Consider the following 72089-nt stretch of genomic DNA (forward strand, 5'->3'; position numbering starts at 1 on the left):
TTCATATCCTCAGAGAATTAAACTCAGAAGCAGACAGTCTGGCAAATATTGGATGCAATCTAGAAAAGAACATGATAAGTATAAATGCAGGAGAACCGAGTATGGCAGCCATCCCTTAAAAGGGCAAGTCGATCTTGTAAAAGCAGAAATTATTCTGTTAGAAACAGAAAATGTAATACTTGATATGGCTTTGGCCACCCTTAAATAAAATATCCGTTTCGGTTAAAAAATAAATAAATTATTTATATATATTATTTAATAATAATAATAATAATAATAATAAATATTTATTTTATTTTAAATTTTTTAAAATAATTATTAACATTTTTAAAAACAAAAAAAACTAATATAAAATCATTAAAAATATTAAGACTAACTGTGAACTTTTCACATACATCTCTTTCATGTTTTATTTTCTTAAAATCAGGGGAGTTACCATAACATCAATATATAATTTCCTTTCAAATACATCTTTTTCAGGTTCTATTTTCTTAAAATTACGGGAGTTACCATGACATCAATTCTATATTGATTAATTATATCACTATCATAATTATTATTATTTATTAATTATATTGATTATAATTGATTAATTATATTACATCTATTATTATAATAATTAATATTATTATTAAATTAATTAATTATATTGATTAGTCATTTCATTTTTTAATTAAATTTTTAAAATATAATTATGATAGTTAATATGTTTTAATTTAATTTTATTAATGTTATTATATTTTTTTATTTAATTTTATTATCTTATTTATTAAAAATGTAATAGTAATTAATTAATGTAATTATTTTATTTTTTAGTCATCACTTCAAATTCTAATTAATTATTTTTTAATTAACTTATTGTTTATTTAATTTTGGGTGACATAACATTTTTAAAATGCTATAAATTATCTATTATTTATTTACACATTTGATTAGCTAAAAACCTTTCACCTAGAATTCCATATACTCTTCAATGAATATAACATTTAAGCTTGACATTGTTATTGAAATTTCCATTTTTAAAAAAAAGTTTCCATTCAATTATATTTTTCCTTGGAACTTTTTTAATCCATATAGGGATTTTCTTTTAACTTCCAAACTAGCTTTTTCTTACTTTTTATTGTAAAACCTTTGTTTCATGTAGATTTCTTCTTCCAAATCCCCCTCTATGAATGTTGTCTTCACACATATATGTTGTTGTCTTCACACATGTATGTTTACTTAACGATCAAAAGAAACAACAACAAATAAGAGAAATATAATAGAATTTAACTTAGCAATATGAGAAACAATTTCACCAAGTCAATTTCCTCAACCTAGGTATAACCTTTTGTTACTAATTAAGTTTTGCATTTCTCCACTTTACCTTAAGAATTCAACTTCTTTGTAAACACCCATTTACTACCAATGGGATTTCTTCCAAATAGAAACTCAACTAGATGTGAAGCCCCATTCTTGTCCAAGGATACCATTTCCTCAACCATGGCCTTTCTCCATATTTTACCATACTCTCGATTCACTACTTCCCTAAGAATTCTAGGATCATCATCAAGAATAGACAAAGCAAAACTAAAACAAAAGTCCAGTGGAATATACCTTTTTAGTTCTCTTCTTTCCAAAACTGATCTCCTCAGTCCAAGAGTATGTTGTTCTTCTTCTTTTGAGTTATGCTCCTCTACTAGGTTAGATTCTTCATCTTGCAACACAAACTCCACTACTTTTAGTTCCTTTTCAAATGATAGGTCTTGTAACTTACACAGGTTATTGTAACAAGATTTCATGGATAGTGTATTTGTGCATCCCTAGAATGGAAATCAAAACATGGGTTCCTTCCTTGAAATTGTCGAGAAGCTCTCTCTTATTCAACCAGACCAATGGTTATTGAAGAAGGCACAAAAGGAATTTCATTCCTGTGGCATATCAGTGGTAAAACTTGGATGATGTTTATGAGGGGAAAGTATTCACCAAATTGTGGACCTGTATAATAGAGTTGCGAAATTCTACATGGTTATAAGATATATATTAGAGAAATCGTGTTCATTTTAAAAATTGAAAGGGGATCCATTCAGATCACCTATCTGCTTTTGGGTTAGACTTGTGGCAATTGACCCTATGGCCATAAGAATTTACATTGTAAATTATATAAATGATTATAGTCCCTATAAACAAAGGTTAACAATATTCTTATGATATAAGTTTATTTGTAAAGAAGATCGAGTAAGATTGTTGGGCGTCTTTTCACGTAATGTAATCTAAGGAAAACTGTGATATGAATCTAAATTGGTATTTCTTTGATATGTAATTGTGTGCTATTTGAGTTTGATTTAAGTTTCTCACAGGCAACATGTGTTCGATGGGAAGGGCCTACCAATCCAACCACATTTCCCTCTGTATTATATCATGTGTGATGCATTTACAATGTGGATTGTTTCTCACTTGATTTATTTTATGAATTGAGTGTCTATAGTTCTTTGTACTCAGATCTATTGTGGATGTCGCAAATTATTAACTAGAATTTGTGTGGTCGGTCCGTTATTTGACACAATGTGCAGCAAGTTCACGGAGTTTAGAATTTACATAACTGAAGTTGACCCTTCAGCCACGGAAAAAGCATAGCTCATTAGTTTCCCCATAGGAAAAATTGTGTTTGTTGGCTTTATGGTTAATCACAATTCGATTTTATACTTTGTTGCTTTGTCTCAACTTGGTTTTATGCTTGCAGAAGTGGAATTGTTTACTAAAGGATAACATTGATAGAATAAAACCTTTTGTGGTTATATGAACTCACCAATTTTTAGGTGTGAAAGGCTATGATCTGATCAGGAAGGGATTTGTATCTCCGCCCAATGGTTCCTCTAGTTTAGGGTTTACTCTTTTGTTTGCTTTCTTCTTGACATGCTCGCGGGAAGGTGTTAGGGCATATTGCAACTCTACTTAGGCCACCAAAGGTTTTCCTTAAAGAAACTTCATGCATGATGTGGCTTAGAGACTAGGGGCTTTTCCATAAACACGTTGAAGAGAAGATACTTTGTAGAAATTTTCTTTGAATGTAGTGCTCCTTGCTAACTTGTCCAGTAGGTGAAATTTGCTAAAGGTAAGACTTAGAAGAAATCCACATAAACCCTTAGCTTACAACTAACCAATGATTATTTTTTATTGTGGATTTTGGTGAACCAATAAGAGACTTAGAAGAAATCCACATAAACCCTTAGCTTACAACTAACCAATGATTATTTTTTATTGTGGATTTTGGTGAACCAGTAGGTCTACTACCTAGTGACCTAATTCTCTGACTTCATGCAAGTAAGTTGATTGATCTACATTCTTTGTTGTAGCATAAGCTCCTCAATGTCTTAAACTTTGCACATACAATGTAGTGCCTCAAACTCTATGCTCCCATACACCCTTTGTGCAACAATTTGATTACTAAAGTCTATGGAAGTGTACATACTCTCCTTGAGTCTATGGAAGTGTACATACTCTCCTTGTCTTTTGATTTGAACCTGTGGGTTCTTACAAGGAAACACATGTTCTTAACCATTAGGTCCAATTAAGCTAAGATTTAATAACTAAGTTTAATAATCAATACCTCAATTAACTATACTAGTGTACATGTCTAAAGTATGCATGTACAGTTAAGGTATAGATAAATTTCACACATATTAGTGAAAAATAATCACTACCTTTAATGCATAATTGCTATATGTTCACATCAAATAATGTAGGGTGGTAAATCAAGTAAATGCATCATTTAGTAATCTTCAATAACAAAATTACAATAATCACCAATCAATGATCAACACACAAAAAAATATGAAAAATGCACCATAACAAATGTTCTAAACACAATAGGAACCAGGTAGAAAAACAGGAATGATACATCTAATCCCCAAGAATATTTTCATCCTTCTTCCCAAACCTACTTCAATGTTCCATATCTTATCATTCTTTTGTTGAACTAAGCTAGAGTGTGAATTATATTGACCTAAAGCCAAAATCCGTAAGTAGAAGCTTCAACTATCTAAGCAAGCTTCCTCAATAGGTAATTGGAAGTTTCCATCACACGTTGAAGGGAGCATTAACACAACCTTCCCCTTTCGAAGACTCTAGGTTTTAAACAATAAATAGTCAAAAATACCTTCTCTCATTTTCATAAAATTAAAGCTAATAAAATACTTAGTAAGTAATACCTTCACCCTTTCTAATATAGCTAAGGTAAACACCCTATATAAAGTAACGCTATATAACTACTATTCTTAAAATCATATCATTGAATAAACAATCTAAACAAATTATACATCCTATAAAAACCACACTTACTACATATCATAATAATATTTAAATCATGTATTAGATCACAAGTAAAACTTATACTCCTCTTCATATTTAAAACCTCCGCATTACCTTAACACTACAATTATGTGACTATTTCATATATTATTCTCCTAAATTATACTTATATAGTATAAGTTATCTTCTTCATATTTACAACCTCCAAATTACCTTAACACTTCTCCTAAATTTAACTGTTTCATAGATCATTTACATGGAGGTTACCTTACCAGGCTTATATTCATTCAAATGCATTACAAGTTTCATATATAAATATATATTTATATCAACCTTCAGTTTTAAAAAGTATGTTTATTTACTATATGTTGTGTATTTATTATACATTCACAACATAATTTGAGAAATTTTAATTTTAATGTTTAAACTAATCAAATATATAATAATTTAGTAAAATGAATAAGATCAAAATTCAAAATATATAATGCTTAGCATTGTTTATGGATGCAACAAAATAATTTAGACAACGGTTTTTTTTAATCAGAATCCAGTAAAAGAAATTCAAAATATCAGGTAATTAGAGTGTTGGAGTGTCTGAATTTTTTATTTTTTTTTTATGGTGAAAATGGATTCAGTATTATTAAAAATCCCAAGACATACAAAATTATAAAATTTAACAACTATAACCAAGATTTTCAAAAATTTCTTCAGAAATTTTCATAACCTAACCAGAATTTCTAAACTATTTTGTGGGTTTTTGAGACGAAGGGTATACAAATTTATAAAATAAATAAAATCAAAACTGTAACCATGTAACGACAAAATATGAGAGGTTATACAACAATTTATTCCCCAATTTTTTGAAACAAATTACCACGAAATCAGTGGTGATGACTGCTGTCTTATCACCACTGATGTGCACACATTCGACATTTTTGCTGGAGACGCTAACCGCTAGAAAATCCAATTCCCCTTGTCAGTGGACGCCATGAATTATTAATTAACCAACCTCTAATAAAATAATTTCAATCTCCTAATCCGCCCGTGTACCTTACATATTTTTATTTACAGTCAACCCTTAAGGGACCTATCTAGCTTCTAATTCAGTAATGACGTTACTGTCACCACTATTTTTAAGAAATGCTGGCTGTGTTGGATTTAGTAATGTTACAGGAGAGCTTGAGATCATTAATATAACATTAGACATGGTTGGACGGAGGCCTGAATCAGCTTGCGTGCATAGAAGAGCAACCTCAATGCATCTTACGACTTCCTCCTGCTGCCATGTTTCCATTACTGTGGAATCAATCATATTCAGAAGACACCCTTGCTTCTGTAATCTCCATGCCTGCATCCCATCCAAGGTAAATCATCATTATTCTGATTTATCGCAATCCACTGTTATTCATACCAAAAAAATCATGAATTGAAGTCTTACCCATTCTGATAGGCTTTGCATTTCTGGGGAAAAATTTATATCACTGTTTTTAATTCCCGTCACAATCTCAAGGATTAACACTCCAAAGCTATACACATCAGCTTTCAGGGATAGTTGCCCCTGCATTGCATACTCTGGCGCCATGTAACCGCTACATACTCCAATCAGAAACTCTTCAAATAAGTTGGGGGTGATTGTGGCACATGATTGCATAAATGTTAAGCTGTTTAAAAAATTGATTAACTTCAAACAAATTGCATAGAGAAGGGTAGAGGGAAAAATTCTCACTATGTCCCTGCAACTCTTGTATGGATGTGAGTCTCGTCTTCAGGAAAGAGTCTTGCTAACCCAAAGTCTGCAATTTTAGGATTCAGCCTTTCATCAAGCAAAATGTTGTTTGCTTTAATGTCTCTGTGAATTATTGGCAACTGTGAATCCTCATGAAGATAAAGAAGACCACGAGCTATTCCCATTATAATGTTATAGCGTTTTTGCCAATCAAGATGTCTCTTTTTCTCTGGATCTGTATTTGTATTGAAAGAATATTAAGTTTCAAAACCTTTTACATAATCAATCTCATTAATTTATGAAAAATTGATCATCTTTCCCTCGTACAGGAAAAAAAAAATTCAAAATGACATACCAAACAAGAAGGTGTCAAGACTCTTGTTTCGCAAATACTCATAAACAAGCCACCTTTCGGGACCCTCGGCACAACATCCGAGCAGCTTTACCAGATTTCGGTGTTGAACATGGGTAACAAGCTTCACTTCATTCATAAACTCACGTTTGCCCTGTCCAGACCTTACAGACAACTTCTTCACTGCTATTTTTTTTCCGTCTCTCGTTATTCCCTGGAAAAATCAGTCCATCAACAAACCATGGAAAAATCCCTGTTCCTGTTCCTCTATCTGGAAGATGATGTAAAGTGATAGCGTTAAACTTGCAAACAATAGTGGGTAGGTAAATACCTTGTATACAGGGCCAAAGCCTCCCTCTCCAAGCTTCATGTTTTCATGAAAATTATCCGTTGCTTCTGTGAGTGCTTCTAAGGTGAAAATAATTTGCTCGTGTTCGATTAGTGTCGATTCTGAATCAATAACATGTTTTTCTACATAGAAAAAGAAGAGGCAAATAAGAATCTAATTTCATTAGACAACATAAATTTGAATGGGTTGTGTTAAAGAGATGCCTGGTTATAGATTCAATTTTATTTCTAGATGGTAGATTTAGAATTTTTTTGAAAATTATTCTTAAAATCTGCCATCAAGATAAGTTCAGAATAAGATAAACAAGAATAAGGTCAATTATTCTTAAAATCTGAGATAAATTCCGCTGATTCTACCTTCATTCTGCTGACATGTTACTGGGTTCCGTGAAAAGAAAGATTTCAGTCTGTTCCTCAGGGCAAACAAACAGACCATTAACGCTACAAAGACGCCTGCCACAATCCCCAGAGAATTTTCTGTAGAGCAAATCATGTAATGCATTGTACTGTTATTTACAAACATTGAAGTTACAATCAATTTGTAAAATCCCCAAAAGCGGGAAAATCATAAAATTAGATGTGGCCAAGAGGGATTACTTGACGTGGTGTGTGAAGCTCCATTCGCCTGAGTCACCTGAGTCATATGGGCAGGAGGGTTTGCCCTGGAGGAGTTAGAGAATGGAAGTGGACGAGTACTATTCCCAGCAGTACTAGTGTTAAAAGAAGGGTATATTTCATATCGAACCCTGCAGCTTCCCGATAGTGCCTCAGCTCCTCCATTCAGAGAGCGACATCCGTGGAGGTCATTTGTTGGTAGTTGAAAGCAAGATCTGCATTGAACTAAACTGTAAACGGTACCATTGGCAGAACATGTAGCTGAGCCTTGAGTTAATCCCTTATTTGCAGAATTGCAGGCCTCATCAGACAGGTTGAAAAGCAGATTTGAAGTAGTGGTCTTGAAATTGTATAGATTACTTGAACTAATTTCAATTACCATAACCAGATAAGTCCCATTGGTGTCTAGCTTTGAAAAAAAGCTAAAGTTCTCGTATCGCAGGAAGCAGCTTTCTAACCATACTCGAGCGCGGACGTCTTTTCCACGAAGTTGTATAACACTATCGTTTGCTTGTTGTGAACAGATTGAACAGTCTTGGCTAGATATGTTACCTGTGCACTGGAGGAGGCCATAGATTCTGTTAGGACTTTTGCCATTGGAAGAAGTGTTGAACCTTGTTTGAGGTTCGTTCTTCATTAGATCACCCATTAACCTATTCAAGTCGCTCGAAAAAGTACTTCCATTGGCATAAGTAGAGGCATTACTGCAGGCGTGTGAGCTAATCTGTGATGTAACAGAAGGAAAACTGGTGATGAATAGTAAACCGATGAAATGAAATAGAATAGCTGCCTGTTTGCTAGAAATAGGCAAGTTTAACAATATATACATATTGAACAACAAGTTCGAACCAGTAGGCTCTGTCAAGGATTCTGATAAATATGGGATTCTGATACCATGCGTGGAATTACATCATTGAAACACAAGAAGCAACGACCTGGATCGATGGGGAAGGGAAATCGTCAGATGGACGAGGGTTGAGGGTTGCAAAATCGACACACTGCTTCGAATTACAGCAGAGTATTGTAATTAGAATTGGAATTGAAATGCCGGAAGTAATACTTCGGCGAAAGAGGATGTAAACATGCGTGGACCATTTGACCTTGTGTACATTCGACTATGGCAAAAGTCATGGAAATTTCCCTGCTGTATAAATTTTTGGAAATATGGATTACAATGTTTAATTAGATCAAAATTAATCTAGATTACAATTATCAAGTTACAATAATGATGGCATATTATCAACATTAATTTAGATTACAATTGTCAAGTTACAATAGCCACGGCATGTTATCAAGATTAATCTAGATTACAACCATCAAGTTACAATAATAACACTATGTTATCAAGATTAATCTAGATTACAATTATCAAGCTACAATAGTGCAACAATATCGATTTAATTTTAACAGACTAACAATCTTTGATTATACTGAATACATTTCCACCATTAAACACTATTCAAACACTCTTTTCCTATTTTAAAAACTAAGAAGCTGGATTCCATATCCTTGTGTGGACATTGTTAAAGTCAGCCCACACCTTTAGAGAAAATCGGTTTTTTATACATCACATTATTCACATGGCAAGTATTGACATTAATGTTTACGCGAAATGCTCTGTATTTGCATTAATGTTTAGGGGAATTGTCAAAATAAACCAAGTCCACAGTCAGCGAGAAAAGGCCATTGGTTTTCTCCACCTCACTTTGTCTAAGTCGGAGAAATCAAAATTGACATGCCAACCTCTGGCCGTCCGAACATGTAGCCCTGAAAAATTCGTACACGGGTTGGTTGGGGCAAAACGAGACATGCCTTCTCTACTTGTCCTAAGGTTCTTTTCCTTTTTTCTCTACTGTTATGGGCCATGGGTTTCTTACATGGTCGGTGGATGGTCTGCTACGTGGACCATATAAATTTTCGACAATGTAACTTATTAATCATTATCTTAAAAATATATTTTGGACTATCTAAATTATCCATCATTATCTTAATAATATATTTTAACAAAGGAAAATATCTTTGATTTACCAATTTTGGGTAATTTTGTATTGGTTAAATAAGTGGGGCATGAAACATAGTTCGAATTTAGATGATCTTCGAGAATAACTAACCATGATATAATAAGATCTTCGATAGTTTTTCATGGACTTCTTATGATTGTTATTTCATTCCTTTTTCGATGGGAGTTGAATTAAAAAAAGGGTTCAGAATGATTATGAAGGATAAAATTTGATTAATAAATGGTTTATTATACATAATTTGTTAATTAAAATTAATTAATTTTTTAATTGATTTTTATTTTTTTAAATGAATAGTTTAAATGAGTATAGATTCATTTTAAATAATGTTCTAACATGAGCCCAGAGGAATCTAATTTTTTCATATGTAAAATTTTTTAAGAATTAATATTATTTAAATATATTGTAACTGGGTTGTAGAATGAGTTTCTTTGCTCAATAATTCAATTTCTTCACATGTAAGAATGAGCCTCTCTGCTCAATAATAGATGAAATGACTTTTTTTCCAAATATTTTTTTGTTTGATTTTCTAAATTCAAAAAAGATTTTTAAAAATTTAAATTTAAGTTTAAATTGTTTAATTTGTAGAATTTAAATACTCCGTAAATTTAATTCTATAGATTCAAAAATATATTTTAAACACAATTTTTTTTTCACAATCTTACTTAAAAATATATTACAATTTTAATAATAAAAAAATTAATTCATTTATAAATTAAACCACATATTTTTAAAATTAAAAAAAACAACAAAATCATTAAAATTATGGTATTAAAATTATTAAATTTAATTAATAATTTCATTTTTCAAATTCATACCTATTTATTTATAAGTGTAATTAATTTGTTAAATTTTTATTAAGATCTTTTTGTTGTTAGCTTAAGGTATCATCAATACTTTTTAATAAAAATGATGAGTAAACTGAATTCTTTACGAGATATTTTAATGGTTTGTTTTCTTCTCATAATAATAATTCATAAAGTTTATATATTTATATATTTATATATATATATATATATATATATATATAAAATTATTTATGTTAAAATAAATTTGTAATGTATTAAATAATAAATTATAATTATTTATTTATATAATTTAAAATTAAATTTTATAAATATAAATATAATTTTATATTTAAAATAAGTATTTTTTAGGATTCGTTATTATTAATAAGGTCATTTAAAGTAACCTGGTTAACTTATGTTAAATTTTACTCTATATAGAAAATTAGATTTACAATTACTATAACTTTTAAATTTATTATCACTATAACTTTTAAATTAATCTATGTATGTTTTCATTTACAACCCACAAAATTAATAAGAAATTATAATTTTTAAGACAATCTATATATGCTTCCATTTACAACTCACAACATTAATAAGAAATTTGAACCTCAAACTACATGCTCTCGAACTACTATAAATATAATCTCCAATTAAACTTATAAACACCTCTCGTAACCCAAAAAATAAATAAAACAATTTAAATATAAAACCACATAAATTTTCAATCATTATCTTAATAATATATTTTAACCATGCTTTCTCAATTTATTTTAGGAAGATATCTTTGATTCACCCATTTTGGGTAATTTTGTATTGGTTAAATAAGTGGGGGCATGAAACATAGTTCGAATTTAGATGATATTTAAGAATAACCCACCATGATATAATAACATCTTCTATAGTTTTTCATGGACTTCTTATGATTGTCATTTCATTCCATTTTCGATGGAAGTTGAATTAAAAAAAAGTTCATGAATGATTATGAAGGATAAAATTTGATTAATAAATGGTTTATTATAAATAATTTGTTAATTAAAATTAATTATTTTTTTAAATGAATAGTTTAAATGAGCATAGATTCATTTTAAACAATGTTCTAACATGAGTCCAGAGGAATCTAATTTTTTCATAAGTAACTTTTTTTAAAAACTGATATTATTTAAATATATTGTAACTGGGTTGTAGAATGAGTTTCTTTGCTCAATAATTCAATTTCTTCAGATGTAAGAATGAGCCTCTCTGCTCAATAATAGATAAAATGACCTTTTTTCCGGAATAATTTTTTGTTTGATTTTCTAAATTCAAAAAAGATTTTTAAAAATTTAAATTTAAGTTTTATCAAAAGATAATTGTTTATTTATAATTATTATTAAAGAGGATGGGATTTAAATTTTATGAAAAGTAACCTCATGCCAATAATTATCAATTATAAATTAGATATTTACATTACCAATATATACATGTCAAAATATAAGACTTTAATAATGTTTATCAATAAAATGATACAAAAATAAAATATGAATATGTGAAGAAAAAAATAAAAGAAGTTTTTATTTTTTTGAGAAGAGAGTTTAGGACTTTGCAAAAGTTTGTTCATTTATAAATTTTTGGTTTTTTTCAAGCATGACTGTTTTTTGGGTGAAGATTGTGCCTTATGGGGTGCATATTGAAAATCATATTTTTTTTCGAGGTGATATGAAATATAGCCTCATGCAATTAGGAAAGTAGCTATAAGACAGAGGAAAGACAACAGTCATGGATCGCAAAGCGCAACTGAGGCAGATTAAGAAAATGAATTGAAAAGAAGAGGCATAAATTGTTGTCATGTTTAGAGAGGTTCAAGTCGTAGCCAAGGTACTGAGAATTTTAGCAGATGACAAAGAAAAAATCAAGGTTGATTGGTGTCATATGGATCTGCTACCACCTCCTATGTTTACTGACTCCCTAGCTTTGAGTTTTATTTAACAAACAATTTATGAAACAACTATGTACAAGGTAGCAAAAGCTACAACTTCCAAAGAAGCATGGAAGATCTTGAAAGAAGAACTTTGTGCAAGGGGAAGTGACATGCACCAACAAGATGTGTTACAGTCTGTTGAGTCAGCCACAGATCTGAGAGTAGATAATCAAGACTCTGAGAGGACAACAGATCTTGGAGAATCCCACTCAAAAGTGGATGATGGTCATCGAGACCATAAAATTGAAACACATTATGCAACCATGCATATGGATGAAGAAAATGAAACAAAGATTGCAAAGAGAGAAGTTGAAGTTTCTGTATGTGAAGTGGAGCAAGAGCATATAAATGCTCAAGGACTCCACTATAACGTGGATGGTGCAGATGATGGTGAATCCCACCGTGATGAGACACATGTAGATGTTGATTACAAAGTGAGACGTGAATTTGTGAATCCAACCACAACTTATGGATTTGGTGAAGTTGAAATTGTTAATGAAATTGTCAATGAGCACATGCATGCTCAGATATCCCACCATTGTGTGGATGAACATTATGTTGATGTTATGTGTGGTTTCTTTTTTGAAATAGGGATTGATTGTGGCAATATTGTAAACGCCATGTTTGATGAAGTATTGGAGGTTGAAGTTACCACTGTAGCAATGAGATATGAAGCAGTTAGAACCGCGCATGAGGTAGTATGTCATCTAGCAACAATTGATGCTCAAGAACAAGATAAAGTGATTGAATGGTTTTTTATGAGAATATCCACAGACCACATAATAGTGGAAAATAGTTCCAGTGAAGTTGAAAAGAAGGAAGAGGTAGAGCAGGAAGCTCTCATTGAAGAGTATAATAAATATGTTTTTAACATTGTTTTTGAATATGCAGGTGTTCATAATAACATGGGCGAAGAATTTGAAAACAAGGTTGTAATGAGTTTGATGCAGATTTGAAACTCATTGAAAAAATGGATTTAGAAACCAATTGAAAAAATTGACGAGAGTATTAAAGTAGCAGCTAGAATAAAAGAATTGAATGAAATGGTGAATAATGATATTGAGTGTGCAGATTACAGGAAGAAAGAAGCAGTACTTGATGATGAAAGTGAAGAGAATGATATCAAATTTTCTGAAAACAATGAAGAATGCATTAAAATTGTTTTCATCAATGGAGTCAAGAAGAGATAAGATTTTGCTATCAAGAAATATGGTAGAAAGAACGACATGAATATGAAGCACAAGCCGCAAAGGGAATAAGACAATTTGAAGATGGAGGGTTATGGCAACAATATAGAGTTGAACGAATCCTTTAAGAGGAAGTTGTAGAAGACCACCTCAGATCAGATTCAAGACAATTCAAAGAAACATTGTAGCAAAACAAGTAAAGAAATATGGAGCCTACAACAAGAATGCATAAGAGAGAATGAAGCAGTTTTGAGGATGTAAAATTTAGAAGAAACGAAAAAGAAAATGCAAAATTGTAAAAGTTTTGAGTGATTGTAAGCGTAGCTAAGACATAGACCAGCAAACATGTTTGAGTGATAATAGAGTCAATTTCTATTATAAGCCTAGCAGACATAGTTAAGTCATGTTGAGTCAAGTTTAATTTATGTTGAGTCATATGGTCATAATTAAGGGGGAGTGTTAGAAATTGTAATTACTCCTATATGCCAGAGTTGGCTAAATTTAGACAGTCAATTAACTAAGTAAGTCGAATGAGTTAGAGTTAAGTTTTATTTTGGCAAAAGTTGAATCAAGTTTGTGTAATCAATAGAGAAGAACAACAACTCCTATGGTTTGTGTGTGTTAATTTTGTGTTTCTTCTTTGTCTTTCTAACATGTATTGCATACTCTCGCACTTTATAACAACTACATACTCTAACCAGAAACTCTTCAAAAAAGTTAGGGTGATTTTGCATACGATGGAATACATGTTTATCTATTAACAAATTGCCCACTAATTTCAAACAAATTACATTGAGAAAAAGTTGAATCAAGTTTGTGTAATCAATAGAGAAGAACAAAAACTCCTATGGTTTGTGTGTGTTAATTTTGTGTTTCTTCTTTGTCTTTCTAACATGCATTGCATACTCTCGCACTTTATAACAACTACATACTCCAATCAGAAACTCTTCAAAAAAGTTAGGGTGATTTTGCATACGATGGAATACATGTTTATCTATTAACAAATTGGCCCACTAATTTCAAACAAATTACATTGAGAAAGGCCCAAGGGAAATGGTCTCACTAGGTCCCTGCAACTTTGGTTTGGATGTGAGTCTAGTCTCAAAAGAGTCTTGTTAACCCAAAGTATGTTATCTTCAGATTCAATCTCTCGCCAAGCAAAATATTTTATGCTTTAATTTCTCTATGAATTATTTGCAATTGCTTGTTAACCCAAAGTACGTTATCTTTAGATTCAATCTCTCCCCGAGCAAAATGTTTTCTCCTTTAATGTCTCTATGAATTATTTGCAAGTGTGAATCCTCGTGAAGATAAAGAAGACCACGAGTTATTCCCATTATGATGTTATAATGTTTATTCCAGTCAAAATGTCTCTTCTTGACTCGATCTATATTTGTATCTCAAGAATACCAAATTTCAAAACTTTTAAGTAATCGATCTCATTAATTTATGAAAAATTAATCATCTTTTTTTTCATCAAGAAAAAATCCAAAATGACACACCAAACAGGAAGGTGTCAAGACTGTTGTTTCGCAAATACTCATAAACAAGCAAACTTTCTGATCCCTCGACACAACACTCAAGTAGCTTTAACAGATTTTAGTGTTGAATATTAGTCACAAGCTTCACTTCATTCATAAACTCTCATTTTCCTTGTCTAGATCTTACAAACAACTTCTTCACTTTTATTTCTTTTTCGTCTCTTATTATTCCCTGGAAGAATCAGTCCATCAACAATCCATGGAAAAACCCCTCTGCCTGGAAGATGATGTAAAGTAATAGCGTGAAACTTACAAACAATAGTGGGTAGGTAAATACCTTGTTTCTGTGAGTGCTTCTAAGGTGAAGAGAATTTGCTCACGCTCGATTAGCGTCGATTATGAATCAATAACATGTTTTTCTACATCAAAAAAAAGAAAAGGTAAACAAGAATCTAATTTCATTAGATAAAATTAGATAAAATAAATTTAGATGGGTTGTGGTAAACATAGGTCAAATTACGGATTTAGATTTATTTTTATTTCTAGATTATAAATTGTAGATTTAGGAAATATTATTTGGAATATAAATAGGAGCAAGGTCAATTATTATTAGAATTTGAAATCAGGATGAATTCTGCTCAATTCTACCTTCATTCCACGAACAGGTTACTTGGTTCCGTGGAAAGATATATTTCAGTTTGCTCCTGAGGGCAAACAAATCGACCATTAACGCTACAAAGACGCCTGCCACAATCCCCAGAGAACTTTCTGTAGAGCAAATCATGTAATGTATCGTACTGTTATTTGCAAAAATTGAAATTACAGTCAATTTGTATAATTCCCAAAAGCGAGAAATCATAAAATTAGATGTGGCCGAGAGAGATTAATTGACGTGGTGGGTGAAGCCCCATTAGCTTGAGTCATCTGGGCAGGAGTGTTTTCCCCTGATGAGTTAGAGAATGCAAGTGGAAATGGACTAGTACTACTTGCTGCAATACTAATGTTAAAAGAAAGGTATAATTCATATCGAACCCCGCAGCTTCCCCATAGTGCTTGGGTCCTCCATTCAGAGAACGAGATGTGTGGAGGTTATTCGTTGGTAGTTGAAAGCAAGATCTGGAGTCTTTTTGGATATATCTCTCTAACATTAAACTAAACTGTAAAGCCATTGCATAATATATATGGTTAAAAGGGACATTTGCCCATAAGTATTTAGCGTGGTATTAACACAAAAAACTCAGAACTTGCTTCATTTGATTGTTGAACAGGTTTTTTATACACAACTAGGAAGCTTTTGGAGTTCAGTGGGGTGGTGGCTTCTCCAGGAAGCTATCCATTTCTCAATGCATCCATCCTCCAGATCAGTCTACCAGTTGCATTAATGGCGGGTGGTTGGAATTAATATCTTCCAACACTCCCCCTTAATTCCAACCATATGACAAATATACTATAGCACAATATACAAGACACTGTAAACATACTCTTAATTGTCATGCCTGCTGGTCTAAGTCTTAGCTAGGCTTACAATATAATCTTGATTTTCTACAACACATAACTTACTACTACAAAACTCAAATTTGCCTTCCCAAGTGGCTTAGTGAATATGTCAGCTACATTCTCATTTGTATTACAGTACATTAGAGAAATTTCTTTTGATTGGACCTTTTCTCTTACAAAATGATATTGTGTGTCTATATGTTTTGACCTTGCATGACATATAGGATTGTTCCCTAGTTTGATGGTGCTTTGATTGTCACATCTGATCACTGTAGGTTTTTGTTGACCTTCACCAACATCTTCAAGTATTATTCTGAGCCATATAGCTTCACAGGTGCCACTACATAATGCTTTATATTCTGCTTCAGTTGATGACAAGGAAACTGTTGCCTGTTTCTTACTGCTCCATGATATAGCTCCCGATCCTATGTTGAAGACGTATCCAGTGGTGGATTTCCTGTCATCTAGATTTCCAGCCCAGTCAGAATCAGAATGACCTGTCAATTCAACATTACAAGCATTAGTATATTCAATACCAAAATTAATAGTTCCATTTAAGTATTGAAGGACCCTTTTTGCAGCTATCCAATGGCTTTTATGAGGCTTAGCCATGAATTGACTAAGTATGCTTACTGCATAAGCAATATCTGGTCTAGTGGTAGTGAGATAATTCAGACTTCTCACTAATTGTCGATACAATGTTCCATTCACCTCTTTTGTTCCATCATCACTTCTTAATTTGATATTTTATTCCAATGGAGTACTCACTGCTTTACATCCATTCATATGAAATCTCTTTAGTACTTCATTTGTATATTTGCTTTGTGTGATTAAGGTTCTTCCATCATTTCTCCATACTTCAAGATCTAGACAATAATGCATCTCACCAAGATCCTTCATTTCAAATTCCTGTGATAACTTCATTTTTATATCTGTAATTAATTTATCAGCACTCCATGTTATTATTAGATCATCAACATATATAGAGAGTAATATTATATCCCCATTTCTGTCTGTCTTGACATACAAATTAGGATCATTTTTACTCCTTTTAAATCCTTGCTGAAAGAAGAATTTGTCGATTTTCTCATACCAATATCTGGGAGCCTATTTTAGTCCATATAAGGCCTTTTTTAACTTGCATACAAGATGTTCTTGACCCTTCTTTACAAATCCTTCTGATTGTACAAGATAAATCTCTTCTTTTAAGTCACCATTTAGAAAAGCTGACTTTACATCTAATTGATGTAGTTTCAAATCATATTTAGTTGCCGATGCTATCATTATTCTGATTGTATTCATTTTTGCAACCGGAGCAAAGGTATCTTCATAATCTATTCCTTCTTTTTGTGAATAACCTTTTGCAACCAATCTTTCCTTATACTTGTCTATGCTACTATCTGCATTAAATTTTGTCTTGTACAACCATTTTGATCCTATAGGGACTTTATTTTCAGGTAGTTCTGTTAATTCCCAAGTTTCATTTTTCATTATAGAATCATATTCTTCTTTCCTAGCTTCCATCCATTCTTTATGATTTTTGGTTTGTTCATAATTTAAGGGCTCAAAAACAGTCATTACTTGAGACATTAAGGCATAATCTTTATACCTGATGGGGGCTTGAATCTATTGTGTTGACCTTCTTAGAGGTTCATTACTTTGTGGAGTACCTTCTCCTTTTCTTCTCTGTGGAGTGCCTTCATCACTTCTTTGTGGACTTTGATTCCTTGACGTGTCTTATGGAATGTCCATGTGTTCTTGTTCTTGAGTTGATTCCACAACTTCTTCTTCTTCCTTAAAGCTTTCATAAGAAGATTGCCATGTATTATGCTCATCTTCTTTTATTTGTTTATTTACATGCTCATGAAATAGAACATCTCTACTTGCAAAGACCTTGTGAGTACTTGGATCATACATTTTATATGCTTTTTTATCAGTACAATATCCAATAAAAATACATTTGATGGCTTTGGCATCTAACTTTCTCCTATCCTCTTTAAGAATATGAGCAAAGGCCTTGCATCCAAATATCCTTAAATGACCAACTTTAGGTTTAAAGCCATAAAATGCTTCAAATGGTGTTTGGTGCTCAAGATACTTAGTAGGGCTTCTATTTTTAAGATATACAACTGTATTAATGGCTTAAGCCCAAAAAATATTAGAAAGTCCTTTACTTTTTAACATACTTTGAGCACATTCAACTAATGTTCTATTCCTTCTTTCAGATACTCCATTTTGTTGAGGTGTATGTGGTACTGTAAATTGTTGTATAATTCCATTTTGTTTGCAATATTTGATAAAAGCTCCTGAAGTGTACTCACCACCTTTATCTGATCGAAGAATTTTAATGCTCTTTCCTATTTGCTTTTCAACCATATTCTTGAATTATTTAAAGTTTTCAAACACGTCACTTTTGTTTCTTATAAAGTATATGCAGATGTATCTAGTGCTATCATCAATAAATATAAGAAAGTAATATGCTCCACAAAATGACTTAGTTTGCATTGGACCACATACATCAGTATGCACTAGTTCAAGTATTTCATGTTTTCTTCTATTTTCATACACAGGAAATTCTTCCCTATGTTGTTTTCCTAGTGCACAACCTTCACATTCAAAGTGTTCTCCCTTAATAATTGGAAGACCTTCTACCATCAATTTCTTTTGTAGTAACATTAGGTTATTATGATTTAAGTGTCCATACCTTTGATGCCAAAGTTCTATAGTTGACATGCCTGTTGATGCCAAAGCTTGATGCCCATTCTTCATTACATCCAACTTGTATAAGCCTCCAACTCTCATTCCTTTTGCAACAACCTTGTAGTTGTCCTGCACATCCTTTACCAAACAATATAATTTCACAAATTCAACTTTTAAATGTTGATCTGTGATAGTAGAGACTAAAATTAAGTTCTTCTTTAATCCTGGAACATACACCGCATTTTGAATTTGTTTTTCTTGTCCATTAGGCATCATAACACTTATATTACCATATCCTTTAATTTCATGTGATCCATTATCTCCTAAATATATGTGTCCACCATTATTAATCTCATGATAAGTATCAAACCAATTTCTATTGCATGACATATGGAGTGATGCACCAGAATCTATAAACCAAGCATTATCATCATCAGTTTGTGCTGATAAAGTAGCATTGGACACAAACAATTTAAGATTGCTAACATCTTGACTAATTGCTTCATCTCTATCAACATAATTTCCTGAATGCCTTCTTTGTTTAAATTGATCAGACCTCCTTTTTATGCAATTCTTAGCAAAATGACCAGGTTTTCCATAGTAATAGCACACATCTTCTCTACTTGATTTGGCATTTGTCCTTGGTAAAGGGGTGGGTACCTTGAAATTATTTTACCTGTGGCTTTTTGCCTTTATTTTTCTCCCATTGTTTGCCTTTGAAGGATTGCTTCCCTCTGGCCATCAATGCCAAATCTGAATTGGGAGATTTCTGTTTAAGGCTTCTTCTCTGCTCTTCTTCCTGCATAAGTATACCTGCCAACTCATCAAAAGTAGGAGCCTTCTCTCGAGCTGAAAGACCAGTTATAAACATTTGATATTCATCAAGAATTCCATTTAATGTCACAGTAACCAAGTCTGTACTAGATATTGATTCACCAATGTCACCTAATTTATCCTTTAGATCTTTAATTCTAGAAATGAAATCACTAACACTTTCATTTTCTTCCATCTTAATTGAAAGAAGCTTACTCTCTAAATACAATATTCGATTTGTAGTCTTCGTCTCATACAAATTTTTGAGAGTGTCTCATGTCTCCTTGGATCTTCTGCACTCTCTAATGTGTGGAATAATGTTGTACTTAACCGTCATCTGCAAAAGCACCTTTGCTTTGTTTTCCCGTCGTTCCCAATCTTGAATTGCAGCATCTGTGGCTTGAGGGGACACTGGCTTAACTTCAGATCCAGACACAACTGCCCATGTATTGTTGCCTTCCATCAAATTCTGCAACTTAAACTTCCAATTTGCATAATTTTCACTATCTAACTTGTTAGATTCAGATAAATAAGATTCTGCCAATACATTAGCCATTTTCAATAAGCTTATAAATCCTTAAGTACCAACCACCAAGATACAAATTTTTCACAAATATAAACCCTCAAGCATAAAAAAGATTTATCCAATATATGGCTGCCTTTTTTTTTTTTAAAAGAGAACAAAAGAAGGTGTTCTATTAATTATAGCCAAATAGTACACTCAATAATGACAATTATTTTTTTCGCCCCAAATCATGAATTACAATGGCTCTCTTTTACTTGTCACTTGCAGAAATCTCAATATGTTTGGCATCGCCATTAGAGACAATTGCCGCTTTAATCATCAGAGCATTCATAGTCAAAGCACCGTTTTCCAATTTTGCAAAGATGCCATCCACATTCACATTATCTGGTAGTCGGAATTGCCTCATGAATCGTCCACTCGACTGTTCCACACGGTGTCACTGGTTCGTCTCCTGCACGTCTTCTTTGTGCCTTTCTCCGCTTATTCAAAAAACACCTCTGCAACACTTCACTGCATTCCCAAAAGACATCTCAGACGGCACAAAAATCAACTAATTAAGTTAGTTTTGCACAAAAACACCATAAATAATTCATTCCAAAACCAGCAAATCAATATATCAAATGGACTGCAACTTTACAAAAAGAAAAATCTCGCACACAATCCTTCGTCTAGGATCGCCCTTCCACACAATCTCCTCACACAATGGCCACCACAATGCTCCACCCTGCGCTCCACAGTAGTCTTCACAACACACAATCAATCTTCTCCTCCAAGCGCAGACCAGTCTTGAGCTGTGAAACTAAGCGGAAACCCGTTGCTCTAATACCAAATCAGAGAGCGCTTAACTCTGAACTAAACACACAAAACTCAGAACTTGCTTCATTTGATTGCTGAACAGGTTTTTTATACACATCAAAGAAGCGTCTAGAGTTTGGTGGGGGGGTGGCTTCTCTAGGAAGCTATCCATTTCTCAATGTGTCCGCCGAATCCTCCAGATCAGTCTAGCCGCTGCATTAATGGCGGGTGGTTGGAATTAATATCTTCCAACAATTTTCTCATGTTATCTATTTATGTTTTTGTTTTTGTTTTTCAAGGGAAAGCAATAAAATAAAATTTCTATAAAATCTATCAAGTTTATTAAATAGGATAGGATCTAGGCATTTGGATTATTTTGAGTTTTCAATTGTAATGTGTTTTGTTGAGAATTCGGCCAGGGGAGTTTTAGTTTGATCCTGGGGACAAAAACTTCATTGGTGTAATCTGTTTGGTGGATCCATGTCTATGCTTCATTGTGTTTGTTTTCACATTCAATAAATAGTTGTGCATGCCGTTGCACAGGCTCTCATATTATTGTAAAGCATGTAGTATTTTCTTTAATTAATAATATAAATAAAGAGTTGCATTGCCAGATTTTGTTTGTGTTCTTATTTCTTGCTGAAAATTATTTATTTAGAAAACTAAAATGGGTTAAATCTATTAAAATTTTTAACATTTAGAATCTTATAATGGTATTAGAGTTGCGCATCATCAGTTGGAAAGTTTCATGCAGAGAACTTTAGTAAGATTCATTCGCACACTAACGAGACATTTCCATCTTGGATGGTATTTAATATCACCCAGTTGGTCTCTTTCTGAAGTTTTCCTACGGCAGGGAAAAAAAAACAAAACAACCAAAAAAACATTTGATTGTTTTCTAGGTTCAAGGGTATTGGTCTCTAGGTTTCTGGGCCAGGTTTATCTCATCTGGATTGAGACTGTCTTAATCACTATCAAACATCGAAGGCCCAGATCCATCACAGATCAAGCATATTTTGATCTGATCCGTGACTTTGGTAGAAGATCGAGGTCGTCGCACAGGAAGGCCGAGTAGCGCTCCATAAAGACGCAAGGTGGGCGACTGACTTCGACGAATATAGAACGTTGGAGTGGCATGGAATGTTGGAGCAGCATTTGAGAGCATGGACGTGATACTCTATCAGGGGATTTGACACTGACAGGCCATATATCGCCGAGGAGCTTCAACGATCACATCTCACCTACATATACATTTATGCTCATGGTATAATATTAGTTGCTCACAACACGACAAAAGAGGCGCTGTGACTACGCACAAGAACGAGGCCCATATTATTAGCAAAACATCTTAATTATGGGAAAGCCTGGAGTCTCTCTTTTCATAGGTTTTCGAATAATTAAACTATGATGAGGATCGATTCATAAGTTGGCGGACGTAGAAGAATGTCGACGTAGAAGAATGTCAACGTAGAAATGAGGCCGGTTTGAGAGGTTGGCGTTTGAACAGGCTTGGTTGAGAGTCGAGACCATCTTGGCCATGTGTGATGACTGGTGAGCAATGAAGATCACGCAGGGAGGACACTCGTAGCAGAAACAAAGAAATTAGGGGCTAGTGGCCACCATCCATAGCGTAAGAGTCCATCGCTTAAGAGCACTATACTGACAAGGGACGATACATCTACACGGATTCGCCATACAGAAGGCGGGGTCAATATTGCACTAGGGATTGAATGTCGTGGAACCATGCACATCACACAGGTCCATTCTTCCCCAATGCAAGAATCGGGCCAAGAGGGCATAAACTGTTGCAACAGAGAAATTCATGCTGATTGCCTTCCGTACACTGGGCATACCATTGTATGCGGCGTAAAGCCATATCTAAGTCGATAGACCATTGTGTGCGGAGCTATACCAACTATAGACAGGGATACAAGTCTGAGAAATTATACTTTTATATTCCAGACCAACGCAGGGTCTCATTATGTTATATGATTGCATGCTTCAGCAAGGCAGTGCACGTCAGAGTTCATGGTCAGCGTGGAGCCGAGACCACCAACTGTTGTCATTCACAATTACTGTGTCGAAGTTCACCAAGACCAAGAGGCCTTTTGAACAGAGTGGAGCAAACCGTAAGGGGCATCAAAGGTGTGCGCCATCCAATCAACTAATAGGTGGTCAAGTAGCATGCAGATAGCAGAGGAAGAGGCACAAGGTGGTAGGGACCATATGCCTTCCTGCTAGCATTTCAGTGCTGGTCATGGAGCCATACGAGGTTCAACGCAGATACGACTGTAAAGGGGACGCATATCAATAGTCAGCTGAAGCGAATGTACTGGGAAGAGGCGGGGTTGAGTCTGACTACCCATCTGGTCGATACCTATAGTAGCCGACTGGGAGAAGGCAACAGTGTTGGACAATGACACTGATAGTTGGAGGTGGCTCAACTCCCAACCAATGGGTTGAATTAATGGTAAGAGAGGCTGGGCTAATTAGATGTTGACTCTCGAGAGAGTTACAAGAGTACAGCGCCATGAAGGGATCAATTTCCCTATGGTGCATCATATTTAGTCGGTAGGTAAGGGAAACAACATTGTTTTTATCAAAATAAGAGGGTTATTAAGGCATACCAAGATTGTAGAAGCTTCCTAGAGTTAAATCCACTATTCATATCCTCTTTATCAAATGATTGTCCTCTACCGCCATTTCATAAATAAGTAAGGAAAATTATCATTTCAAAAAAATTTAAAAAAATGAAAGATAAAAAAAAAAAAAAAAATATGTTATGGAACTTTATTAGGGAAATATGTGTGGTATTATCATTATGTCGGGGGGATTTTATTTGTGGGGCAAAGTTCCCACGTATTTTTCCTAAGGGTTATCACAATATTGTTGCATATTCTAATATGTGGGAAGATGGGTTTTAAAGAGACTTTAGAAAATATCTAGAAATGTATTGATGAACTAAAGAAAGTAGATAAAGCAATATAATTTTTTTGAAAAGTGTCTATGCCATTATGCAACAGAAGCATCTATGAGAAGGGAAGGAAGGATAGGGAAGAGAGTATAAACTCTTCACACTTGGATCTGAATTGCAATGGAAAAAGTCAGTCATAGACCTTCGTAAGTTGGAGGAATTAAACACGTGTATTTCTAGGGTGGGGTAGCCAGAATGGAAGAAACTCAGTTAGGCTCTCAAGCCATCCATGCTTGCATTAATACAACCCAAACTTTGGGAGCATCCTTGTGAAGAGGTCAATCTCACAATTGCCTCTTGTCTCAGCGGGATCATAGCTTTAAGAATGCCTCTACCGCCTTACAATAATGATCTCATGAAGGAGATATTGCAGTTGATAGTGGAAGCCCTTCAAGGGTTAAACAAAATGATGCTTCCTACCTTTCAGAGGCAACACAAAATTTAAGAACTCATGGCAGAGTTCAATTTTGGTGCCTTTATGATGAATTTGGAATGTGATGACTTAATCTTTCAGTTGCTCCAGACCTTAATTTACACTAGCATTACATAAGCTTATCCTAACCATGTCAAAACAAGCATGCAAAAGATTGTGTCCTTGTTCTTAGAAGGAGATGCTAACATTTGCAAGATATTAAGATCCAAACTATTGACCATTTGGAGAAAGGAACTAGTTGTATACAAGCTTCCTACGATCTTGTCAAAAATTTGGTCATGCAAAATATAAAAATGCTCAGAAGGGTGTTGAATAAGAAGGAGATGGGAAAGGTTTGATGGAGGAAGCAAGAACAAAGGAAATAAAACCTGTAGCAAGAATGAACTAGGAAGGAGAGAACTATGCTTTATCTGCAAGGGACCTTAGGCACTTAACCATTTATGCCTAGGTGATATGGAGGAGGCAACAAGGGAAGAACAGTTGGAGACTTCTTCATATCATGGAGATTCATCTATAGTTGGGTTCATCGGTTTTCAAGAGAGCACACTTGAAGGATATGAGCAGTCAAGTACAAATAGTGAGGAACACCAGAATGTTATTCAAAGAGAATGCAGGACAAACTAATTATAATCAACCAACATGACAAAGTACAAGGGGAAAGGAATGAGGTAATTCTTCCTAATAATGTGGTAAACTCTTGTATAGATGAGTCCATAGATCTCCAGGAGGATACCCATGAAGAGTATGAGCAATCAAGTGTAGATAGCAGTCCACTAGTGCAACCATGTTTGACAACAAGAGAGGATGAACAACAGATTGTCCCCACAGGTGGAGAAGGTCAGGGAGAAGACATTCAAGGAGACTTAAGTGAGGAGCCAATAGTAGTAAACCAACATGATGAGCATGATCATGAGGGGAAACATGACACAATTAGTATCTAGGATGAGCCATTTCCAGAGAGTCGGTCAAAGGCTCAAGTGGAACTTGTGATAGTTGGGCATCTGGTGTAGACAAATGCAAATACATTCAGCGGGGCGCCAAAACTTTCAGGAGGGGACTACTGAGGAAAGATTAAACATTTCAAGATAGATCTTATGATGTTGAAGCAGAGGATTTAGACAGTTTGAGGCACTCTCTTATAGGAGAAAAAGAAAATTGAGGAGCTCATAAGAGTATGTGTTGAGTCAACAATCAAGTTGTCTAGTATTGAGGAATGACTCAGTCCCTCACAAGGAAGAAAGAGGAGTACAGTTGGGAGTTCCAGAGAAACCCTCCACAGGAGTACATAGGCAGGGCTTGCAACACTACCAACCCACCTTTATACATTGGGGAGAGCAGGGCAGAGTTTTCCAAATGGATCATGTTGAGTGACCGAGTGGAGCAACATGAGAGGGGCATTGAGCATCATCAACATAGTAGATTTGTTCCATGTGCAAGTACTCATAGATTGGTGAGAGATTATGAGTTGGTACTCTATTGATGAGATGATTCTTAGGAGGATACTCTTAGCCAAGGGCATATCACAGCATGGGACCTTGGGCATATACAATGGTGAAGAGCTGAGGTGGTATGATAACCCACAGGTCCCAGGATTTAAGTGGCATTGGGATCAAGGAGGATCTATTAATGGTAGTATTGGTCAGAGGATTGTTTGGGATCCAAGTATTGAAGGATCCTTTCATGCCCGCTTAAAATGGAAGCATAGCATAGCACAATGGTTTTTAAGGGATCTTCATATCAATATACATATGCGTTTTCTATGGATATATGTGGATTTCTTGAGGGCAAGCAAACTTGGGGCAGGAGGATTTGTAATATCCCATTTTATTGATATGGTCAAAATGGATGGAATCTTCCCATAGGTATTTACCATGGTATTTTCTTATGGTATTTTCCCATGGTACTTGCCTTCGTTTTTTGAGGGAAAATAATAAATAAGGTTTCTAGAGAACCCATCAAGCCTATAAGATGGGATAGGAGCTAGGCATTTAGATCATCTTGAGTTGTCTATCCTAATGTGTCTTGTTGAGAACTTGGCGAAGCCATTTCTAGTTTGATCCTTGGGATGAAAACCCTGCAGGTGTAATATGCTTGGTGGATCCATCCGAGGTCCATGTTTGTGCTTTAGTGTCTTTGTTTTCTCATTTGATGAGAAACCGTGCATGCCATTGCAAGGGCTCCAATATTATTGTAAGGGCATGCATTATTTTCTTCAATTAATAATATAAATAAAGGGTTTCATTTCTAGATCCCTTTTGTGTTCTTGTTTCTTGCTGAAAGATCTTTATTTAGAGCACTAAAGTGTGCTAGATCTATTAATTTTTTTGACATTTGGGATCTTACACATTGGAAAAACATGTAGTTGATCCTTCAATGAATCCCTTATTTGCAAAATTGTAGGCCTCATTAGACATGTTGAAAAACAGATGTGAAGTGGTGTTCCTTAAATTATATAGGTTACTTTCACTAATTTCAATTATGAGAACGAGATAACTCCCACTGGTGTCTAGCTTTGAAAAGAAGCAAAAGTTCTCGTACCATAGGAAGCAACTATCTATCTAGTCTCGACCACGGACATCCTTTCCGCAAAGTTGAAGAGCACTATTGCTTGCTTGCTATGAACATATTGAGCATTCTTGTTGGGATATGTTACCTGTGCATTGGAGGAGGCCATAGATTCTATTAGGACTTTTGTGGCTGGAAGAAGTGTTGAACCTTGTTTGAGGTGTGTTCTTCATTAGATCGCAGACAATAAAGCCTCTACGAATAAGATTCTCCCAAGTGAAGATTTTATTAGGCTTTGCATGATAAAATCCTCACTTGGGAGAATCTTACTCGCAAAGGCTTTATTTGTCCAAGCAGATGTTCACTTTGTATGCTACATTCAAAGGATGTGACATGTCTCTTTTTGAGTTGTCCTATTGCTACTAAAATATGGAATTTTGTCCTACAAACTTTACAAATTGGTGGAAACTGGATCCAACTTTCATTGGAGGCATGTTTTAGACACTAGTTTGTGACTCAACATGAGTTATGCTCCTTACCCTTTTATATCACTTGGGGAATTTGGTGTTATAAGAACAAAAGGATTTTGAGCACAAAAAAGTAGATATAAGGCACACAATATTGGGGATTACGACATATTTCTTTTAAATAGGTCCTAAGAAACATGTAATAAATTTTAGGAATATAATAAAGCTAGATGCATGGCAAAATATCTCAGTTGGATTCTTTTATGGACCATGTTCCAACAGTCAATGTGGATGTGGTGCCCTTATTGTCACCGAGCTTGACTGTTATTACCATTTTTGGTGGGAGGGTGGTAGGGGTACCAACAACAGGGCATAAATCATTGCTCTGTGGGGTGTACTTTTTACAATAAACTGGTTAAACATCAATGATCTATAGGTATTCAAAGATTCCAAAGGCTTTCAAAGATTCCAAAGGGTGCATAGATTGGACCAAGGGTTCACTCACTTTCATCCTCCACTATTGTCATATTGGATGAAGCTGGAATGATCCTTCCTACACATCAGCTACAAGCACATATATCGGGAGCAAACCAACATTGTTGACATGCTTTCCAAACGAGGAGTGTCAACATCACCTGGGGTGATTCACTATGCAATATACAAGCATGATACGAGGACTAATAAAGGGAGTATTCATATTTCCTAGCTCTCGCAATATTCTTGTTTTTTTGCATTGGCATTTTGGTTCTTATTACTTTATGCCTTCCATTTTCTATTTCCATCGATGAACCATACACATGAAGGATTAGTAATGATTGTATTAGCATTTTGAAATCCAAGACTTATATCTGTAGCACTCTTGTTTTTTGGTTCACATGGTTTTGTAAAAATGAGACTGAGCTGAAATGAAAAAACTCATGTTTGTTTAAGAATCACAGTGAAATGAAATGAGAAAAATCTATGTAATTGTACTCTATTTTTCATATATATATATAAATAACAGTTATTTCTTAAAAAAACTAAATCGCTAGAAAATGTACTTCCATTGGCGTAAGTAGAGGCGGGCATTACTCCATGCATGTGAGCTAATCTGTGATGTAACAGGAGGAAAAATGGTGATGAACATTAAACTGATGAAATGAAACAGAATAGCTGCTTGTTTTACTAGAATTAGCCAAGTTTAAAAATATATACACACTAAGCAAGATATTCGAACTGGTAGGGTCCGTCAAGGATTCTGATAAATATGGGATTTTGACAACATTGGTGGAATTACATCAGGAAACACAAGAAGCAACAACCTAGATCGATGGGAAGGGAAATCAATAGATGGACGAGGGTTGCAAAATCGGCACATTGCTTTGAATTGGAATTGGAATGTCGAAAGTGATACTTCGGCGAAAGATAATGTAAAATTGTGTGGACCATTCGACCTTCTCTTTGGAAATGCAATCGAAATTAAAGGATCTGCATACACTAATCGGAATTTTCTTTGAATGTAGTGCTCCTTGCTAACTTGTCCAGTAGGTGAAATTTGCTAAAGGTAAGACTTAGAAGAAATCCACATAAACCCTTAGCTTACAACTAACCAATGATTTTTTTTTTATTGTGGATTTTGGTGAACCAATAAGAGACTTAGAAGAAATCCACATAAACCCTTAGATTACAACTCACCAATGATTATTTTTTATTGTGGATTTTGGTGAACCAGTAGGTCTACTACCTAGTGACCTAATTCTCTGACTTCATGCAAGTAAGTTGATTGATCTACATTCTTTGTTGTAGCATAAGCTCCTCAATGTCTTAAACTTTGCACATACAATGTAGTGCCTCAAACTCTATGCTCCCATACACCCTTTGTGCAACAATTTGATTACTAAAGTCTATGGAAGTGTACATACTCTCCTTGTCTTTTGATTTGAACCTGCGGGTTCTTACAAGGAAACACATGTTCTTAACCATTATGTCCAATCAAGCTAAGATTTAATAACTAAGTTTAATAATCAATACCTCAATTAACTATACTAGTGTACATGTCTAAAGTATGTATGTGTAGTTGTAGTATAGATAACTTGCACACGTATTAGTGAAAAATAATCACTACCTTTAATGCATAATTGCTATATGTTCACATCAAATAATGTAGGGTGGTAAATCAAGTAAATGCATCATTTAGTAATCTTCAATAACAAAATTACAATAATCACCAATCAATGATCAACACACAAAAAAATATGAAAAATGCACCATAGCAAATGTTCTAAACACAATAGGAACCAGGTAGAAAAACAAGAATGATACATCTAATCCCCAAGAATATTTTCATCCTTCCTCCCAAACCTACTTCAATGTTCCATATCTTATCATTCTTTTGTTGAACTAAGCTAGAGTATGAATTATATTGACCTAATGCCAACATCCATAAGTAGAAGCTTCAACTATCTAACCAAGCTTCCTCAATAGGTAATTGGAAGTTTCCATCACAGGTTTAAGAGAGCATTAAAACTAAAACTAATAAAATACTTAGTAAGTAATACCTTCACCCTTTCTAATATAACTAAGATGAGCACCCTATATAAAATAACACTGTATAACTACTATTCTTAAAATCATATCATTGAATAAACAATCTAAACAAATTATACATCCTATAAAAACCACACTTACTACATATCATAATAATATTTAAATCATGTATTATAAAAACCACACTTACTACATATCATAATAATATTTAAATCATGTATTATAAAAACCACACTTACTACATATCATAATAATATTTAAATCATGTATTATAAAAACCACACTTACTACATATCATAATAATATTTAAATCATATATTAGATCACAAGTAAAACTTATATAGTATAAATTATCCTCTTCATATTTAGAACCTCCGCATTACCTTAACACTACAATTATGTGACTATTTCATATATTATTCTCCTAAATTATACTTATATAGTATAAATTATCTTCTTCATATTTACAACCTCCAAATTACCTTAACACTTCTCCTAAATTTAACTGTTTCATAGATCATTTACATGGAGGTTAGCTTACCATGCTTATATTCATTCAAATGCATTACAAGTTTCATATGTAAATCTATATTTATATAGACATTCAGTTTTAAAAAGTATGTTTATTTACTATATGTTTTGTATTTATTATACATTCACAACATAATTGGGGAAATTTTAATTTTAATGTTTAAACTAATCAAATATATAATGTATTTATTATACATTCACAACATAATTGGAGAAATTTTAATTTTAATGTTTAAACTAATCAAATATATAATAATTTAGTAAAATAATAAGGTTAAAATTTAAAATATATAATGCTTAGCATTGTTGTTTATGGATGCAACAAAATAATCTAGACAACAGTTTTTTTAATCTGAATTCAATAAAATAAATTCAAAATATCAGGTAGATGGAGTGTTGGAGAGTTTGAATCATTTTTTTAATGGTGAAAATGGATTCAATATTATTAAAAAATTTTGGGCATCCAAAATCTTGAAATTTAACAACTATAACCAAGATTTTCAAAAATTTCTTCGAAAATTTTCATAATCTCACCACAATTTCTAAACTATTTTCTGGGTTTTCTGGACGGAAGGTATAAAAATTTATAAAATAAATAAAATCAAAACTGTTACCATGTAACGACAAAATATGAGAGGTTATACAAACAATTTATTCCCCAATTTTTTGAAACAAATTACCACGAAATCAGTGGTGATGACTGCTGTCTTATCACCACTGATGTGCACACTTTGGACATTTTTGCTGGAGACGCTAACCGCTAGAAAATCCAATTCCCCTTGTCCGTGGACGCCATGAATTATTAATTAACCAACCTCTAATAAAATAATTTCAATCTCCTAACCCGCCCGTGTACCTTACATATTTTTATTTACAATCAACCCTTAAGGGACCTATGTAGCTTCTAATTCAGTAATGACGTTACTCTCACCACTATTTATAAGAAATGCTGGCTGTGTTGGATTTAGTAATGTTACAGGAGAGCTTGAGATCATTAATATAACATTAGACATGGTTGGACGGAGGCCTGAATCAGCGTGCGTGCATAGAAGAGCAACCTCAATGCATCTTACGACTTCCTCCTGCTGCCATGTTTCCATTACTGTGGAATCAATCATATTCAGAAGACACCCTTGCTTCTGTAATCTCCCTGCCTGCATCCCATCCAAGGTAAATCATCTTTATTCTGATTTATGGCAATCCACTGTTATTCATACCAAAAAAATCATGAATTGAAGTCTTACCCATTCTGATAGGCTTTGCATTTCTGGGGAAAAATTTATATCACTGTTTTTTATTCCAGTCACAATCTCGAGGACTAATACTCCAAAACTATAGACATCAGCTTTCAAGGATAGTTGCCCTCGCATTGCATACTCTGGCGCCATGTAACCGCTGCATACTCAGAAACTCTTCAAATAAGTTGGGGTGATTGTGGCACATGAATGCATAGATGTTAAGCTGTTCAAAAAATTGAATGTTAACTTCAAACAAATTGCATAGAGAAGGGTAGAGGGAAATATTCTCACTATGTCCCTGCAACTCTTGTTTGGATGTGAGTCTCGTCTTCAGGAAAGAGTCTTGCTAACCCAAAGTCTGCAATTTTAGGATTCAGCCTTTCATCGAGCAAAATGTTGTTTGCTTTAATGTCTCTGTGAATTATTCGCAACTGTGAATCCTCATGAAGATAAAGAAGACCACGAGCTATTCCCATTATGATGTTATAGCGTTTTTGCCAATCAAGATGTCTCTTCTTCTCTGGATCTGTATTTGTATTCAAAGAATATTAATTTTCAAAACCTTTTACATAATCAATCTCATTAATTTATGAAAAATTGATCATCTTTCCCTCATACAGGAAAAGAAATTCAAAATGACATACCAAACAAGGTGGTGTCAAGACTCTTGTTTCGCAAATACTCATAAACAAGCAACCTTTCGGGACCCTCGGCACGACATCCGAGCAGCTTTACCAGATTTCGGTGTTGAACATGGGTAACAAGCTTCACTTCATTCATAAACTCTCGTCTGCCCTGTCCAGACCTTACAGACAACTTCTTCACTGCTATTTCTTTTCCGTCTCTTGTTATTCCCTGGAAGAATCAGTCCATCAACAAGCCATGGAAAAATCCCTCTTCCTGTTCCTCTATCTGAAAGATGATGTAAAGTGATAGCGTTAAACTTGCAAACAATAGTGGGTAGGTAAATACCTTGTATACAGGGCCAAAGCCTCCCTCTCCAAGCTTCATGTTTTCATGAAAATTATCCGTTGCTTCTGTGAGTGCTTCTAAGGTGAAAATAATTTGCTCATGTTCGATTAGTTTCGATTCTGGATCAATAACATGTTTTTCTACATAGAAAAAGAAGAGCCAAATAAGAATCTAATTTCATTAGATAACATAAATTTGAATGGGTTGTGTTAAAGAGATGCCTGGTTATAGATTCAATTTTATTTATAGATGGTAGATTTAGAATATTTTGAAAATTATTCTTAAAATCTGCCATCAAGATAAGTTCACAATAAGATGAACACGAATAAGGTCAATTATTCTTAAAATCTGAGATAAATTCCGCTGATTCTACCTTCATTCTGCTGACATGTTACTGGGTTCCGTGAAAAGAAAGATTTCAGTCTGTTCCTCAAGGCAAACAAACAGACCATTAACGCTACAAAGACGCCTGCCACAATCCCCAGAGAATTTTCTGTAGAGCAAATCATGTAATGCATTGTACTGTTATTTACAGACATTGAAGTTACAATCAATTTGTAAAATCCCCAAAAGCGGAAAAATCATAAAATTAGATGTGGCCAAGAGGGATTACTTGACGTGGTGTGTGAAGCTCCATTCGCCTGAGTCACCTGAGTCATATGGGCAGGAGGGTTTGCCCTGGAGGAGTTAGAGAATGGAAGTGGACTAGTACTATTCCCAGCAGTCCTAGTGTTAAAAGAAGGGTATATTTCATATCGAACCCTGCAGCTTCCCGATAGTGCCTGGGCTCCTCCATTCAGAGAACGACATCCGTGGAGGTCATTCGTTGGTAGTTGAAAACAAGATCTACAGTCCTTTCTGGATAAATCTCTCCAACATTGAACTAAACTGTAAACGGTACCATTGGCAGAACATGTAGCTGAGCCTTGAGTTAATCCCTTATTTGCAGAATTGCAGGCCTTATCAGACAGGTTGAAAAGCAGATTTGAAGTAGTGGTCTTGAAATTGTATAGATTGCTTGTACTAATTTCAATTACCATAACCAGATAAGTCCCATTGGTGTCCAGCTTTGAAAAAAAGCTGAAGTTCTCGTATCGCAGGAAGCAGCTTTCTAACCATACTCGAGCGCCGACGTCTTTTCCACAAAGTTGTATAACACTATCGTTTGCTTGTTGTGAACAGATTGAACAGTCTTGGCTAGATATGTTACCTGTGCACTGGAGGAGGCCATAGATTCTGTTAGGACTTTTGCCATTGGAAGAAGTGTTGAACCTTGTTTGAGGTTCGTTCTTCATTAGATCACCCATTAACCTATTCAAATCGCTCGAAAAAGTACTTCCATTGGCATAAGTAGAGGCATTACTGCAGGCGTGTGAGCTAATCTGTGATGTAACAGAAGGAAAACTGGTGATGAATAGTAAACCGATGAAATGAAATAGAATAGCTGCCTGTTTGCTAGAAATAGGCAAGTTTAACAATATATACATATTGAACAACAAGTTCGAACCAGTAGGCTCTGTCAAGGATTCTGATAAATATGGGATTCTGATACCATGCGTGGAATTACATCATTGAAACACAAGAAGCAACGACCTGGATCGATGGGGAAGGGAAATCGTCAGATGGACGAGGGTTGAGGGTTGCAAAATCGACACACTGCTTCGAATTACAGCAGAGTATTGTAATTAGAATTGGAATTGAAATGCCGAAAGTCTTCGGCGAAAGAGGATGTAAACATGCGTGGACCATTTGACCTTGTGTACATTCGACTATGGCAAAAGTCATGGAAATTTCCCTGCTGTATAAATTTTTGGAAATATGGATTATAATGGTTAATTAGATCAAAAATTAACCTAGATTACAACTATCAATGGCAAAAGTCATGGAAATTTCCCTGCTGTATAAATTTTTGGAAATATGGATTATAATGGTTAATTAGATCAAAATTAATCTAGATTACAACTATCAAGTTACAATAGTGATGGCATGTTATCAAGATTAATCTAAATTACAATTGTTAAGCCACGGCATGTTATCAGATTAATCTTGATAACGACTATCAAGTAACAATACTCAAAATTAATCTAGATTACAATTATCAAACTACAATAGCGTGACAACATCGATTTAATTTTAACAGATTAAAAATCTTTAATAATACTGAATACATTTCCACCATAAACACTGTTCAAACACTCTTTTCCTATTTTAAAAACTAAGAAGCTGGATTCCATATCCTTGTGTGGACATTGTTAAAGTCAGCCCAGAAGCTGGATTCCATATCCTTGTGTGGACATTGTTAAAGTCAGCCCTAAGAAGCTGGATTCCATATCCTTGTGTGGACATTGTTAAAGTCAGCCCACAGCTTTAGAGAAAATCGGTTTTTTATACATCACATTATTCACATGGCAAGTATTGGCATTAATGTTTAGGCGAAATGATCTGTATTTGCATTAATGTTTAGGGGAATTGTCAAAATAAACCAAGTCCACAGTCAGCGAGAAAAGGCCATTGGTTTTCTCCACCTCACTTTGTCTAAGTCGGAGAAATCAAAATTGACATGCCAACCTCTGGCCGTCCGAACATGTAGCCCTGAAAAATTCGTACACGGGTTGGTTGGGGCTAAACGAGACATGCCTTCTCTACTTGTCCTAAGGTTCTTTTCCTTTCTTCTCTACTGGTATGGGCCATGGGTTTCTTACATGGTCGGTGGATGGTCTGCTACGTGGACCCTATAAATTTTCGACAATGTAACTTATTAATCATTATCTTAAAAATATATTTTGGACTATGTAAATTATCAATCATTATCTTAATAGTATATTTTAACAATGCTTTTTCAATTTATTTTAAGATAATATCTTTGATTTACTAATTTTGGGTAATTTTGTATTGGTTAAATAAGTGGGGCATGAAACATAGTTCGAATTTAGATGGTCTTCAAGAATAACCAACCATGATATAATAATATCTTTGATAGTTTTTCATGGATTTTTTATGATTGTCATTTCATTCCATTTTCGATGGGAGTTGAATTAAAAAAAAGTTCATGAATGATTATGAAGGATAAAATTTGATTAATAAATGGTTTATTATAAATAATTTGTTAATTAAAATTAATTATTTTTTTAATTGATTTTTATTTTTTTAAATGAATAGTTTAAATCAGCATAGATTCATTTTAAGTAATTTCTAACATGAGTTCAGAGGAATCTAATTTTTTCATATATAATTTTTTTTTAGAACTGATATTATATAAATATATTGTAACTGGGTTGTAGAATGAGTTTCTTTGTTCAATAATTCAATTTCTTCACATCTAAGAATGAGCCTCTCTGCTCAATAATAGATGAAATGACCTTTTTTCCAAAATATTTTTTTGTTTGATTTTCTAAATTCAAAAAAGATTTTTAAAAATTTAAATTTAAGTTTAAGTTATTTAATTTGTAGAATTTAAATACTTCGAAATTTAATTCTATAGATTCAAAAATATATTTTAAACACAAAAGAAATTCACAATCTTACTTAAAAATATATTACAATTTTAATAATAAAAAAATTAATTCATTTATAAATTAAACCACATATTTTTAAAATTACCAAAAAAACAACAAAATCATTAAAATTATGGTATTAAAATTATTAAATTTAATTAATAATTTCATTTTTCAAATTCATACCTATTTATTTATAAGTGTAATTAATTTGTTAAATTTTTATTAAGATCTTGTTAGCTTAAAGTATCATCAATACTTTTTAATAAAAATGATTAATAAACTGAATTCTTTACAAAATATTTTAATGGTTTGTTTTCTTCTCATAATAATAATTCATAAAGTTTATATATATATATATATATATATATATGTTAAAATAAACTTGTAATGTAAATTATAATTTTTAAGACAATCTATATATGCTTCTATTTACAACTCACAACATTAATAAAAAATTTGAACCTCAAACTACATGCTCTCGAACTGCTATAAATATAATCTCCAATTAAACTTATAAACACCTCTCGTAACCCAAAAAATAAATAAAACAATTTAAATATAAAACCACATAAATTTTCAATCATTATCTTAATAATATATTTTCGACAATATAACTTATCAATCATTATCTTAAAAATATATTTTGGACTATGAAAATTATCAATCATTATCTTAATAATATATTTTAACCATGCTTTCTCAATTTATTTTAGGAAGATATCTTTGATTCACCAATTTTGGGTAATTTTGTATTGGTTAAATAAGTGGGGGGATGAAACATAGTTCGAATTTAGATGATCTTTAAGAATAACCAACCATGATATAATAACATCTTCGATAGTTTTTCATGGACTTCTTATGATTGTCATTTCATTCCATTTTCAATGGGAGTTGAATTAAAGAAAAGGTTCATGAAGGATAAAATTTGATTAATAAATGGTTTATTATAAATAATTTGTTAATTAAAATTAATTATTTTTTTAATTGATTTTTATTTTTTTAAATGAATAATTTAAATGAGTATAGATTCATTTTAAACAATGTTCTAACATGATTCCAGAGGAATCTAATTTTTTCATATGTAACTCTTTTTAAGAACTGATATTATTTAAATATATTGTAACTGGGTTGTAGAATGAGTTTCTTTGCTCAATAATTCAATTTCTTCACATGTAAGAATGGGCCTCTCTTCTCAATAATAGATGAAATGACCTTTTTTCCAGAATAACTTTTTGTTTGATTTTCTAAATTCAAAAAAGATTTTTAAAAATTTAAATTTAAGTTTTATCAAAAGATAATTATTTATTTATAATTATTATAAAAGGGGATGGGATTTAAATTTTATGAAAAGTAAGCTCATGCGAATAATTGTCAATTATAAATTAGATATTTACATTACCAATATATACATGTCCAAAATATAAGACTTTAATTATGTTTATCAATAAAATGATACAAAAATAAAATATGAATATATCAAGAAAAAAATAAAAGAAGTTTTTATTTTTTTGAGAAGAGAGTTTAGGACTTTGCAAAAGTTTGTTCATTTATAAATTTTTGGTTTTTTGTCAAGCATGACTCTTTTTTGGGTGAAGATTGTGCCTTATGGGGGCGCATATTGAAAATCATATTTTTTTTTGAGGTGATATGAAATATAGCCTCATGCAATCAGGAAAGTAGCTATAAGACAGAGGAAAGACAACAGTCATGGATCGCAAAGTGCAACTAAAGCAGATTAAGAAAATGAATCGAAAAGAAGAGGCATAAATTGTTGTCATGTTTAGAGAGGTTCAAGTCGTAGCCAAGGTACTGAGAATTTTAGCAGATGACAAAGAAAAAATCGAGGTTGATTGGTGTCATATGGATCTGCTACCACCTCCTATGTTTACTGACTCCCCAGCTTTGAGTTTTATTCAACAAACAATTGATGAAACAACTATGTGCAAGGTAGCAAAAGCTACAACTTCCAAAGAAGCATGGAAGATCTTGAAAGAAGAATTTTGTGCAAGGGGAAGTGACATGCACCAACAAGATGTGTTACAGTCTGTTGAGTCAACGACAGATCTGAGAGTAGATAATCAAGACTCTGAGAGGACAACAGATCTTGGAGAATCCCACTCAAAAGTGGACGATGGTCATCAAGACCATAAAATTGAAACACATTATGCAACCATGCATATGGATGAAGAAAATGCAACAAAGATTGCAAAGAGAGAAGTTGAAGTTTCTGTATGTGAAGTAGAGCAAGAGCATATAAATGCTCAAGGACTCCACTATAACGTGGATGGTGCAGATGATGGTGAATCCCACCGTGATGAGACACATGTAGATGTTGATTACAAAGTGAGACGTGAATTTGTGAATCCAACCACAACTTATGGGTTTGGTGAAGTTGAAATTGTTAATGAAATTTTCAATGAGCACATGCATGCTCAGATATCCCACCATTGTGTGGATGAACATTATGTTGATGTTATGTGTGGTTTCTTTTTGAAATAGGGATTGATTGTGGCAATATTGTAAACGCCATGTTTGATGAAGTATTGGAGGTTGAAGTTACCACTGTAGCAGTGAGATATGAAGTAGTTAGAACCGCGCATGAGGCAGTATGTCATCTAGCAACAATTGATGCTCAAGAACAAGATAAACTGATTGAATGGTTTTTTATGAGAATATCCACAGACCACATAATAGTGGAAGATAGTTCCAGTGAAGTTGAAAAGAAGGCAGAGAAGGAAGAGGTAGAGCAGGAAGCTCTCATTGAAGAGTATAATAAATATGTTTTTTTAACATTGTTTTTGAATATGCAGGTGTTCATAATAACATGGGTGAAGAATTTGAAAACAAGGTTGTTAATGAGTTTGATGCAGATTTGAAGCTCATTGAAAAAATGGATTTAGAAACCAATTGAACAAATTGATGAGAGTATTAAAGTAGCAGCTAGAATAAAAGAATTGAATGAAATGGTGAATAATGATATTGAGTGTGCAGATTACAGGAAGAAAGAAGCAGTACCTGATGATGAAAGTGAAGAGAATGATATCGAATTTTCTGAAAACAATGAAGAGTGCATTAAAATTGTTTTCAGCAATGGAGTCAAGAAGAGATAAGATTTTGCTATCAAGAAATATGGCAGAAAGAACGACATGAATATGAAGCACAAGCCGCAAAGGGAATAAGACAATTTGAAGATGGAGGGCTATGGCAACAATATAGAGTTGAACGAATCCTTTAAGAGGAAGTTGTAGAGGACCACCTCAGATCAAATTCAAGACAATTCAAAGAAACATTGCAGCAAAAACAAGTAAAGAAATATGGAGCCTACAACAAGAATGCATAAGAGAGAATGAAGCAGTTTTGAGGATATAAAATTTAGAAGAAACGAAAAAGGAAATGCAAAATTATAAAAGTTTTGAGTGATTGTAAGCGTAGCTAAGACATAGACTAGCAGACATGTTTGAGTGATAATAGAGTCAATTTCTATTATAAGCCTAGCAGGCATAGTTAAGTCATGTTGAGTCAAGTTTAAGTTATGTTGAGTCATATGGTCATAATTAAGGGGGAGTGTTAGAAATTGTAATTACTCCTATATGCCAGAGTTGACTAAATTTAGAGAGTCAATTAACTAAGTAAGTCAAATGAGTTAGAGTTAAGTTATATTTTGGCAAAAGTTGAATCAAGTTTGTGTAATCAATAGAGAAGAACAACAACTCCTATGGTTTGTGTGTGTTAATTTTGTGTTTCTTCTTTGTCTTTCCAACATGCATTGCATACTCTCGCACTTTATAACAACTACATACTCCAATCACAAACTCTTCAAAAAAGTTAGGGTGATTTTGCATACGATGGAATACATGTTTATCTATTAACAAATTGGCCCATTAATTTCAAACAAATTACATTGAGAAAGGCCCAAGGGAAATGGTCTCACTATGTCCCTGCAACTTTGGTTTGCATCTTTGGTTTGGATGCGAGTCTAGTCTCAAAAGAGTCTTGTTAACCCAAAGTATGTTATCTTCAGTTTCAATCTCTCGCCAAGCAAAATATTTTCTGCTTTAATTTCTCTATGAATTATTTGCAATTGCTTGTTAGCCCAAAGTACGTTATCTTTAGATTCAATCTCTCCCCCAGCAAAATCTTTTCTCCTTTAATGTCTCTATGTTAACAAAGTACGTTATCTTTAGATTCAATCTCTCCCCCAGCAAAATGTTTTCTCCTTTAATGTCTCTATGAATTATTTGCAAGTGTGAATCCTCGTGAAGATAAAGAAGACCACGAGTTATTCCCATTATGATGTTATAATGTTTATTCCAGTCAAAATGTCTCTTCTTGACTCGATCTATATTTGTATTTCATGAATACCAAATTTCAAAACTTTTAAGTAATCCATCTCATTAATTTATGAAAAATTAATCATGTTTTTTTCATCAGGAAAAAATCCAAAATGACATACCAAACAGGAAGGTGTCAAGACTGTTGTTTCGCAAATACTCATAAACAAACAAACTTTCTGATCCCTCGACACAACACTCGAGTAGCTTTACCAGATTTTAGTGTTGAATATTAGTCACAAGCTTCACTTCATTCATAAACTCTCATTTTCCCTGTCTAGATCTTACAAACAACTTCTTCAATGTTATTTCTTTTCCATCTCTTATTATTCCCTGGAAGAATCAGTCCATCAACAATCCATGGAAAAACCCCTCTACTTGGAAGATGATGTAAAGTGATAGCGTGAAACTTACAAACAATAGTGGGTAGGTAAATACCTTGTTTCTGTAAGTGCTTCTAATGTGAAGAGAATTTGCTCACGCTCGATTAGCATCGATTATGAATCAATAACATGTTTTTCTACATCAAAAAAAAAAGAAAAGGTAAACAAGAATCTAATTTCATTAGATAAAATTAGATAAAATAAATTTAGATGGGTTGTGGTAAACATAGGTCAAATTACGGATTTAGATTTATTTTTATTTCTAAATTATAAGTTGTAGATTTAGGAAATATTATTTGGAATATAAATAGGAGCTAGGTCAATTATTATTAGAATCTGAAATCAGGATGAATTCTGCTCAATTCTTCCTTCATTCCACGAACAGGTTACTTGGTTCCGTGGAAAGATATATTTCAGTTTGTTCCTGAGGGCAAACAAATCGACCATTAACGCTACAAAGACGCCTGCCACAATCCCCAGAGAACTTTCTGTAGAGCAAATCATGTAATGTATCGTACTGTTATTTGCAGAAATTGAAATTACAATCAATTTGTATAATTCCCAAAGGCGAGAAATCATAAAATTAGATGTGGCCGAGAGAGATTAATTGACGTGGTGGGTGAAGCTCCATTCGCTTGAGTCATCTGGGAAGGAGTGTTTTCCCCTGGTGAGTTAGAGAATGCAAGTGGAAATGGACTAGTACTACTTGCTGCAATACTAATGTTAAAAGAAAGGTATAATTCATATCGAACCCTGCAACTTCCCCACAGTGCTTGGGTCCTCCATTCAGAGAACGACATCCGTGGAGGTTATTCGTTGGTAGTTGAAAGCAAGATCTGGAGTCTTTTTGGATATATCTCTCTAACATTAAACTAAACCGTAAAGCCATTGCATAATATATATGGTTAAAAGGGACATTTGCCCATAAGTATTTAGCCTGGTATTTTAATTAGAGAGCGCTTAACTCTGAACTTAACTCAGGACTTGCTTCATTTGATTGTTGAACAGGTTTTTTATACACAGCTAGGAAGCTTCTGGAGTTCAGTGGGGTGGTGGCTTCTCCAGGAAGCTATCCATTTCTCAATGCATCCGTTGAATCCTCCAGATCAGTCTAGCAGTTGCATTAATGGCGGGTGGTTGGAATTAATATCTTCCAACACTCCCCCTTAATTCCAACCATATGACAAATATACTATAGCACAATATACAAGACACTGTAAACATACTCTTAATTGTCATGCCTGCTGGTCTAAGTCTTAGCTAGGCTTACAATATAATCTTGATTTTCTACAACACATAACTTACTACTACAAAACTCAAATTTGCCTTCCCAAGTGGCTTAGTGAATATGTCAGCTACATTCTCATTTGTATTACAGTACATTAGAGAAATTTCTTTTGATTGGACCTTTTCTCTTACAAAATGATATTGTGTGCCTATATGTTTTGTCCTTGCATGACATACAGGATTGTTCCTTAGTTTGATGGTGCTTTGATTGTCACATTTGATCACTGTAGGTTTTTGTTAACCTTCACCAACATCTTCAAGTATTATTCTGAGCCATATAGTTTCACAGGTGCCACTACATAATGCGTTATATTCTGCTTCAGTTGATGACAAGGAAACTGTTGCCTGTTTCTTACTGCTCCATGATAATGCTCCCGATCCTATGTTGAAGACGTATCTAGTGGTGGATTTCCTGTCATCTGGATTTCCAACCCAGTGAGAATCAGAATGACCTGTCAATTCAACATTACAAGCATTAGTATATTCAATACCAAAATTGATAGTTCCCTTTAAGTATTGAAGGACCCTTTTTGCAGCTATCCAATGGCTTTCATGAGGCTTAGCCATGAATTGACTAAGTATGCTTACTGCATAAGCAATGTCTGGTCTAGTGGTAGTGAGATAATTCAGACTTCCCACTAATTGTCGATACAATGTTCCATTCACCTCTTTTGTTCCATCATCACTTCTTAATTTGATATTTTGTTCCAATGGAGTACTCACTGCTTTACATCCATTCATATAAAATCTCTTTAGTACTTCATTTGTATATTTGCTTTGTGTGATTAAGGTTCTTCCATCATTTCTCCATACTTCAAGACCTGGACAATAATGCATCTCACCAAGATCCTTCATCTCAAATTCCTGTGATAACTTCATTTTTATATCTGTAATTAATTTATTAGCACTCCATGTTATTATTAGATCATCAACATATATAGAGAGTAATACTATATCCCCATTTCTGTCTGTCTTGACATACAAATTAGGATCATTTTTATTCTTTTTAAATCCTTGCTGAAAGAAGAATTTGTCGATTTTCTCATACCAGTATCTGCGAGCCTATTTTAGTCCATATAAGGCCTTTTTTAACTTGCATACAAGATGTTCTTGACCCTTCTTTACAAATCCTTCTGGTTGTACAAGATAAATCTCTTCTTTTAAGTCACCATTTAGAAAAGCTGACTTTACATCTAATTGATGTAGTTTCCAATCATATTTAGTTGCCAATGCTATCATTATTCTGATTGTATTCATTTTTGCAACCGGAGCAAAGGTATCTTCATAATCTATTCCTTCTTTTTGTGAATAACCTTTTGCAACCAATCTTGCCATATACTTGTCTATGCTACTATCTGCATTAAATTTTGTCTTGTACAACCATTTTGATCCTATAGGGACTTTATTTTCAGGTAGTTCTGTTAATTCCCAAGTTTCATTTTTCATTATAGAATCATATTATTCTTTTATAGCTTCCATCCATTCTTTATGATTTTTGGTTTGTTCATAATTTAAGGGCTCAAAAACAGTCATTACTTGAGACATGAAGGCATAATCTTTATACTTGATGGGGGCTTGAATATGTTGTGTTGACCTTCTTAGAGGTTCATTACTTTGTGGAGTACCTTCTCCTTTTCTTCTCTATGGAGTGCCTTCATCACTTCTTTGTGGACTTTGATTCCTTGATGTGTCTTTTGGAATGTCCATGTGTTCTTGTTCTTGAGTTGATTCCACAACTTCTTCTTCTTCCTTGAAGCTTAAATAAGAAGATTGCCATGTATTATGTTCATCTTCTTTTATTTGTTTATTGACATGCTCATGAAATAGAACATCTCTGCTTGCAAAGACCTTGTGAGTACTTGGATCATACATTTTATATGCTTTTTGATTAGTACAGTATCCAATAAAAATACATTTGATGGCTTTGGCATCTAACTTTCTCCTATCCTCTTTATAATATGAACAAAGACCTTGCATCCAAATATCCTTAAATGACCAACTTTAGGTTTAAAGCCATAAAATGCTTCAAATGGTGTTTTGTGCTCACGATACTTAGTAGGGCTTCTATTTTTAAGATATATAGCTGTATTAATGGCTTCAGCGCAAAAACTATTAGAAATTCATTTACTTTTTAACATACTTCGAGCACATTCAACTAATGTTCTATTCTTTCTTTCAGCTACTCCATTTTGTTGAGGTGTATGTGGTACTGTAAATTGTTGTATAATTCCATTTTGTTTGCAATATTTGATAAAAGCTCCTGAAGTGTACTCACCACCTTTATCTGATCGAAGAATTTTAATGCTCTTTCCTATTTGCTTTTCAACCATATTCTTGAATTATTTAAAGTATTCAAACACGTCACTTTTGTTTCTTATAAAATATACGCAAGTGTATCTAGTGCTATCATCAATAAATATAAGAAAGTAATATGCTCCACAAAGTGACTTAGTTTGCATTGGACCACATACATCAGTATGCACTAGTTCAAGTATTTCACATTTTCTTCTATTTTCATACACAAGAAATTCTTCCCTATGTTGTTTTCCTAGTGCACAACCTTCACATTCAAAGTGTTTTCCTTTAATAATTGGAAGACCTTCTACCATCAATTTCTTTTGTAGTAACATTAGGTCATTATGATTTAAGTGTCCATACCTTTGATTCCAAAGTTCTATAGTTGACATGCGTGTTGATGCCAAAGCTTGATGCCCATTCTTCATTACATCCAACTTGTATAAGCCTCCAACTCTCATTCCTTTTGCAACAACTTTGTAGTTGTCCTGCACATCCTTTACCAAACAATGTAATTTCACAAATTCAACTTTTAAATGTTGATTTGTGATAGTAGAGATTGAAATTAATTTCTTCTTTAATCCTGGAACATACACCACATTTTGAATTTGTTTTTCTTGTCCATTAGGCATCATAACACTTATATTACCATATCCTTTAATTTCATGTGATCTATTATCTCCTAAATATATGTGTCCACCATTATTACTCTCATGATAAGTATCAAACCAATTTCTATTGCATGGCATATGGAGTGATGCACCAAAATCTATAAACCAAGCATTATCATCATCAGTTTTTGCTGATAAAGCAGCATTGGACACAAAAAATTTAAGATTGCTAACATCTTGACTAATTGCTTCATCTCTATCAACATAATTTCCTGAATGCCTTCTTTGTTTGAATTGATCAGACCTCCTTTTTATGCAGTTCTTAGCAAAATGACCAGGTTTTCCATAGTAATAACACACATCTTCTCTACTTGATTTGGCATTTGTCCTTGGTAAAAGGGGTACATTGAAATGATTTTACCTGTGGATTTTTGCCTTTATTTTTCTCCCATTGTTTGTCTTTGAAGGACTGCTTCTCTCTGGCCATCAATGCCAAATCTGAATTGGGATATTTTTGTTTAAGGCTTCTTCTCTGCTCTTCTTCTTGCATAAATATACCTGCCAACTCATCAAAAGTAGGAGCCTTCTCTCTAGTTGAAAGAACAGTTATAAACATTAGATATTCATCAAGCATTCCATTTAATGTCACAATAACCAAGTCTGTACTAGATATTGATTCACAAATGTCACCTAATTTATCCTTTAGATCTTTAATTCTAGAAATGAAATCACTAACACTTTCATTTTCTTCCATCTTAATTGAAAGAAGCTTACTCTCTAAATACAATATTCAATTTGTAGTCTTCGTCTCATACAAATTTTTGAGAGTGTCCCATGTATCCTTGGATGTTTTGCACTCTCTAATGTGTGGAATAATGTTGTACTTAACCGTCATCCGCAGAAGCACCTTTGTTTTGTTTTCCCGCCGTTCCCAATCTTGAATTGCAGCATCTGTGGCTTGAGGGGACATTGGCTTAACTTCAACTCTAGACACAATCGCCCATGTATTGTTGCTTTCCATCAAATTCTGCAACTTAACCTTCCAATTTGCATTATTTTCACCATCTAACTTGTTAGATTCAGATAAATAAGATTCTGCCAATACATTAGCCATTTTCAATAAGCTTATAAATCCTTAAGTACCAACCACCAAGATACAATTTTTTCACAAATATAAACCCTCAAGCGTAAAAAAGATTTATCCAATATATGGTTGCCTTTTTTTTTAAAAGAGAACAAAAGAAGGTGTTCTATTAATCACAACCAAATATTACACTCAATAATGACAATTATTTTTGTCGCATCTGTACTTGAGAAAGCCCCAAATCATGAATTACAATGGTTCTCTTTTACTTGTCACTTGCAGAAATCTCAATATGTTTGGCATTGCCATTAGAGACAACTGCCACTTTAATCTTCGGAGCATTCACAGTCAAAGCACCGTTTTCCAATTTTGCAGAGATGCCATCCGCATTCACATTATCTGGTAACCAGAATTGCCTCATGAATTGTCCACTCAACCGTTCCACACGGTGTCACTGGTTCGTCTCCTGCACATCTTCTTTGTGCCTTTCTCCGCTTATTCAAAAAACACCTCTGCAACACTTCACTGCATTCCCAAAAGACATCTCAGACGGCACAAAAATCATCTAATTAAGTTAGTTTTGCACAAAAACACCATAAATAATTCATTCCAAAACCAGTGAATCAATAAAAAAACTCGCACACAATCCTTTGTCTAGGATCGCCCTTCCACACAATCTCCTCACACGATGGCCACCACAACGCTCCACACTAGTCTTCACAACACACTATCAATCTTCTCCTCCAAGCGCAGACCAGTCTTGAGCTGTGAAACTAAGCGGAAACCCGTTGCTCTAATACCAAATCAGAGAGCGCTTAACTCTGAACTAAACACACAAAACTCAGAACTTGCTTCATTTGATTGCTGAAAAGGTTTTTTATACACAACAAGGAAGCTTCTGGAGTTCGGTCGGGCGGTGGCTTCTCCAGGAAGCTATCCATTTCTCTATACGTCCGCCGAATCCTCCAGATCAGTCTAGCAACTGCATTAATGGCGGGTGGTTGGAATTAATATCTTCCAACAATTTGCTCATGTTATCTATTTATGTATTTGTTTTTGTTTTTCAAGGGAAAGCAATAAAATAAAATTTCTATAAAATCTATCAAGTTTATTAAATAGAATAGGATCTAGGCATTTGGATTATTTTGAGTTTTCTATCGTAATGTGTTTTGTTGAGAATTTTGCAAGAGAAGTTTTAGTTTGATGCTCAAGACAAAAACTTCACTAGTGTAATCTGTTTGGTGGATCCATGTTTGTGCTTCATTGTGTTTGCTTTCACATTCAATAAATAGTTGTGCATGCCATTGCATAGGCTCCCATATTATTGTAAAGCATATAATATATTCTTTAGTTAATAATATAAATAAATAGTTGCATTGCCAGATTTTGTTTGTGTTCTTATTTCCTGCTGAAAATTATTTATTTAGAAAACTAAAATGGGTTAAATCTATTAAAATTTTAACATTTAGAATCTTATAATGATATTAGAGTTGCGCATCATCAGTTTGAAAGTTTCATGCAGAGAACTTCAGTAAGATCCATTCGCACACTAACCAGAAATTTCCATCTTGGATGGTATTTAATATCACCCAGTTGGTCTCTTTCTGAAGTTTTCCTACGGCAGGGAAAAAAAGAAAACAAAACAACCAAAAAACATTTGATTGTTTTCTAGGTTCAAGGGTATTGGTCTCTAGGTTTTCTAGGTTTCTAGGCCAGATTTATCTCATCTGGATTGAGACTGTCTTAATCACTATCAAACATCGAAGGCCCAGATCCATCACAGATCAAGCATATTTTGATCTGATCCGTGACTTTGGTAGAAGATCGAGGTCGTCGTACAGGAAGGCCGAGTAGCGCTCCATAAAGACGCAAGGTGAGCGACTGACTTCGACGAATATAGAACGTTGGAGTGGCATGGAATGTTGGAGCAGCGTTTGAGAGCGTGGACGTGATACTCTATCAGGAGATTTGACACTGACAGGCCATATATCACCGAGGAGCTTCAACGATCACATCTCACCTACATATACATTTATGCTCATGGTGTAATATTAGTTGCTCACAACACGACAAAAGAGGCGCTGTGACTACACACAAGAACGAGGCCCATATTATTAGCAAAACATCTTAATTATTGGAAAGCCTGGAGTCTCTCTTTTCACAGGCTTTCCAATAATTAAACTATGATGAGGATCGATTCATAAGTTGGCGGACGTAGAAGAATGTCGACGTAGAAGAATGCCAACGTAGAAATGAGGCCGATTTGAGATGTTGGCGTTTGACAGGCTTGGTTGAGAGTCGAGACCATCTTGGCCATGTGTGATGACTGGTGAGCAATGAAGATCACGTAGGGAGGACACTCGTAGCAGAAACAAAGATATTAGGGGCTAGTGGCCACCATCCATAGCGTAAGAGTCCATCGCTTAAGAGCACTATACTGACAAGGGACGATACATCTACACGGATTCGCCATACAGAAGGCGGGGTCAATATTGCACTAGGGATTGAATGTCGTGGAACCATGCACATCACACAGGTCCATTCTTCCCCAATGCAAGAATCGGGCCAAGAGGGCATAAACTGTTGCAACAGAGAAATTCATGCTGATTGCCTTCCGTACACTGGGCATACCATTGTATGCGGCGTAAAGCCATATCTAAGTCGATAGACCATTGTGTGCGGAGCAATACCAACTATAGACAGGGATACAAGTCTGACAAATTATACTCTTATATTCCAGACCAACGCAGGGTCTCATTATGTTATTGATTGCATGCTTCAGCAAGGTAGTGCGCGTCAGAGTTCATGGTCAGCGTGGAGCCGAGACCACCAACTGTTGTCATTCACAATTACTGTGTCGAAGTTCACCAAGACCAAGAGGAAGAGGCACAAGGTGGTAGGGACCATATGCCTTCCTACTACCATTTCAGTGCTGGTCATGGAGCCATACGAGGTTCAACGCAGATACGACTGTAAAGGGGACGCATAGCAATAGTCAGCTGAAGCGAATGTACTGGGAAGAGGCGGGGTTGAGTCTGACTACCCATCTGGTCGATACCTTGTAAGATTTTTGAGATACACAGATCTAGATCTGCAAAACAATAAACAAGCTTGCAAGAGAAGGAAGGAAGCGAGCAAGAATTGAGAAAAGAATGAAAAAATTGATTCTACAATATTAGTTTTAGAATAAATACATAAAAGCAACTAAGTTAAGCTTAGTTGTACATGCAATAACTAAAGCTAACTGAAGCTAAGTGTGCTTTATCTTATGTTAATGTGTACATGTGCCACATGCAAGCAATAAGTTAACTGGAGCTAATCTAGGTGCATGTACACCAACACAGCTAGTCTAAGTGCATGTACACCAACACCCCCCCTTAAGCATAACTTAGGTGAGTGTGATGCAAAATGAATGAGTCCCGGCAACACGACCATTTTAGGTACCCATATACAATGCATAAAAAGGAGGAAAGAGGGAAAACCCAGTGGGAAAAAAAACCCCCCTCAAAATATAATGCAAAAGTAGAGAAAAGACAACTGTTAGGCAGTCGTGTCCTTCACCCCGAGACGATCTCGCAGGAATCGAAACTTCTGCTCAGTCAAAGTCTTGGTGAAGATGTCAACAATCTGCTCGGAACTAGGACAGTACTGAAGATCGATGATCCCATCATGAATGAGTTCTCTAATGAAGTGCATGTGGATCTCGATGTGTTTGGTACGCTGCCGCTACACTGGATCTCTGCAAAACTTTAGCGTACTTTGATTATCGCACCAGATGACAGTTGGATGATGGACACTAATCCCAAGCTCAGATAGGAAATGTTGTAGCCAAATTGCCTGAATAGTGGCATTGACTGCTCCTCTATACTCGGCCTCTGCTGATGATAAAGCAATGGCAGCCTGCTTCTTACTTGACCAACAAATTGGGCCGGATCCCAAACTAAGTACATAACCGGAAGTAGACTTGCGATCAATGGTGTCGCCAGCCCAGTCTGAATCTGTGAACCCGATGAGATTCAAAGAACAATTGGCTGCATAATGAATCCCATAGGTGATTGTCCCCTGGACATATCGAAGGATGCGCTTTGCAGCATTCCAGTGTAACTCATGTGGCTCCTACATGTATCTGGAAACTGCTCCGACAGCATAGGAGAGATCAGGACGGGAGTGAGTGAGATAAATAAGACTTCCCACAAGCTGGCGATACAATGTGCAATCAAGCAATGGTGTGTCTTTTCCATTCTCAAGCTTTATCCCTGATAAGAAAGGTGTGGCTGCTGGCTTGCAGTCACTCATGTGAAATCGTGCCAAAAGATCTCTGGCATATTTTGGTTGAGAAATGGTAATGCCAGAATCACGCTGATGGATCTCTAGTCCAAGGAAGAAATTTAGCAAGCCCATGTCTGTCATAGAAAACCGCTTATGCAATGCAGTTTTGATGTTAGTAATGACAGAAGTTGAACTACCCGTTATCAAAAGATCATCTACGTAGAGTACTATGATCAACAAGGAGTCAATTTTCTTCAGAAAATAAACATTGGAATCAGATTTGCAGCGTACAAAATTTTGAGATAACAAATAAGAATCCATCTTTGCATACCATGCTCTAGGTGCCTGCTTGAGGCCATAGAGAGACTTCTTTAGTTTGCATACCAGAGATGAATTCTGCATGTATCCCGGTGGCTGCTCCATGTAGATTTCCTCCTCGAGATCACCATGAAGAAAGGCATTCTTCACATCCATATGATGCACCTCCCATCCTCTTGCTGCTGCAATGGAGAGAGCTAGCCGAATGGAATCCATTTTTTCCACTGGAGCAAAAGTCTCATCATAGTCAACACCATGTACTTGCTGAAAACCTTTTGCTACCAATCATGCCTTATATCGACTAACTTGGCCATTTGATGCTTTCTTGGTCCGGTAAACCCACTTGCATCTCACAAGTTTGCGATTTGAAGGTAGCGGAACCAAATCCCAAGTCTGGTTCTCAATGAGAGAGTTATATTCCTCATCCATGGCGGCTTCCCATTCAGGATGCCCATTTGCTTCTGCATAAGTTTGTGGATCAGATCCATGCATCATATAAGCATGCATGGGCATGGATGGCTCCATAGCTAAGAGTGCTTGTGGATCTTCCTCAAACAGAGGGATAGAGGCAAGATCATCAAGGATATCACTCATGCTACGCCATTTTTGTGTTGAAGGTGGTCGAGAATCTTTCGAACTACATGCAGAAGTATGATCTCGATGTTCAACAACTGGTGGTCTAACAGGGGTCACAGGAAAATACTCATCTTCATCAGAATGCTGGTCTGAAGTTTCATCTGCATACTCATCAATGAGTGGTGATGAAAATTTGGTAACAAGTTCATCTACTGGTGCATGCGAAATATCTTCGTCAAACTTTACACTCCTTTAAATAAAGAGCTCTTCAGTGTGGATATCAAGCAATCTGTACCCTTTGACTTCATCAGAATATCCAACAAACATGCATGCTTTGCTTTGAGGCTCCAAAGCCTTTCTCTTCTCTGGAGGAATGCGGGTCCATGCTCGAGATCCAAAAATGCGGAAATGACTAACTTCAGGTTGCATGCCAGTCCAAGCCTCAAAAGGTGTTTTTCCAGTAATAGATTTATGAGGAGATCTGTTCTGGATGTATGAGGCACAATTAATAGCTTCGGCCCACAATTTCGACGGAAGAGATCTTGCATGCAACATGCAATTAGCCATCTCTTTCAAAGATCGATTTTTCCTTTCAGCCACGCCATTTTGCTGTGGAGTGTAAGGAACTGTATGCTGCAACTGTATGCCTGCTTCATCACAAAGATTCTTGATATCTTTGTTGACATATTCCGTCCCATTATCTGTGCGGAGTATTTTGATGCGTTTTCCAGACTGATTTTCCGCATGCGCTTTGAAAATCTTTAGATGTTGAAAAACTTCAGACTTGAGTTTCAAGAAGTAAACCCAAGTGAATCTCATGTAATCATCTATAAATGACAACACATATCTTGCTTTGCTCATTGAAAGCACCGGAAATGGACCCATGAGATCACTGTGTACAAGTTCCAAAGGTGAAGAGGCTCTCCATGCATGCCCCTTCTCGAATTTTTCTTGTGGATGCTTTCCAAGAGCACATCCATTACAAACACCATCTGAAAATTCAATGGTTGGCAATCCTTTGACCATCTCTTGCTTACTAAGATGTTGCATATATCTGAAATTCAAGTGCCCAAATCTCTCGTGCCAAATCCTACTTTCTTCATTTGCATGCGTAAGTAGCAAAATAGAATCTGATTGAGGAACAAAATCAGAAAATTTATACAGACGAGATTGATCATTTACCTTGCCAGATGCAATCTTCAAATTGGTTTGCATGTCATAAATGCTCACGGAATCTGGGGTAAATTCCACTTTCCTTCCGCTGCCTGTGTGTGTCATCTGATACACTGAGAGAAGATTCACAGAAAGCCTTGGAATATGCAAGACATTTTCAAAACTTCCATCTTCGAATTGCACTCTTCCTTGTCCAGTTGCTGCAACTGCAAAATTATCCCCCATGAGAATGGGAGGACCTGAGTATGCATGCAGAGAAGAAAAGGATTCCTTTGAAGAAGCCATATGATGTGAAGCTCCTGAATCGATGATCCATTCTTGTGGTGCAGAATGAAGAGCAATCAAAGCATGCCCGTAACCTCTTGGATCTGGTGCTTTTTCTCCAGACTTCTTCTTAGAATTCTCAGGAATGTGGTCTCCAAGATTGTGTTGCTGGAGTGTTTGCACCATAAGATATATAGTCTTCTTCATGCATGCAGATTCAGGATGAAAACCACGGTGGCAATAATTGCACATTGATTGCCCTTTTGTTCCTTTCCTTTCCTTTGAGCCAGATCATCCATCAGGGGGTTTGGGATGTCCTCCCTTTCTTGGATCAGGATCCTTCTTCCCTTTTCCTTTCTGATGGTCTTTGGAATTTGCCTTTCCTTTTGCATGCACAGTAAGTGCATGCGCTTTGGAATTTTTAAGTGTGCCCATTTTGATGAGCTTATCTTGCTCATGCATCAAAGACTGAATAAAAGAATCCAGTGAGGGCATCTTCCAATCTGCACCAGTTGCAGATCAGACTGTGTGGAATGTAGAGACGAATACTGCATACTCTGGACCAAGTTTTGATAAAATGGAAAGAATCAACTGCTTTTCTTGCTTGGATTTGTCGATCCCGCATCCTTTCAGCTGAACCAACAAGGCTTTATACCTTGTGAAAAAATCTTGAATGTTCTCAAAGTTTCTCGGATCTAATGAGTTTAACTCATTTTCGAGAATGTGACCTTGCATTTCATCCTGTTTTCCAAATAATTCTTCCAAAATTTTCCATACTTCATTTGGAGTTGAACATGATTCAAAATGAAATAGCAGTTCCGGAGAAATAGATAAACATAGGATGCCGAAGGCCTCGTCCATGCGATTGAAATATCTTGTTTTCTCCATTGCCGATGTTGGTTCAACTTCCGTTTCCATGGTTATTCGAAATAAGTCTCTACTTCTGAGATGAAGTTGAATCTTTGGCTTCCATTCGAAATAATTATATGGAGTGAGAATTGCCGATTGTGTAAACTCCAATTTAGACTCCATTCTTTGTTGTTGCTTCAATCTTCTGAACCTGCAAATAAAATTGCTTGTGCACTGATTACAAATCCCTGTGCTCTGATACCATGTAAGATTTTTGAGATACACAGATCTAGATCTGCAAAACAATAAACAAGCTTGCAAGAGAAGGAAGGAAGCGAGCAAGAATTGAGAAAAGAATAAAAAAATTGATTCTACAATATTAGTTTTAGAATAAATACATAAAAGCAACTAAGTTAAGCTTAGTTGTACATGCAATAACTAAAGCTAACTAAAGCTAAGTGTGCTTTATCTTATGTTAATGTGTACATGTGCCACATGCAAGCAATAAGTTAACTGGAGCTAATCTAGGTGCATGTACACCAACACAGCTAGTCTAAGTGCATGTACACCAACATACCTATAGCAGCCGAGTGGGAGAAGGGAACAGTGTTGGACAATCACACTGATAGTTGGAGGTGGCTCAACTCCCAACCAATGGGTCGAATTAATGGTAAGAGAGGCTGGGCGAATTAGATGTTGACTCTTGAGAGAGTTACAAGAGTTCAGCGCTATGAAGGGATCAATTTCTCTATGGTGCATCATATTTAGTCGGTAGGTAAGGGAAACAACATTGTTTTTATCAAAAGAATAAGAGGGTTATTAAGGCATACCAAGATTGTAGACGCTTCCTAGAGTTAAATCCACTATTCCTATCCTCGTTATGAAATGATTGTCTTCTACCGCCATTTCATAAATAAGTAAGGAAAATTATCATTTCAAAAAAATTCAAAAAAATGAAAGATAAAAAAATAAATCAATGTGTTAGGGAACTTTATTAGGGAAATATGTGTGGTATTATAATTACGTCGGGGGGGATTATGTCGGGGGGATTTTATTTGTGGGGGCAAAGTTCCCATGTATTTTTCCTAAGGGTTATCACAATATTGTTGCATATTCTAATATGTGGGAAGATGGGTTTTGAAGAGACTCTCGAAAATATCTAGAAATGTATTGATGAACTAAAGAAAGTAAATGGTCATTTATACAACAATACTTTTTTAGGCCAAAATAATGGTCAAAGCAACATAATTTTTTTGAAAAGCGTCTATGCCATTATGCAACAGAAGCATCCATGAGAAGGGAAGGAAGGATAGGGAAGAGAGGATAAACTCTTCGCACTTGGATCTGAATTGCAATGGAAAAAGTCAGTCATAGACCTTCGTAAGTTGGAGGAATTAAACACGTGTATTTCTAGGGTGGGGTAGCCAGAATGGAAGAAACTCAGTTAGGCTCACAAGCCATCCATGCTTGCATTATTACAACCCAAACTTTGGGAGCATCCTTGTGAAGAGGTCAATCTCACAATTGCCTCTTGTCTCAGCTAAGAATGCCTCTACCACCTTACAATAATGATCTCATGAAGGAGATATTGCAGTTGATAGTGGAAACCCTTCAAGGGTTAAAGAAAATGATGCTTCCTACCATTCAGAGGCAACACAAAATTTAAGAACTCATGGCAGAGTTCAATTTTGGTGCCTTTATGATGAATTTGGAATGTGATGACTTAATCTTTCAGTTGCTCCAGACCTTAATTTACACTAGCATTACATAAGCTTATCCTGACCATGTCAAAACAAGCATGCAAAAGATTGTGTGCTTCTTCTTAGAAGGAGATGTTGACATTTGCAAGATATTAAGATCCAAACTATTGACCATTTGGAGAAAGGAACTAGTTGTATACAAGCTTCCTATGATCTTGTCAAAAAGTTGGTCATGCAAAACATAAAATTGCTCAGAAGGGTGTTGAATAAGAAGGAGATGAAAATGATTGATGGAGGAAGCAAGAACAAAGGAAATAAAACCTGTAGCAAGAATGAACTAGGAAGGAGAGCACTATGCTTTATCTGCTAGGGACCTTAGGCACTTAACCATTTATGCCTAGGTGATATGAAGGAGGCAACAAGGGAAGAACAATTGGAGACTTTTTCATATCATGGAGACTCATCTATAGTTGGGTTCATCAGTTTTCAAGAGAGCACACATGAAGGATATGAGCAGTCAAGTACAAATAGTGAGGAACACGAGAATGTTATTCAAAGAGAATGTAGGACAAACTAATTATAATCAACCAACATGACAAAGTACAAGGGGAAAGGAATGAGGTAATTCTTCCTAACGATGTGGTAAACTCTTGTATAGATGAGTCCATAGATCTCCAGGAGGATACCCATGAAGAGTATGAGCAACCAAGTGTAGATAGCAGTCCACCAGTGCATCCATGTTTGACAACAAGAGAGGATGAACAATAGATTGTCCCCATAGGTGGAGAAGGTCAAGGAGAGGACATTCAAGGAGACTTAAGTGAGGAGCCAATAGTAGTAAACCAACAAGATGAGCATGATCATGAGGGGAAACATGACACAATTAGTATGTAGGATGAGCCATTTCCAGAGAGTCAGTCAAAGGCTCAAGTGGAACTTGTGATAGTTGGGAATCTGGTGTAGACAAATGCAAATACATTCAGTGGGGCACCAAAATTTCCAGGAGGGGACTATCGAGGAAATATTAAACATTTCAAGATAGATCTTATGATGTTGAAGTAGAGGATTTAGACAGTTTGAGGCACTGTCTTATAGGAGAACAAGAAAATTGAGGAGCTCATAAGAGTATGTGTTGAGTCAACAATCAAGTTGTCTAGTATTGAGGAATGACTTAGTCCCTCGAAAGGAAGAAAGAGGAGTACAATTGGGAGTTCCAGAGAAACCCTCTACAGGAGTACATAGGCAGGGCTTGCAACACTACCAACCCACCTTTATACATTGGGGAGAGCAGGGCAGAGTTTTCCAAATGGATCATGTTGAGTGACCGAGTGGAGCAGCATGAGAGGGGCATTGAGCATCATCAACATAGTAGATTTTTTCCATGTGCAAGTACTCATATATTGGTGAGAGATTATGAGTTGGTACTCTATTGATGAGATGATTCTTAGGAGGATACTCTTAGCCAAGGGCATATCACAGCATGGGACCTTGGGCATATACAATGATGAAGAGCTGAGGTGGTATGATAACCCACAGGGCCCAGGACTTAAGTGGCAGTGGGATCAAGGAGAATCTATTAATGGAAGTATTGGTCAGAGGATTGTTTGGGATCCAAGTATTGAAGGATCCTTTCATGCGTGCTTAAAAGGGAAGCATAGGGTAGCACAATGGTTTTTAAGGGATCTTCATATCAATATACATATGTGTTTTCTATGGATATATGTGGATTTCTTGAGGGCAAGCAAACTTGGGGCAGGAGGATTTGTAATATCCCATTTTATTGATATGGTCAAAATGGATGGAATCTTCCCATAGGTATTTACCATGGTATTTTCTTATGGTATTTTCCCATGGTACTTGCCTTCGTTTTTCGAGGGAAAATAATAAAATAAGGTTTCTAGAGAACCCATCAAGCCTATAAGATGGGATAGGTGCTAGGCATTTAGATCATCTTGAGTTGTCTATCCTAATGTGTCTTGTTGAGAACTTGGCGAAGCCATTTCTAGTTTGATCCTTGGGATGAAACCCTGCGAGTGTAATATGTTTGGTGGCTCCATCCGAGGTCCATGTTTGTGCTTTAGTGTCTTTGTTTTCTCATTTGATGAGAAATCGTGCATGCCATTGCAAGGGCTCCAATATTATTGTAAGGGCATGCATTATTTTCTTCAATTAATAATATAAATAAAGGGTTTCATTTCTGGATCCCTTTTGTGTTCTTGTTTCTTGCTGAAAGATCTTTATTTAGAGCACTAAAGTGTGCTAGATCTATTAATTTTTTGATGTTTGGGATCTTACACATTGGAAAAACATGTAGCTGATCCTTCAATGAATCCCTTATTTGCAAAATTGTAGGCCTCATTAGACATGTTGAAAAATAGATTTGAAGTGGTGTTCCTTAAATTATATAGGTTACTTGCACTAATTTCAATTATGAGAATGAGATAACTCCCACTGGTGTCTAGCTTTGAAAAGAAGCAAAAGTTCTCGTTCCGTAGGAAGCAACTATCTAACTAGTCTCGATCGCGGACATCCTTTCTGCAAAGTTGAAGAGCACTATTGTTTGCTTGCTATGAACATATTGAGCATTCTTGTTGGGATATGTTACCTGTGCATGGGAGGAGGCCATAGATTCTATTAGGACTTTTGTGGCTGGAAGAAGTGTTGAACCTTGTTTGAGGTGTGTTCTTCATTAGATCGTAGACAATAAAGCCTCTATGAATAAGATTCTCCCAAGTGAAGATTTTATTAGGCTTTGCATGATAAAATCCTCACTTGGGAGAATCTTACTCGCAAAGGCTTAGTTGTCCATGCAGATGTTCACTTTGTATGCTACATTCAAAGGATGTGACATATCTCTTTTTGAGTTGTCCTATTGCTACTAAAATATGGAATTTTGTCCTACAAACTTTACAGATTGGTGGAAACTGGATCCAACTTTCACTGGAGGCATGTTTTAGACACTAGTTTGCGACTCAACATGAGTTATGCTCCTTACCCTTTTATATCACTTGGGGAATTTGGTGTTATAGGAACAAAAGGATTTTTGAGCACAAAAAAGTAGATATAAGGCACACAATATTGGGGATTACGACATATTTCTTTTAAATAGGTCCTAAGAAACATGTAATAAATTTGAGGAATATAATAAAGCTAGATGCGTGGCAAAATCTCTCAGTTGGATTCTTTTATGGAACTTGTTCCAACAGTCAATGTGGATGTGGTGCCATTATTGTCACCGAGCTTGACTGTTATTACCATTTTTGGTGGGAGGGTGGTAGGGGTACCAACAACAGGGCATAAATCATTGCTCTATGGGGTGTACTTTTTACAGGGAACTGGTTAAACATCAATGATCTATAGGTATTCAAAGATTCCAAAGGTTTTCAGAGATTCCAAAGGGTGCATAAATTGGACCAAGGGGCTCACTCACTTTCATCCTCCACTATTGTCATATTGGATGAAGCACATCCACATATTAAAATGATCCTTCCTACACGTCACCTACAAGCACGTCACCTACAAGCACATCTATAGGGAGCAGACCAACATTGCTGACATGCTTTCCAAACGAGGAGTGTCAACATCACCTGGGGTGATTCACTATGCAATATACAAGCATGATACGAGGACTAATAAAGGGAGTATTCATATTTCCTAGCTCTCGCAATATTCTTGTTTTTTTGCATTGGCATTTTGGTTCTTATTACTTTATGCCTTCCATTTTCTATTTCCATCGATGAACCATACACATGAAGGATTAGTAATGATTGTATTAGCATTTTGAAATCCAAGACTTATATCTGTAGCACTCTTGTTTTTTTGATTCACATGGTTTTGTAAAAATGAGACTGAGCTGAAATGAAAAAACTCATGTTTGTTTAAGAATCACAGTGAAATGAAATGAGAAAAATCTATGTAATTGTACTCTATTTTTCATATATATATATAAATAACAGTTTTTCTTAAAAAAACTAAATCGCTAGAAAATGTACATCCATTGGCGTAAGTAGAGGCAGGCATTACTCCATGCATGTGAGCTAATCTGTGATGTAACAGGAGGAAAAATGGTGATGAACAGTAAACTGATGAAATGAAACAGAATAGCTGCTTGTTTTACTAGAATTAGCCAAGTTTAAAAATATATACACATTGTGCAAGATATTCGAACTGGTAGGGTCGGTCAAGGATTCTAATAAATATGGGATTTTGAGAACATTGGTGGAATTACATCAGGAAACACAAGAAGCAACAACCTAGATCGATGGGGAAGGGAAATCAACAAATGGACGAGGGTTGCAAAATCGGCACATTGCTTTGAATTGAAATTGGAATGTCGAAAGTGATACTTCGGCGAAAGATAATGTAAAATTGTGTGGACCATTCGACCTTCTCTTTGGAAATGCAATCGAAATTAAAAGCAGATGTGGGGAAGATTCGTTGCAATTAAAGAGGTATCAGAGTGTTTTTGGAAATTTGGATTGAAGTCAAAAAATTGACTTACTCATTTCCATTCAACATTCAAAATATTGAAGAATACCTTAATGCTTACCTTACAAATCAGAAATAAGTTTACGGGAGAAATCCAATTCACACGGCTATCATTTTTTCTTTCCACCTCCAGTTGTCAGAACATGTAACTCTGCGAATGGAAAGTTGTAGTCTGTCTATTAGTTTTGAGTGAATTTTGGCATATTCTCTGATGAATTTTGTTCAAAATTCTGAAAAGATTCGTGATCTCATGGAAGTAAGTTATAAACTAGCTGCATGAATATATAGATGAAAAAAAAACATATATAATAAAAAAACCATATAGATGAAAATTTGATTATTTTTTTTCCTCTTCTGTCAAATTCCAACTCAAAACTTGTAAACAATGCAGAATTGAAATGTTAATATATATTTCGCTTTTTTTTTTCGTGTTCTGCTAAATGCAGCATGTAAGTTACCATTTATTACCTTAATAATATATTTTAGCAAATAAAACAACTATCTATTTACCTACCATATAGTTTATAATAGTTTTTATTATATTAAAATATTTTTTTATAAATATAAATATAATATTTTTATAAATTTATAAATTTATTTTATTTTATTTGTTTAAGTTTTTTATTTAAAAGAATTAATAATTAGGTTAGCTTTTGATTTTTTGATTTGATATAAAATTAATTTAATCATTATCATTATAACATATAGATGTCTAAATATACATTTTCTATAAACAAAAGTAAATAAAAAGCCTATAAATCTAAAACTTCTTAAACACAATCATCACCAATTAAACTATCCAAAAATTATATATTAATTTTAAAATTATTCAAAATTAATATATATATATATATATATATATATATATATATATATAATAATAATAATTATATATATATTATTTAATAATAATAATAATAATAATAATAATAATATTTATTTTATTTTAAATTTTTAAAAATAATTATTAACATTTTAAAAACAAAAAAAACCTAATATAAAATCATTAAAAATCTTAATACTAACTGTGAACTTTCACATACATCTCTTTCATGTTTTATTTTCTTAAAATTAGGGGAGTTATCATGACATCAATATATAATTTCCTTTCAAATACATCTTTTTCATGTTTTATTTTCTTAAAATTACGGGAGTTACCATGACATCAATTCTATCTTTTTCATGTTTTATTTTCTTAAAATTACGGGAGTTACCATGACATCAATTCTATCTTTTTCATGTTTTATTTTCTTAAAATTACGGGAGTTACCATAACATCAATTCTATATTGATTAGTTATATTACAATCATAATTATTATTATTTATTAATTATATTGATTATAATTGATTCATTATATTACATTTATTATTATAGTGATTAATATTATTATTAAATTAATTAATTAGATTGATTAGTCATTTCATTTTTTTATTAAATTCTTAAAATATAATTATCGTTATATTTTTAATTAATGTGTTTTAATTTTATTTTATTAATGACATTATATTTTTTATTTAATTTTATTATCTCATTTATTCAAAATGTAATAGTAATTAATTAATGTAATTATTTCATTTTCTAATTATCACTTCAAATTCTAATTAATTATTTTTTAATTAACTTATTGTTTATTTAATTTTGGGTGACATAACATTTTTAAAATGCTATAAATTATCTACTATTTATTTACACATGTGATTAGAAAAAAACCCTTCACCTAGAATTCCATATACTCTTCAATGTATATAACATTTAAGCTTGACATTGTTATTGAAATTTCCATTTAAAAAAAAAGTTTCCATTCAATTATGTTTTTCCTTGGAGCTTTTTTAATCCATATAGGGATTTTTTTTTAAACTTCCAAACTAGCTTTTTCTTACTTTTTATTGTAAAACCTTTGTTTCATGTAGATTTCTTCTTCCAAATCCCCCTCTATGAATGTTGTCTTCACACATATATGTTGTTGTCTTCACACATGTATGTTTACTTGACGATCAAAAGAAACAACAACAAATAAGAGAAATATAATAGAATTTAACTTAGCAATATGAGAAACAATTTCACCAAGTCAATTTCCTCAACCTAGGTATAACCTTTTGTTACTAATTAAGTTTTGCATTTCTCCACTTTACCTTAAGAATTCAACTTCTTTGTAAACGCCCATTTACTACCAATCGGATTTCTTCCAAACAGAAACTCAACTAGATGTGAAGCCTCATTCTTGTCCAAGGATACCATTTCCTCAACCATGGCCTTTCTCCATATTTTACCATACTCTCGATTCACTACTTCCCTAAGAATTCTAGGATCATCATCAAGAATAGACAAAGCAAAACTAAAACAAAAGTCCAGTGGAATATACCTTTTTAGTTCTCTTCTTTCCAAAACTGATCTCCTCAGTCCAAGAGTATGTTGTTCTTCTTCTTTTGAATTATGCTCCTCTACTAGGTCAGATTCTTCATCTTGCAACACAAACTCCACTACCTTTAGTTCCTTTTCAAATGATAGGTCTTGTAACTTACACAGGTTCTTGTAACAAGATTTCATGGATAGTTTATTTGTGCATCCCCAGAATGGAAATCAAAACATGGGTTCCTTCCTTGAAATTGTTGAGAAGCTCTCTCTTATTCAACCAGACCAATGGTTATTGAAGAAGGCACAAAAGGAATTTCATTCCAGTGGCATATCAGTGGTAAACCTTGGATGATGTTTATGAGGGGAAAGTATTCACCAAATTGTGGACCTGTATAATAGAGTTGCGAAATTTCTACATGGTTATAAGATATATATTAGAGAAATCATGTTCATTTTAAAAATTGAAAGGGGATCCATTCAGATCACCTATCTGCTTTTGGGTTAGACTTGTGGCAATGGACCCTATGGCCATAAGAATTTACATTGTAAATTATATAAATGATTATAGTCCCTATAAACAAAGGTTAACAATATTCTTATGATATAATTTTCTCTGTAAAGAAGATCAAGTAAGATTGTTGGGCGTCTTTGCACGTAATGTAATCTAAGGATAACTGTGATATGAATCTAAATTGGTATTTTTTTGATATGCAATTGTGTGCTATTTGAGTTTGATTTAAGTTTCTCACAGGCAACGTGTGGTCGATGGGAAGGGCCTACCAATCCAACCACATTTCCCTCTGTATTATATCATGTGTGATGCATTTACAATGTGGATTGTTTCTCGCTTGATTTATTTGATGAATTGAGTGTCTATAGTTCTTTGTACTCAGATCTATTGTGGATGTCGCAAATTATTAACTAGAATTTGTGTGGTCGGTACGTTATTTGACACAATGTGTAGCAAGTTCACGAAGTTTAGAATTTACATAACTGAAGTTGACCCTTCAGCCACGGAAAAAGCATAGCTCATTAGTTTCTCCATAAGAAAAATTGTGTGTGTTGGCTTTATGGTTATTCACAATTCGATTTTATACTTTGTTGCTTTGTCTCAACTTGGTTTTATGCTTGCAGAAGTGGAATTGTTTACTAAAGGATAACATTGATAGAATAAAACCTTTTGTGGTTATAGGAACTCACCAATTTTTAGGTATGAAAGGCTATGATCTGATCAGGAAGGGATTTGTATCTCCGCCCAATGGTTCCTCTAGTTTAGGGTTTACTCTTTTGTTTGCTTTCTTCTTGACATGCTCGCGGGAAGGTGTTAGGGCATATTGCAACTCTACTTAGGCCACTAAAGGTTTTCCTTAAAGAAACTTCATGCATGATGTGGCTTAGAGACTAGGGGCTTTTCCATAAACATGTTGAAGAGAAGATACTTTGTAGAAATTTTCTTTGAATGTAGTGCTCCTTGCTAACTTGTCCAGTAGGTGAAATTTGCTAAAGGTAAGACTTAGAAGAAATCCACATAAACCCTTAGCTTACAACTAACCAATGATTATTTTTTATTGTGGATTTTGGTGAACCCATAAGAGACTTAGAAGAAATCCACATAAACCCTTAGATTACAACTAACCAATGATTATTTTTTATTGTGGATTTTGGTGAACCAGTAGGTCTACTACCTAGTGACCTAATTCTCTGACTTCATGCAAGTAAGTTGATTGATCTACATTCGTTGTTGTAGCATAAGCTCCTCAATGTCTTAAACTTTTCACATACAATGTAGTGCCTCAAACTCTATGCTCCCATACACCCTTTGTGCAACAATTTGATTAGTAAAGTCTATGGAAGTGTACATACTCTCCTTGAGTCTATGGAAGTGTACATACTCTCCTTGTCTTTTGATTTGAACCTGTGGGTTCTTACAAGGAAACACATGTTCTTAACCATTAGGTCCAATGAAGCTAAGATTTAATAACTAAGTTTAATAATCAATACCTCAATTAACTATACTAGTGTACATGTCTAAAGTATGTATGTGTAGTTGTAGTATAGATAACTTGCACACGTATTAGTGAAAAATAATCACTACCTTTAATGCATAATTGCTATATGTTCACATCAAATAATGTAGGGTGGTAAATCAAGTAAATGCATCATTTAGTAATCTTCAATAACAAAATTACAATAATCACCAATCAATGATCAACACACAAAAAATATGAAAAATGCACCATAGAAAATGTTCTAAACACAATAGGAACCAGGTAGAAAAACAAGAATGATACATCTAATCCCCAAGAATATTTTCATCCTTCCTCCCAAACCTACTTCAATGTTCCATATCTTATCATTCTTTTGTTGAACTAAGCTAGAGTGTGAATTATATTGACCTAATGCCAAAATCCATAAGTAGAAGCTTCAACTATCTAACCAAGCTTCCTCAATAGGTAATTGGAAGTTTCCATCACATGTTTAAGGGAGCATTAACACAACCTTCCCCTTTCGAAGACTCTAGGTTTTAAAAGATAAATAGTAAAAAATACCTTCACCTGTTTTCATAAAATTAAAGCTAATAAAATACTTAGTAAGTAATACCTTCACCCTTTCTAATATAACTAAGGTGAACACCCTATATAAAGTAACACTGTATAACTACTATTCTTAAAATCATATCATTGAATAAACAATCTAAACAAATTATACATCCTATAAAAACCACACTTACTACATATCATAATAATATTTAAATCATGTATTAGATCACAAGTAAAACTTATATAGTATAAGTTATCCTCTTCATATTTAAAACCTCCGCATTACCTCAACACTACAATTATGTGACTATTTCTTATATTATTCTCCTAAATTATACTTATATAGTATAAGTTATCTTCTTCATATTTACAACCTCCAAATTACCTTAACACTTCTCCTAAATTTAACTGTTTCATAGATCATTTACATGGAGGTTAGCTTACCATGCTTATATTCATTCAAATGCATTACAAGTTTCATATATAAATCTATATTTATATCAACATTCAGTTTTAAAAAGTATGTTTATTTACTATATGTTTTGTATTTATTATACATTCACAACATAATTTGGGAAATTTTAATTTTAATGTTTAAACTAATCAAATATATAATAATTTAGTAAAATGAATAAGATCAAAATTCAAAATATATAATGCTTAGCATTGTTTGTGGATGCAACAAAATAATTTAGACGACAGTTTTTTTTAATCAGAATCCAGTAAAAGAAATTCAAAATATCAGGTAATTGGAGTGTTGGAGTGTTTGAATCGATTTTTTTTTTAAGTGAAAATGGATTCAGTACCATTAAAAATCCTGAGGCATCCAAAATCGTGAAATTTAACAACTATAACCAAGATTTTCAAAAATTTCTTCAGAAATTTTCATAATCTAACCAGAATTTCTAAACTATTTTGTGGGTTTTTGAGACGGAGGGTATAAGAATTTATAAAATAAATAAAATCAAAACTGTAACCATGTAACGACAAAATATGAGAGGTTATACAAACAATTTATTCCCCAATTTTTTGAAACAAATTACCATGAAATCAGTGGTGATGACTGCTGTCTTATCACTACTGATGTACACACATTGGACATTTTTGCTGGAGACGCTAAACGCTAGAAAATCCAATTCCCCTTGTCCGTGGACGCCATGAATTATTAATTAACCAACCTCTAATAAAATAATTTCAATCTCCTAACCCGCCCGTGTACTTTACATATTTTTATTTACAATCAAACCTTAAGGGACCTATCTAGCTTCTAATTCAGTAATGACGTTACTCTCAGCACTATTTTTAAGAAATGCTGGCTGTGTTGGATTTAGTAATGTTACAGGAGAGCTTGAGATCATTAATATAACATTAGACATGGTTGGACGGAGGCCTGAATCAGCTTGCGTGCATAGAAGAACAACCTCAATGCATCTTACGACTTCCTCCTGCTGCCATGTTTCCATTACTGTGGAATCAATCATATTCAGAAGACACCCTTGCTTCTGTAATCTCCATGCCTACATCCCATCCAAGGTAAATCATCATTATTCTGATTTATCGCAATCCACTGTTATTCATACCCAAAAAAAATCATGAATTGAAGTATTACCCATTCTGATAGGCTTTGCATTTCTGGGGAAAAAATTATATCACTGTTTTTTATTCCAGTCAAAATCTCGAGGACTAATACTCCAAAACTATAGACATCAGCTTTCAAGGATAGTTGCCCTCGCATTGCATACTCTGGCGCCATGTAACCGCTACATACTCAGAAACTCTTCAAATAAGTTGGGGTGATTGTGGCACATGATTGCATAAATGTTAAGCTGTTCAAAAAATTGATTGTTAACTTCAAACAAATTGCATAGAGAAGGGTAGAGGGAAGTATTCTCACTATGTCCCTGCAACTCTTGTTTGGATGTGAGTCTCGTCTTCAGGAAAGAGTCTTGCTAACCCAAAGTCTGCAATTTTAGGATTCAGCCTCTCATCAAGCAAAATGTTGTTTGCTTTAATGTCTCTGTGAATTATTCGCAACTGTGAATCCTCATGAAGATAAAGAAGACCACGAGCTATTCCCATTATGATGTTATAGCGTTTTTGCCAATCAAGATGTCTCTTCTTCTCTGGATCTGTATTTGTATTCAGAGAATATTAATTTTCTAAACCTTTTACATAATCAATCTCATTAATTTATGAAAAATTGATCATCTTTCCCTCATACAGGAAACAAAATTCAAAATGACATACCAAACAGGAAGGTGTCAAGACTCTTGTTTCGCAAATACTCATAAACAAGCAACCTTTCGGGACCCTCGGCACAACATCCGAGCAGCTTTACCAGATTTCGGTGTTGAACATGGGTAACAAGCTTCACTTCATTCATAAACTCTCGTTTGCCCTGTCCAGACCTTACAGACAACTTCTTCACTGCTATTTCTTTTCCATCTCTTGTTATTCCCTGGAAGAATCAGTCCATCAACAAGCCATGGAAAAATCTCTCTCCCTGTTCCTCTATCTAAAAGATGATGTAAAGTAATAGCGTTAAACTTGCAAACAATAGTGGGTAGGTAAATACCTTGTATACAGGGCCAAAGCCTCCCTCTCCAAGCTTCATGTTTTCATGAAAATTATCCGTTGCTTCTGTGAGTGCTTCTAAGGTGAAAAGAATTTGCTCATGTTCGATTAGTGTCGATTCTGGATCAATAACATGTTTTTCTACATAGAAAAAGAAGAGGCAAATAAGAATCTAATTTCATTAGATAACATAAATTTGAATGGGTTGTGTTAAAGAGATGCCTGGTTATAACATAAATTTGAATGGGTTGTGTTAAAGAGATGCCTGGTTATAGATTCAATTTTATTTCTAGACGGTAGATTTAGAATATTTTGAAAATTATTCTTAAAATCTGCAATCAAGATAAGTTCAGAATAAGATAAACAAGAATAAGGTCAATTATTCTTAAAATCTGAGATAAATCATATATTATTCTCCTAAATTTAACTGTTTCATAGATCATTTACATGGAGGTTAGCTTACCATGCTTCTATTCATTCAAATGCATTACAAGTTTCATATATAAATATATATTTATATCAACATTCAGTTTTAAAAGGTATGTTTATTTACTATATGTTTTGTATTTATTATACATTCACAACATAATTTGAGAAATTTTAATTTTAATGTTTAAACTAATTAAATCTATAATAATTTAGTAAAATAATAAGGTCAAAATTTAAAATATATAATGCTTAGCGTCGTTGTTTATGGATGCAACAAAATAATCTAGACGACAGTTTTTTTAATCTGAATTCAGTAAAAGAAATTCAAAATATCAGGTAGTTGGAGTGTTGGAGTGTTTGAATCTTTTTTTTTTTATGGTGAAAATGGATTCAGTAGTATTAAAAATTTCTGGGTATCCAAAATCCTGAAATTTAACAACTATAACCAAGATTTTCAAAAAGTTCTTCAGAAATTTTCTTAATCTGGCCAGAATTTCTAAACTATTTTGTGGGTTTTCTAGACTGAGGGTATAAAAATTTATAAAATAAATAAAATCAAAACTGTAACCATGTAACGACAAAATATGAGAGGTTATACAAACAATTTATTCCCCAATTTTTTGAAACAATTTACCATGAAATTAGTGGTGACGACTGCTGTCTTATCACCATTGATGTGCATACATTGGACATTTTTGCTGGAGACGCTAACCACTAGAATTCCCTCGTCCGTGGACGACATGAATTATTAATTAACCAACCTCTAATAAAATAATTTCAATCTCCTAACCCGCCCGTGTACTTAACATATTTTTATTTACAATCAAACCTTAAGGGACCTATCTAGCTTCTAATTCAGTAATGACGTTACTCTCACCACTATTTTTAAGAAATGCTGGCTGTGTTGGATTTAGTAATGTTACAGGAGAGCTTGAGATCATTAATATAACATTAGACATGGTTGGACGGAGGACTGAATCAGCGTGCGTGCATAGAAGAGCAACCTCAATGCATCTTACGACTTCCTCCTGCTGCCATGTTTCCATTACTGTGGAATCAATCATATTCAGAAGACACCCTTGCTTCTGTAATCTCCATGCCTACATCCCATCCAAGGCAAATCATCTTTATTCAGATTAACGCAATCCACTGTTATTCATACCAAAAAAATCATGAATTGAAGTCTTACCCACTCTGATAGGCTTTGCATTTCTGGGGAAAAAATTATATCACTGTTTTTTATTCCAGTCACAATCTCGAGGACTAATACTCCAAAACTATAGACATCAGCTTTCAAGGATAGTTGCCCTCGCATTGCATACTCTGGCGCCATGTAACCGCTACATACTCAGAAACTCTTCAAATAAGTTGGGGTGATTGTGGCACATGATTGCATAAATGTTAAGCTGTTTAAAAAATTGATTGTTAACTTCAAACAAATTGCATAGAGAAGGGTAGAGGGAAATATTCTCACTATGTCCCTGCAACTCTTGTATGGATGTGAGTCTCGTCTTCAGGAAAGAGCCTTGCTAACCCAAAGTCTGCAATTTTAGGATTCAGCCTTTCATCAAGCAAAATGTTGTTTGCTTTAATGTCTCTGTGAATTATTCGCAACTGTGAATCCTCGTGAAGATAAAGAAGACCACGAGCTATTCCCATTATGATGTTATAGCGTTTTTGCCAATCAAGATGTCTCTTCTTCTCTGGATCTGTATTTGTATTCAAAGAATATTAATTTTCAAAACCGGTTACATAATCAATCTCATTAATTTATGAAAAATTGATCATCTTTCCCTCATACAAGAAAAAAAATTCAAAATGACATACCAAACAAGAAGGTGTCAAGACTCTTGTTTCGCAAATACTCATAAACAAGCAACCTTTCGGGACCCTCGGCACAACATCCGAGCAACTTTACCAGATTTCGGTGTTGAACATGGGTAACAAGCTTCACTTCATTCATAAACTCTCGTTTGCCCTGTCCAGACCTTACAGACAACTTCTTCACTGCTATTTCTTTTCCGTCTCTCGTTATTCCCTGGAAGAATCAGTCCATCAACAAACCATGGAAAAATCCCTGTTCCTGTTCCTCTATCTGAAAGATGATGTAAAGTGATAGCGTTAAACTTGCAAACAATAGTGGGTAGGTAAATACCTTGTATACAGGGCCAAAGCCTCCCTCTCCAAGCTTCATGTTTTCATGAAAATTATCCGTTGCTTCTGTGAGTGCTTTTAAAGTGAAAATAATTTGCTCATGTTCGATTAGTGTCGATTCTGGATCAATAACATGTTTTTCTACATAGAAAAAGAAGAGGCAAATAAGAATCTAATTTCATTAGATAACATAAATTTGAATGGGTTGTGTTAAAGAGATGCCTGGTTATAGATTCAATTTTATTTCTAGATGGTAGATTTAGAATATTTTGAAAATTGTTCTTAAAATCTGCCATCAAGATAAGTTCAGAATAAGATAAACAAGAATAAGGTCAATTATTCTTAAAATCTGAGATAAATTCCGCTGATTCTACCTTCATTCTGCTGACATGTTACTGGGTTCCGTGAAAAGAAAGATTTCAGTCTGTTCCTCAGGGCAAACAAACAGACCATTAACGCTACTAAAACGCCTACCACAATCCCCAGAGAATTTTCTGTAGAGCAAATCATGTAATGCATTGTACTGTTATTTACAGACATTGAAGTTACAATCAATTTGTAAAATCCCCAGAAGCGGGGAATCATAAAATTAGATGTGGCCAAGAGGGATTACTTGACGTGGTGTGTGAAGCTCCATTCGCCTGAGTCACCTGAGTCATATGGGCAGGAGGGTTTGCCCCGGAGGAGTTAGAGAATGGAAGTGGACTAGTACTATTCCCAGCAGTACTAGTGTTAAAAGAAGGGTATATTTCATATCGAACCCTGCAGCTTCCCGATAGTGCCTCGGCTCCTCCATTCAGAGAGCGACATCCGTGGAGGTCATTTGTTGGTAGTTGAAAGCAAGATCTGCAGTCCTTTCTGGATAAATCTCTCCAACATTGAACTAAACTGTAAACGGTACCATTGGCAGAACATGTAGCTGAGCCTTGAGTGAATCCCTTATTTGCAGAATTGCAGGCCTCATCAGACACGTTGAAAAGCAGATTTGAAGTAGTGGTCTTGAAATTGTATAGATCACTTGTACTGATTTCAATTACCATAACCAGATAAGTCCCATTGGTGTCTAGCTTTGAAAAAAAGCTAAAGTTCTCGTATCGCAGGAAGCAGCTTTCTAACCATACTCGAGCGCCTACGTCTTTCCCGCAAAGTTGTAGATCGTTATCGTTTGCTTGTTGTGAACAGATTGAACAGTCTTGGCTAGATACGTTACCTGTGCACTGGAGGAGGCCATAGATTCTGTTAGGACTTTTGCCATTGGAAGAAGTGTCGAACCTTGTTTGAGGTGCGTTCTTCATTAGATCACTCATTAACCTATTCAAATCGCTCAAAAAAGTACTTCCATTGGCATAAGTAGAGGCATTACTGCAGGCGTGTGAGCTAATCTGTGATGTAACAGAAGGAAAAGTGGTGATGAATAGTAAACCGATGAAATGAAATAGAATAGCTGCCTGTTTGCTAGAATTAGCCAAGTTTAACAATATATACATATTGAACAAGAAGTTCGAACCAGTAGGCTCTGTCAAGGATTCTAATAAATATGGGATTCTGGTACCATGCGTGGAATTACAACATTGAAACACTTGAAGAAACAGCCTGGATCGATGGTGAAGGGAAATCGTCAGATGGACGAGGGTTGAGGGTTGCAAAATCGACACACTGCTTCGAATTACAGCAGAGTACTGTAATTAGAATTGGAATTGGAATGCCGAAAGTAATACTTCGGCGAAAGAGGATGTAAACATGCGTGGACCATTTGACCTTGTGTACATTCGACTGTGGCAAAAATCATGGAAATTTCCATGCGGTATAGATTTTTGGAAATTTGGATTACAATTGTTAATTAGATTAAAATTAATCTAGACAACTATAACATATTATCAAGATTAATCAAAATTACAATTATCAAGTTACGAAAGCGATGGTATGTTATTAAGATTAATCTAGATTACAATTATCAAATTACAATAATGATAGTATGTTATCAAGATTAATCTAAATTACAACTATCAAGTTACAATAACTACAACATCGATTTTAACAGACTAACAGTTTTTAATAATACTGAATACATTTCCACCATAAACACTATTCAAACATTCTTTTTCTATTTTAAAAACTAAGACGCTGGATTCCATATCTTTGTGTGGACATTGTTAATGTCAGCGCAC

The 72089-nt window shown here is 34.4% G+C and overlaps 3 protein-coding genes and 1 pseudogene across 3 annotated transcripts; all 4 read right to left on the reverse strand.

The window, feature by feature from the left end:
- Window positions 1-5377: 5377 nt before the first annotated feature.
- Window positions 5378-5872, reverse strand: LOC149222854 (cysteine-rich receptor-like protein kinase 44 pseudogene; annotated as a pseudogene).
- A 143-nt stretch (window positions 5873-6015) lies between these two features.
- Window positions 6016-7980, reverse strand: LOC149222855 (cysteine-rich receptor-like protein kinase 25). Its single transcript, XM_089387694.1, has 5 exons — window positions 7314-7980; window positions 7074-7193; window positions 6700-6839; window positions 6372-6582; window positions 6016-6245 (listed from the first exon to the last, which is right to left on the reverse strand). The coding sequence occupies exons 1-5, from the start codon at window positions 7978-7980 to the stop codon at window positions 6016-6018; spliced, it is 1368 nt and encodes a 455-aa protein (XP_089243820.1).
- A 23445-nt stretch (window positions 7981-31425) lies between these two features.
- LOC149222856 (cysteine-rich receptor-like protein kinase 25) lies at window positions 31426-34049 on the reverse strand. The gene is made up of 7 exons (XM_089387695.1): window positions 33356-34049; window positions 33116-33235; window positions 32743-32882; window positions 32415-32625; window positions 32062-32290; window positions 31777-31927; window positions 31426-31686 (listed from the first exon to the last, which is right to left on the reverse strand). Exons 1-7 carry the CDS (start codon window positions 34047-34049, stop codon window positions 31426-31428), a joined length of 1806 nt encoding a protein of 601 aa, XP_089243821.1.
- Window positions 34050-65787: 31738 nt separating this feature from the next.
- On the reverse strand, window positions 65788-71633 carry LOC149222857 (cysteine-rich receptor-like protein kinase 15). The gene is made up of 12 exons (XM_089383182.1): window positions 70535-71633; window positions 70296-70415; window positions 69923-70062; window positions 69595-69805; window positions 69242-69476; window positions 68957-69107; window positions 68645-68867; window positions 67340-67479; window positions 67012-67222; window positions 66659-66893; window positions 66374-66524; window positions 65788-66281 (listed from the first exon to the last, which is right to left on the reverse strand). Exons 1-12 carry the CDS (start codon window positions 71406-71408, stop codon window positions 66021-66023), a joined length of 2952 nt encoding a protein of 983 aa, XP_089239308.1. The 5' UTR covers window positions 71409-71633; the 3' UTR covers window positions 65788-66020.
- Window positions 71634-72089: the final 456 nt, after the last annotated feature.

The sequence above is a fragment of the Pinus tabuliformis genome, chromosome Q, assembly GCF_031772625.1.
Source record: "Pinus tabuliformis cultivar Carrire ecotype Pingquan chromosome Q, CPIR1, whole genome shotgun sequence".
NCBI classification, from domain to species: Eukaryota; Viridiplantae; Streptophyta; class Pinopsida; order Pinales; family Pinaceae; genus Pinus; species Pinus tabuliformis.

What these genes read in the sequence shown, in the direction of transcription:
- LOC149222856 (XM_089387695.1), bottom strand. Translation starts at nt 34,049, where the DNA reads ATGGGTGATCTAATGAAGAACGAACCTCAAACAAGGTTCAACACTTCT. An exon ending in TCTTGACACCACCTTGTTTG is followed by an intron (nt 32,291 to 32,414) that starts GTATGTCATTTT and finishes ATACAGATCCAG; the next exon opens with AGAAGAAGAGACATCTTGAT. An exon ending in TGCAAAGCCTATCAGAATGG is followed by an intron (nt 31,687 to 31,776) that starts GTAAGACTTCAA and finishes GATGGGATGCAG; the next exon opens with GCAGGGAGATTACAGAAGCA.
- LOC149222857 (XM_089383182.1), bottom strand. Translation starts at nt 71,408, where the DNA reads ATGTATATATTGTTAAACTTGGCTAATTCTAGCAAACAGGCAGCTATT. An exon ending in GCTTTGGCCCTGTATACAAG is followed by an intron (nt 69,806 to 69,922) that starts GTATTTACCTAC and finishes TGATTCTTCCAG; the next exon opens with GGAATAACGAGAGACGGAAA. An exon ending in TGCAAAGCCTATCAGAGTGG is followed by an intron (nt 68,868 to 68,956) that starts GTAAGACTTCAA and finishes GATGGGATGTAG; the next exon opens with GCATGGAGATTACAGAAGCA.
- LOC149222855 (XM_089387694.1), bottom strand. Translation starts at nt 7,980, where the DNA reads ATGGGTGATCTAATGAAGAACGAACCTCAAACAAGGTTCAACACTTCT. An exon ending in AGCTTCACACACCACGTCAA is followed by an intron (nt 7,194 to 7,313) that starts GTAATCCCTCTT and finishes TTTGCTCTACAG; the next exon opens with AAAATTCTCTGGGGATTGTG. An exon ending in GCTTTGGCCCTGTATACAAG is followed by an intron (nt 6,583 to 6,699) that starts GTATTTACCTAC and finishes TGATTTTTCCAG; the next exon opens with GGAATAACGAGAGACGGAAA.